Below are 72,089 nucleotides of genomic sequence, written 5' to 3'. Positions count from 1 at the left end.
GCACATCAGAACTAGATTCTTTTGTTTTACTCGTTCTGATGAATGATTAAGGGAATTTGACCTTTGTGTTTCTTCATATTTATACTCCCGTGGAACAGGAAGTCATGACTGGACAAGTTCATGCTCCTAGTCACTCTGGTGTGTTAAAAATATGTAAATATGAATGGAAATAAACTTCAGAGAAATTTCCCTGAAGCAGTTCACCAAATCAGACAGAACTGTCTCAAACTGTTTGTGGCTTGAGTCAGCACAGATCCACAAGTTACTCAATCATCTCTTTCAGATGTGCCGTCAGACTCCGTCCCTAATAATCAGCAACACAGTTGCACAAGCACCACTCATATTTTCATCAGATAAATTTAATTATATGTGCAGATTCATTCATATATATCATATTCATGAAACTGACACCAAGTGGTTGAATGGAAAATTTCATATGCATGTAAATCCTGGAAGTCATTTAATTCCAGTGATGGCATTCCTCCAGGTAATCTAACATCCATTGAAGCTCGCTGCATTTTCCCCATCTAATGCTCTGTTGTCGAGGCTGTTTAAAATGGCTCCTGCTGTTTTTTTCCCCTCTTGCCTTCTTCTCGCTCTCCTGTCCTTTAATGCATTGTTTGAATTTGCTTCACTTAAAGCCTCGCAGGGCTGCCACAATGCACCTGACACCCTCACAATGGTGCTTTTGTTACCTTGTATTAGACAGGGAAGGCAGCTAACCTTTCCCCCTCAATCCTTTCATCTCCCTTCCAGAAGCACCTGAGCTCAGAGCCTGACGAGTCTTTCTTCAGAGAGGGGGAAAGATAACTCAGTCCAGGCAGAACGCAACTGGATTACGGACTGCAACTGTTTAAAATTGGAATGTCTCAGGGAATGACTGCTTGTTAAAATTGTATCACTCTAAAATGTCATGAAGTGAATAATAAAATGTTAACATGCAGCCGTTCTCTTGAACAATGATGTAAGCTCAAATACCTAATGAGCTGACTTGCTGCTCTATGCTAGCCTAGAAATGTAGACGCACCCTAGCGGCAGCAAATCTAATCTGCCCGCGAGTGTCGTCTAGCAACTCTCAATACCCTTCTGAGCTGTATTCCCCTAACTCTTGCCGGGCCAATCACATCGTGTATAGAGTCGGTGGGCAGGGCCATAATGACGACGGCCGAGTTGCGTTTGCGTGCTTCTAGTAAACACAGAAACTGGCGAACGGCGGTCTTTCGAATCAGCTTTGACCGCGATTCTGGAAGACTTGGAGTTAAGCTTTTCTCTGAGAAAAGAACAAAGAACGACACTGAAGTCATTCTTAAAAAGGGAAGATGTGTTCGGAGTTTAGCCGACCGGATACGGTGAATGTTTAATCTATCAACAAGCTCTGTTTCACCTTTGTTGCTCTGGTTGGTTGTAGCTCTATCCTATCGCGTGCAGAGGGAGTTTGAAAGACAACCGTTTATCCCGCCCCTCGGATTGAGCCCTGTCTATGGTGAGTTTCCAGACCAAACATCTTGATGTGGGTCTGGATTGTCAGGCTAGCTCTATGCAGCATCCGAACAGAAATGGAAACTCAAAAGTGATCAATCCAGAATGCCCAATCTGTGTGTCGTTCAGCTCGCATTGTTGCACAGAGAGTGTACTCACAACTGAGTATTATTGCATTTTTGCAAAGTTGGTGATGTGATTTTTGAATAATCTAAAAATCCAGCGCGGTAATGGATCTGAAGAGACGGTTAAGACATTTATAATGTTACAGAAGATTTCTTTTTCAAATAAATGTGGTTCTTTTATATTTTCTGTTTATTAACCAATCCTGGAAGAAAAAAAAAACTAAAAACGTTTCACATCAGCTTCCATAAAAACTTTATAAGCAGCACAGCTGTTAACACTGATAATAAGAAGCATTCTTAAAGCAGCACTAGGTAACTTTTCAGCCTTCATAATATATTTTTTAAGACTCTTGTGATGATAAATCGACTTACAATAGGTTGAATGACACGTCTGCCATAGCCTGATGGGGTCTGTATCGTTTTTAATCGTACTTTTAAACATCGGGATTCGGGTAGTAACCCGAGAACAAAAAGAACTACAAAATTCGACTGCTTTACGGCATATACGTCACTTCCACCAACACCCGCACTTCCTTACATTCGGACGTGCGAGCCCAACTTTGTTCGTCTGATAATATAGTCATGTCCGAAGCAGCAGAGACAAATAAGAAAGAAAAGGTTTTGTTGGAGGAAAGTAATAAGAGGAAACGAAAAAGTGATGGGATTAAAGGCAGGACGAGGATCAACATGTGACCAGCGTTTGCTCGTCGGCGTGAGCTGAAGGAGGCATGCCCGACCGATGCTGTCCTGCTTGTTACGGTGAGCTACCACTCAAACATTGAACTGAAGTATCATATAGATTCTGTAAAACGGTAACCAATTGACTACTATAATGACGCTGGCTTGTAAACGTGAGCATCGTGATTATTTGGTGTTTGAAAAAAATAAAACCCATGAAATTATATTCATATGACATGCTGAAACATGCCACTGACTGTAACGTTACCTGGGATGAAGACATTTCACACGCGACGCCAGAAGAACTCTGAACTCCTCTTGCAGTGTTCAGGGGAACTGTTAGTGCTGCACCGACCCGCGGCGCCACTTTTATGAAGTTATTTGGCCCGCACCGCACCACTGTATATATTTTTACAACCCGCCGCGCACCCGCGACCATTAAATAGACATACGGGGTCCGCGGGTTATGAGACGAGCCACGCATCACTAGTTCAGGGCTATCAGGGTTGTCATGTCAACAAATGCACGCGCGATGGCATCCCCTGTTGTAGGATGACAGATCTTACGACAGTAGTTGAGGACATCATTTTTTCCAAACTGTAGGGGGACCCCGAGAGCAAAAGTAGCCAAGTGCGGCTTTAAAGGGGTACTTCAGCGCTGGGAAGATGAATCTGTATTTAAACTGGGTCATTAATGTAGTAGAAATGTGAAATTATTTTTGAATTTGGTGCTTTCTAGACTGAGAAAAGACAGAAAATGTATTTTTGTCTCATGGGGATGAAAGACTACAATTCCCAGAATGCTTTGCTGCCCTGTGAGGCCATTCCCAAAGCCACGGCTACTGGATTACAGAGACTGAGTTCAGAAAGTACAATTAAATACTGAACGTGTCTGTTCAATATAACGATCGAGTCGCTGCGTGAGTCGCACAGCAGACTCAGATTAGGAGTCAGATTACATTTAACGTCATAAATGAGCTGATGAGCTCTCCTGATGAGAGCTGAGGTAATCACGACCACATTCGCAGCATACATTCACAACGCTTTTTCAGTTCATGCCTTTGGAAACTTAACTTTCAAAGAAATTAATTTGAGAAGTTAAAAAACTTACATTGCTTATCATCCGTTTAAATTAATGCCTGTAGCTGAGCAGTGCTGTAAGTGTGATCTCCATTCCCCATGCAGGAGTTGAAAACATGCGGAAATGGCTCCCTCTGCTGGCTGAAGTCTTTAGCCTCTGGCCAAACATTCCTCTCGTGACGCAAATATCGTCAATTTGTGTCACAAGAGGAAATTTTCCAGAAATAAAATGCATAAATCTCTCATCTCAGGGGGATATAAGAGGGGGGAGCACGATCATTTGAATATACTCCAGGGTTTCTACTGATACAAAGCCATATGCTAATCGCTGAAGTAACCCTTTAAGCATCATAATCATGTTGCCTTTTGGTTTGCCTTCATGCCAGAATCATTTGTGGTTATCATTGTGCTGAAGAGTAGATACATGAAGGTAAACACATTGACTCCATAAGCAGCGACTGTGCTAATGCAGTGACAATAATATCTTACTTGTTCATTAAATATACACGTTAAATGTTGTGATAGCTGTTGATTTGAATTGAAATAGATCAGATTAATTGGTTCCAGGGCTACAACTCATAGTAATCAATTAATAATGTCTGTCTATGCTAGCTTGTTGGTTAAACATGTAACTAAAAAAAAAAAAAAAAAGATTATTGTTTTTAGTTTGTTGAGCCAACACATTATTTTTCCACAGTGTAGGCTCACTAGCCTGGATGCCAGCCGAACTCAGTCCCGCCCACAATTTTTTTAGGTCGGGCAGTTCGGTCTGGCCTCGCTCCATAGAGGAGAAATTATCCCTGAACAGAAACTGTTCTGACCAATGAAATCATCAGGGCGGGCTTTAGACGATGATGGACAGATGATCAACAGTAACGTAATCATGCATTTCATCAAGGGGCTTGGATTATATTTGTTTAAATCCTAAACGGAGAGCTTGTTTGTATCTGCATTCACCTTCACAATTTCTCTCAGAAATGAAGATCATGTTGGGTAAGTACTCTGTGTATCATTAAATTATGTTATTTTTTTGCAACACCGGTAAAGATCGTGTATTCCAGCCTGATTCCAGCGCACGTGCAGACAGGGTTGCCAAATTTTTACAACAAAACCCGCCAACTACTAGCCCTAAACAATAGCTTCTCGGGGGGTTCTCCGAAAAAAACAAAAAAAAGGTGTTTGGGGGGTAAAATGTGTGTTATTTTGGCAAGGTTGCCTGTTAAAATTTGCACTCTAGGTCTATACATCACATAATAGTCGCTTCAACCCGCGGACATAGAAAACAACCCGTGGAAAAAAACTCGGACTTGACAACACAGTGCAGTTGAGCTCTGTTGACATTTGACAATGGGTCCCTTCGTTGCTCTGATTGGTTGTTGGTCTATCCAATTGAGGTCTTTCCTGGTTCGGTTGAAACACACCTCATAATCACAGCCGATGGAGCAGTTTCAGACTCATATTCTGACTAGAATTGAGTATGACCACGTCAGGCTATAGGCTCACTATGTCACCAAAACTATTCACCTTGAATGCAGGAGAAATTTTGACAGCCCCATTTTCATTTGGTCTTCTTGTGTTTTGTGTAAGTGGGTTTCTTTACACTTCCTGGCATGATGCCTTATGGTTTTGTAACAGAGCCATAATGTTTGGAAAGGAAGATCTCCTAACCCTAAACACAACCCTCGAAGAAAACGTTCTGCTTTTTATTTTTTATTTTTTTATAATTTATTATGATGTATAAACATATACTATAAAAAATATGGTCCGTGACATCACCCATAGGATTCCAATAAGTAGGTAACTATAAAGTTTACTTTTATCTTAGGTACAAAGTAAATAGGGCCCCAAAAGTTGTCAAATTTCTTACTTCTGAAGCCATATTTCACTGCTTGGCAGTTGGTGAATCGCGCAGATCCATCAGTTTTTCAGAACCCGTCCAAAATGTTACAAAAAAATACTTTTACTGTGATTCGACCGAATGCAGTGTATGCTAGGCAATAGAGGACTTTAGGTTTGCAGGACTTTATCCTGGTTCACAAAATGCGTTGTACAAGGCAGAGGTTTGCCTTGCTTTGTCAGTGCTTATATGCTTTAGATTGTTTATAAGCTACAAAATACGAGGGAGACTAAATCTATACTTATAGTCCTAATATTCTGAAATAGTGAAAATAGTGAAAATGCATTAATAATGTATGTATAATTAAAAAAGAAAAATCGCTTATGATGACACTGCAGTAAAAAAAAAAAAAAAAACGTTCTGCATTTTTACATTAAAAAATAATAATATTATCAGCTTGTTTACTCATGGGGAACTCAATTAAGGACCCCACAGTGAAACCAGAGTCAGATTTTTTTTTTTTTTTTTACACACGCGCACACACACACACACACACACACACACACACACACACACACACACACACACACACACACACACACACACACACACACACACACACACACACACACACACACACACACACACACACACACACACACACACACACACACACACACACACGTTTGTTTTTGTGACATATGGGGACATTCCATAGGCATAACGGTTTTTATACAGTACAAACCATATTTTCTATACCCTTACACTTCCCCTGCCCCTAAACCTACCCATCACAGGAATCATTCTGCATTTTTACTTTAAAAAAAACTCATCCTGTATGATTTATAAGCATTTTGAAAAGTGGGGACATGGCCGATGTTCCTTATATTTCACCCTCTTCTTGTAATACCTATGGCATACCCATGTCATTATACACAATTGTGACTCATATGTCACAACCCCCCCCCCCCCCCCCCCCACACACACACACACACACTTACGGCTGTTGTTGTTGTGTGTGCCTGAACGTTTTCCTAATGACTTGTTTAATCTAGCGGAGAGAAACCCGACCGCTCACCTTTCACCATCTCACCATCATTAGTGTTCTGACCACCCCATTTCCCCCCCCAGAGGAAATCTATTTATCTGTGTGTGTGTGTGTGTGTGTGTGTGTGTGTGTGTGTGTGTGTTCCAGGAGTGATGAAGTCCTTTATGCCAGTTTCTTTTGGAATCTGCATCTTTTAAAAAGTGTTTTATTGAGTTTGAGTTGGTGTGCAGTAGAGTTGAGTGGAGCTTGTGTGTGTGTGTGTGTGTGTAGGTAGGTAGGTAGGTAGACCACAGCTGCGCTCTCATACTCGTCTCCCTCTCTAATGAGGACCTTTTCCAGATGAAAGCCCTGCTACCGCTGCTGTTCCTGTCATAACCCATTCTACCGCTCTCCTTGCCAATCGAGGCCGACTGAAACCTCTCCAGGGCTCTGCCAGTTTAATCACACAACTGCCCGATTCCTTCAATCTTCCTCTTCAATTCCCTACAGCAAGACCCGCTTCCCAAAACACGACTATATGCACTTGTATGGCCTGTTCTTACAAATATGCACATACTCATACCATTCAGAAGCGGATTGACAATGTCTTAAATTCCAGATCAACTGAGATGGCAAAAAGGATGCAGAATTGCATTTCAAATTTGAATGCGAGGAAGTAGAATCTTTGTAGGAATGGATGGAAAGACTAGTTAGATTTGAGTGTTTTTTATTTCCCAGTCTGTAATGTCATTGATATCTCATTTTTGTACTAAAATTATGGACACCAAGCATGGGACCAATTTTGTCAGCCTCATTGTCTGTGTTTTGTTTTTACCCCGGTGGGCCAGAAAATAAAAGCATTGCTTTGTCACGTGATGAATTCTTACTCTTGGGGTGATGGTTGTCAGTTCTGTCTTAAATATTTACATTTTACAACTTGCATCGCATTCAAGCTATGCATTTTTATTTGACGCATTCCCTAGGAACCAAGCCCATGACCTTGCCGTTGCTAGCGTCATGCTTTACTGTTTTGCAAAATGAATATTTCACAGCAAAATGATTTCATTTCAGTGTGAATCAGCCTTTGCACTCAGTGAGTGTGCCTACTGGAAAAAATCTTCTAATACGTGAAATCTTCTTGGTGAAATGATTTAGTCCAAGACTGTTGTATGGTAATTGATCAGATTCTTATTGGTGAGTGTGGTGGGCATTTTTGCAGGATGTGCCTTTCTGTCTGGTCTCTTTCTCTCTCTCCTCTGTTTTTGTGTCCATCCCCCACCACCTAAATCCCTCTGCTGTCCATCACCTGTTCCGCTCCATTTCAATCGGCTGACGTTTCCATAAACATCCTCCCTTTCTCCTCGCTCCAGCTGGGCTGAATAGCTTTATTTGCTGCTGTTTTTCGCCACAGTTGGCTGACGGCGTAACCACCTAAGTGGCGAGGTAACATTTGACTCCTTGCGCACCTTTGTACAAGTTGTTGTTCCCAGGGAGTGAAAGAAAACTCCCCTCCGTTTAGCATTTGACTAAAGCTAATTTACCCTTCGACCTCGTGCGCTAAAAGCTCGGAACTGCGGCGGACAAAGCACCAGGTATCGGGTTTGGCCGGTTGCTGTTGTGAGGAGAACTCGATCCGTTGGGCCACCGGAGATTGTCAAGGACAGGTTGTTGTTGTCGTGGGAAACAGCAGCTGTTTCCAGATGAAGGTTTTTCAAAGTGCTCTGCTCCTGCTGAGAGGCTGGAGCCACCTGTCCGCCCCGCAACCAAAGCTGTCAACCTGAAAGGCCACCGCAGCGTGCGTGTCACGTCCAATCACCTTAGCAAAAGTCGCATTAAAGCGAGCAGTGTCGACAGACTTGTTAAGAAAATTTCGATCAATGCTGTCGTAATGACACGGTAATAAAGATCCTATTGGTCAAATGTCAAAGGTTAGGGAATCCACATATTTAGCACTTGGTGGCATCACTTCACTAATAGAGCGCTCAAGGTTTTTGAAACCATTTTAACAGCTCTACAGTTCTAAAAATAATGTTCTGGTATCTTTGCCAATTGCAGTGACAGTTACCACAGTTTAATAAGCAAATATAAGTACTGTAGCTGTGGGAAATAAATAACTTTTTGCCACACCTGCAATGGCCTAAAAGGGAAACTTCAATGCCATTTGGTGCATTTTGATTTATTTACACCATTAAACAGTTCTTATGCTAAACTAGTTTCAAAAACTAGTTTTTCGGTGTCAAATACACTCCTTCAGGTTTTGTATAAGTGTCGGAAAGATTTTTTCAAGTATGGCTCTGTATGACGTCATAAAGGGGGCAAGAGCACACCCATCAACAAGCTTCGTTCAGCGCAGGACCTGCACAGGAACGACTCGAGAAAGATTTGTCATTTTGTTCTTAGACCATCAATGTCCCTAAAGAATTGTGTTTTTGGTTGTGCGGGAAAGATAACTTTGTTCAACTTCCCAATAAACCCAGCTTTAAGGGAAACGGATGCAGTTAGTTGTTTTCAGGGGCAGCAACGGATTTGCGCAAGTGTATTTGTTTGTTCCCGGCATTTCGGTGACGAATGTTTTATAAACAACGCCCAGTTTAATGCTTGATTTCCAGATCGTTTGAAACTGAAAGATGCAGGAGCGGCCCCAGTAATAAAAGATCCCGGTCATGAGTTGAAAGCGCAGGCGGTAACTAAAACTGCATCAAATTTCTGTTTTGTTGGCAATCTTATGTAAATGTAAGTGCATATAATGGAAAACAACAAGATGCGCACGCTCATGACCCTTTAGCTCCGCCCACTGTACGTCTCCATGAGTTTGGCTGTTTTCTCAAAGAATCGGTACGGTCTTTTTTATCTGATAAAACTAAAGACTTTTTGGAAATATGAAGGATGTAGTACTACCCCATAGGTACTCTCTGCCAACTGACAGTTTCATATACTTACCATTGATATTGATTTTTATCTGCCTGTAAGCGTTCTTTTTTTAGACTCTCTCAGGTGATGAATGACTATAAATACTTTTTTTTTTTGATGATGATGATGATGATGATGTATACTTTACAACAACAGGATGAATTTAGTTTGTTGCTATAAGTTAATGTATTAGACTTTAAAAATGCTGGTTTGTTGCAACTCAAATATGGGTCTAAAAATGGTAACACTTAATTTTACTGTCATTGTTACATACACCGATCAGGCATAACATTATGACAACTGACAGGTGAAGATCTCTTCAGGCTAAAGGCTGCAACCTCTAGCGTCAGGTTCTACTCGCAACCTCTAGTGAGGTTCTACTCGTACAGCAACTACTAGCTGGGCTCTGTTACACAAGGAACAGAGGTGTAGCCGTGACAAGGCTCATTGATGCACGTGGGGAGCGAATTCTGGCTTGTGTGGTCCGATCAGACAGATGAGCTACTCTTGCTCAAATTGCTCAAGAATTAAATGCTGCTTCTGATAGAAAGGTGTCAGAATACACAGTGCATCACAGTTTGTTGCACATGGGGCTGCATAGATACAGACCAGTCAGGGTGCTCATGCTGGACCCTGTCCACCAAAAGCGCAAACAGTGGGCACGTGAGCATCGGAACTGGACCACGAAGCAATGGAAGAAGGCCTGATCTGATGAATCGCATTTTCTTTTACATCACATGCATGGCCAGGTGTGTGTACGTCGCTTACCTGGGGAACACATGGCACCAGGATGCAGTATAGGAAGAAGGCAAGCTAACAAATGGCTGTATGATGCTTTGGGTAATTTTCTGCGGGGAAAACTTTGTTCTGCAATGTTCTGCAATTTCATGGAAATTGTATTCCCTGGGGGATGTGGCCTGTGGCCTTAAGTCCTATGTACTTACATCAAAAAATAAGTACAATGTACTTACTGTGTTCAAATAGTATTGCAAAACACCTTTGCTGATATTGAGGTGGATACGGGTAGAGTTAGGGACAGGTGCGGTGGGATGGGTTTAAGGGTAGGGTTAGGTGTAAGGGAAGTGATAACTGTGTAATTACAAATGTAACTACCGAAATTAATTACAGACCTAATTACATGCAGGTATTTTTTTTAAATGTAAGTGCAATGTAAAAACATGTATGTACACAATAAGTGTATTGTATCAAATGATTAATTACAATGTTAGTACATAGTGGTTTAAGGCAACCTATTATAAAGTGGGTCCTGGCCTCTTTTAGCAGGATAATAATTTACAATAACAAATTTATTGTTTTCCTCAATATCTTCTTTGCATGCTGCCTTTGCAAAAATACAAGTATACATCATAAGTAGCTTGCTCTTTTCTTTACCATGTTGATATTCACCAGATTAAACCAAATTGATCCTAACTGCTGCTGGTTTAGGCTGGTTTCAATTGTCCTGCTCTGCTTCTGCCTGCAAAAGTATTCATTTAAACCCAGATCCCTCTTCTTATGGCATCGCAGATTAATTCTGAGATGAGTGACTGGCTGGTATTCTGGGCTTTCTCTGTCAGATGCACTACTAGTCTAGATTTATTAATAGTTATTTATATTCCAATGTGCCAGTGTACAAACAAGGCCAACACAAAGAACATTAATAAAGATTTCAAAATAAACACAAGTGTGGCTATTTCACTGCATACAAAGGAAATTACAAGGAAATGAAAGAACAACTCAACCTGGATGCCGACCAAACATCAATTCAATTCAGCAATGCAGATCTTTGTTTTCACACGCAGAATATTATCTAGGCATACAAATAGATCGGTTCCCACCTCACATGAGGCTCTCCCATGTCAACACTGTGCAAAACATAATGAATTCTCCATGTCCATCATCCTAATGGATTATGGGATACTTTATTATCATAGATGGTGATAAGCATGGCTTTGGGCAGGATAAACCTCGTAATGAGCTTTAAGCTTCATGCAATTAATTTTCTTTTCACGAGGGGAAGAAAATTCCATGCATTGGGAACCGCGGCCTGTAATTAAATGTAACCTCAGTGTTAACCCTGGGAAATCGTGGGTAATGCTGAATATGTTCGAAGGAACGACAGAAACTAATGTAAAGCCCTGTTTCCACCAAAATTACCCGTAACAATTTCTACCAGGACATTTTTTTGCAGGAACTTTTCTCCCCCCAGACCTGCAGCTGTCTGTGTTTCCACCGCGATCTAAAGTTCAGTGAAGATTAGGCAAATTAGTCCGGTGATGTAGGACTTTGCGCGACTGCTCCTCCAAGTCAGTGACAGACAGTAGGCTAATCATTTTTGACCGATACTATATTCACGTTTACAAGCACACTTTTTTTCCATTCCGATTGAAAGATTTAGTGGACTGTTTACATGAGACGTTATCTAAACCAAATCTGGTGTTTACATGTGATGCCTTTCAATCGCAATCATTTTGTGACATTTAGTTTGTCTGCCGCATCAAAAATGTCAACGCTGTTTTTTCCAGCAGCTGGAATGTGTTAACTGTAGCCATAGCAACTCTTAATGGCCACCAGGACTAATACAGTATTATATAAGCTATTTTTTTGTTGTAAAGTGTAATAATCATCTCAGAAAAAAAAAAAAAATCTTCTGTCAGGCGCAGTTAAAGTAAAAACTGCCAGGGGCAATATACACTGTGTCATTATTCCAACATTATCTTCATAACTTACGAAATAAAAATTTACTCCTCAGAAAAAGGAACTTTACTCTCTTGTCAACATGAGCGCGGCGCGCGCTGTCACGTCATGTAAGGACGCACACTTAAAAGTAATTGGTCAGGTCGTTTACATGGTGAAAAATAGACTGTAAAAAAATGAATAACGAGTATGGAAGAGATTCAAGCTGTGCTGCTTTTGCTAGTTTACTAAAGAGGTAATTAACAACGACAGAAAAGAGCACTAGCATATTCAGAAAGCTTGTAAAGCTAAATTTAAAAAGAAAATGAATATTATGATCAGCTATTACGGACATTGAACGTGAGATGGCTGAGACGAACGCGCGCCATCAGACAGAGAGCAAGACTGATATTTACTGAACGAAGAACGCAAAAGACTTTTAAAAAATGCCGGTTGAAATAAAATGCTAAACCAATCAGCATGTTAGGCGCCCAAGTCCCGCCCTCCAAAGTTCCTGAACTTTGAATAAGTACTACCTCGTGAGCAGGGCCGTTTGGAGGGGAAATATTTACCTGGAACTACCTTGATCACATGACTCTCAATGGTGCAATGGAGGACGAAGGCTAATCTCAATGTTTTGCTGACCTTTACGGATGGTTTTCACTTCATCTGTATATATGGCAAATCACATCGCTTTAACTGCCATTTTGTTCTAAGCACTTCCAAGTCAGTATGTCTACTTTGGGATGTTTTGACCAGAGTATAGTTTCAATGCAGGTGTCGTATGTGGGTCACTTTTAAAAGAAGATCTGGTCAAAACAATGGAATTGGCAATCAAGACCTGCAGCAATTAGATCTATTCAGTCATGTCATAGATTTTAGCATATACAATGAGATTGTGATCCATGTTTGACTCAAATTTGGGTTAAAATTACCCAGCATTTTTTAGAGTACATTCGTTAGAACTAGACTAGAAAAAAAATATTGCTTAGAAGTCACTTTAAATACACTTTTAGAAAAAAGTAGACTTTTGTTCTTTTTAGGTACTAAGATTTACACTTTACATTAACCTGACAAGCCGGACCCACATCAAGATGTTTGGTCTGGGAACACACCATTGGTAGGTTTCAATCCGAGGGGCGCGATAAACGGATGTCTTTCAGATTCCCTCTGCACTCAATAAGATAGCACTACAACCAAACTGAGCAATGAAGATGGTTAAGCGGAGGTAGTTGATATATTAGACTGCAAAACTCCGGACACATCTTCCTTTTTATGAAGGACTTTAGTGCTCTTATTTGTTCTTTTCTCAAATAAAAGCTTAAGTCCAAGTCATCCAGAGTTGCGGCCAAAGCTGATTTGAAAACACTGTTTGTCAGCTTCTTTGTTTTCAAGTGGAACCGTAGCATCTCTGCCGTCATTATGTTTAGTCCGTCCACCGACATACACAATGGGATTGGCCAGAGATTTGTTTTTCAAGCTTGCAAGCCAACGGAGAGTTGCTAGACAACCCTGGCTGCAAATTACATTTGCTGCTGCCAGGGTGCGTATAGATTTCGAGGCTACTAATATATACTTTTAAGGTACCAATATGCACCCTTAGGTACAAAAGTGTACCTTATAAAAAGGTACTGCAACAAGACAGCGTTTGGACCTTTTTCCTGAGAGTGTAAAGGAGCTTTTTATATAATTCTGTACATTTTATTTAAAAATATTTGTGAAAGTATTATATTATGCTCATTATTATTTGGTGAAAAATACAGTAAAAAAAAAAAAGTAATATTCTGAAATATAATTACTAGGATAGGATTTTCATGGATACGGATTATTACTAGTAATACTATTACCTGAGAAACTTTGCATTCCCTTGCAAAAACTTTTGTGCTCTTTGCAAGTGAACGCAAAGTTTCTCGGGGAATGCAAAACATTTGCTAGAAAACATTTTTCCTCCCATCTCAATTTTTTTTCTTCTTCACCATGTCCCTTTAGAGGCTCCATATATTACAGTTTAAAATAGTTATTTTCTATTTAAATATGTTTTAAAATGTAGTGTATTCTCGTGATACAAAATTTTCAGCAGCCATTACTGCTCAAGAAACATTATTATTATCAGTGTTAAAAACAGTTGTGCTGTGCATCGTTTTTTAAAATTTATTATTAAACATTTTTAATGTTTTTAATGCCCTTTTTTGATTAATATTGTGTGTGTGTGTGTGTGTGTGTGTGTGTGTGTGTGTGTGTGTGTGTGTGTGTGTGTGTGTGTGTGTGTGTGTGTGTGTGTGTGTGTGTGTGTGTGTTCATTCATGTTTTTCTATCGCGCTGGGTACTTCAACCTGAATGCACACTGACTTGTGTCACGGTGGGAATCTAAATTGAGGTCCCCATGAGGAAACAAGCTTCTAAATCATACAGCATGTGAAAATGTAAAAGTGCAGAAAGTTTTGTGTGATGGTTTAGTGTAAGGGGGATAGAATATACAGTTTGTACAGTCTAAAAACCATTAAGTCCATGGAGAGTCCCCACAAAGATAGCAAGCCAGACGTGTGTGTGTGTGTGAGAGATCTTCGAATTGAGAATTTTCTTTCTGCTGGGTGTCTGTGATGCTGCAATATGCTTGCAATCATCTGTTTTAATGCAATTCCTGCAGACCTGTCCTTGTCATTGACAAACCACCTGCCTGGCCTTGATCCCCCACCTCCATGAAGCATGTGCTCGTTAATGCTGCTTTAATTTCCTGAAGGTATACCAGATTCCAGAACATGCATTAGTTCCACCAAATCTGCGAATGAGCTCTTTAGATTCTGCTAGATAAGTTTACTATGTTGGATAACCACAATGCATCAGTCAGGTGCTCTAAAAAATGACATGAAAGCTGCAAAGTACGACAGGTGTGATCCATCATTGGTAGTTCAGCGTGCACTGCACTGGCTCTCATATTAGACCTTCATTGCTGTGACTTGGATCTGATTTGCACAGATATTCTTTCCCGCTGTCCTTGATTCAGTTCTGTTCTTTCCCCTCAGGGTCTTTTTTTTCTCCCTCCCTACATCTCTTTCTCTCTCACACACACAAACCTAGTGAGCTTCCTCGCTGCCTTTAAAGCTTTATGGAACATTCTGCAGCACCACATAATATTTCAATGTTTTTATCAGATTTAAGTTATCCAAAAACTTTCAGCACTGAATTAAATATATAATTGTCAGTACAATGCAGTAATTCCCTAAAACAAGGCATCTATGTCTAAGATATTATGCTATTTTTTCTCTAATTTCTATATATATAAAAAGAAAAGAAACAAAGCTTATGATGCCTGAAAATTGCCACATCCTTTCGCAGTTCGCTGCTGTTTTGAAACAGAGAGATACTGTCTCTTTTAATTTGCTCGGGCTTTATCCGATGAGCTCTTCCTGATTAGAGACAGGTGGTCGATTCATATCGACCCGTATGGCCAGGGTCTGCTGTTTCTTTATTTTTAGTGAAAATTAAAAACCCTTGCATATTTATATTCGAAGATTAACTGCAGCCGAGCTGATAAATGAATTAGCTCATGCATATGCATGATCTCACTAAATGGTCTCCTCTGACACCGGTTACCACAGTTGCACCAATCACACCAACCCTATTTGGGTAAATTTGCATGAGGACATTGGAATATTAATCACTCTTGACAGCGATTGGCAGCAGTAAGGTGAAAGACTGAATGAGGCAAAGTGGTCTCTGACCTATATAGTTCTCGAGATTAAAATATCTAGCCTCCTTTAAAAACATAGCCTGTATAGCATATCTGTTATTTACCAAACCTCTCTGTATTTATAGTCTTTACAGAAAGAGGGGGCAAAATTAGCATCGTACAAGGAAAGCGCAACGATGTCACTTGTCTTTTCCTCTCTATCTGTTCCCGTGTTTACTGATGTCGACGCTCTATTTTTATCGACAGCCCCCTGGAATACAACACACTACATCACTCACTGAGCGTACGCATGTCTGACAGATGACCAAGTTTACTGAGTGCCGTTAAGAGATGGATTCTGGGGCAGGAACCCAATTTATCTGCTGCTACCACTCTTCTCCTCAGGTGACAAAGAGATAGAGGATGAGAGAGAGAGAGAGAGAGAGAGAGAGAGAGAGAGAGAGAGAGAGAGAGAGAGAGAGAGAGAGAGAGAGAGAGAGAGAGAGAGAGAGAGAGAGAGAGAGAGAGAGAGGGAAAGAGAGAATCAGAGTGAGGGAGAAAGGGAGGGCTGGCTGTGCTAAAATTAGCAACATGCTACTGTCTGGCAGGCTTGTATCAATCACACATGTCTATTTGACAGGAAGAAAACAAGGAAAAAGAAGATACCAGTTGCACTACTTTTGGCGCAAAACCTGACTTTATTTACGAAACACAATAATCTAGTTTAACCATTAACTAAATACACTGAAATAGCACTGTGAATATTTAAATGAAGTCAGTTTTTTTCAGCATAATTGCCCCTCCTTTGTATGTAAATAAGGCTCATTATAGATTTTGCCTTATTCACGAAACTCAACGCTCTTTGACTATTGCAATTAACATTTTGATATTACAGTGAAAATCAGACTAAACTAAACTGAATTTCATTTAAAAGTGATGTGATCATGGCAGTTTTAAAGGGGTCATATACTGCATTGTTTTATTATGTTTCCTGTGGTGAACTTATGATGTTAGTTTGATTTTTACATCAAAAATTGTCATAATTTAGAAGTAGAAAGCATTTTCCAACCCGATCACACATGAATGCGTATAAATAGTACGAGTGTGCAATGTCGTAGAATGTATACGCCAAAACGCATTTTGGCGTGCATATGATACGCTGTTTTTCGCGTGCATATGATACGCATTTTATGGCGTATATATGACACGCTTTCTTTGGTAGGTTTAGGGTGGTGGGGTGGGGGGTTCGTGTGTATAATACGCCATAAAATGCGTATCATATGCACGCAAAAAACAGCGTATCGTATGCACGGCAAAATGAGTTTTGGCGTATACATTCCACGACATTGCACAATTGTAATATTTATACGCATTTTTCGTGAGATCCGGCTGTATTTTCTTACACCTAGTTTGATATGCAAAGATATTAGCCAGGGTATTAAATGTGTAATTCTCTCGAAAACTATATAGCTCTCAAGGTAAACTAATCGTGAAAAGTGTTGATTATAGCATTATGTTTAGATATATGGCATTATAATAAGATTGTGGCATGCAGTGATGAGCATTGTAGCCGATCACAGACACGTTGAGCGCATGTACGCAGCAATCTTTTTACTGCAACTCAATTTTTCTATCAATACCAATAGTGCAAACACAATGTAAATAAGAGATTCATTGATTATTGTGGGAGTGGTGAATGTCCAGAACTCCGTCACTGATAAACTCACAATGTTTGATTGACAGCTCCAGCGATTGCAAAGGGAGCATTCTTTGATTAAAGCAGTTTAATTTTTTAATCACTGGTTTGATTTACTGATACAAAGACAAAGAACATCTGACTGTACATGAATCATTACATATCAGAAATCACTGGTCACAGATCAGGCATTAGAATTAACACTGTTACTTACATGTTGTCGGATTACACATATAAACGCGAATGATTTACTAAAGAATCCATAGTGACGTAACGCATATAAATAAGTAATGTTCAACTGTGACATTTACGTAGTTGAAAATGAATAACCACATGCATAGCATTAGGATCCTTTGGGATCCTTGTCATCTCACTAACACACCAGAGTGGGCGGGGCTAAAGTCGCAATGAGGAAGTAGGCTTTGGTTTTCTTCTTTCTGCAGAGACCTATAGACCTATATCTTTCACTTATAGGCACATTCTACCATGAGCCATTAATGACTTATCCATGCACATATATATTTTTAAAATGCACATGCCCTCATAATCTTTAATCAAAATAACTTGCAGCAACATCTCTTCTCTTCCCTGATGATGAGTTTACTGGTGTGGTAGCAGGGGGACCTGTCATTCACATGAGATCAACCAATAGCAAACCTCAACCATCCAATCAATTCTTCATGGGCAAAATCCTCACTGTAAAAAAATAAGTTACTTGGTTGCCTTACAATTTTTAGTTCATTGAATTAAAAACTTCAGTTAATACAATGAACATTTTTGAGAATCGACAACCTTTATTCAAATATTATTAAAAGATTTTGTAAGCATATTGGGTAACTGTATGTTTTATTTGTGATGACGCAGTGAAACATGCCAAATTGTGCTATTTTCATGATTTATCAAATTGTTTATTAGATACAACAATATTTTGAGTTTCTATTTATTAAACCAATTTCCTTCATTGTATCAACTAAATTTTTTAATTTCAATGAACTCAAATTTTTATAGCAACCAGGTTACTTACTTTTTTAAGTTACTTACACATTTTTTTTACAGTGCATGCATTTCTTGTTCAAGAAGCCATTTTACTCCAATATATGTCACAATAGGGAAAAATACTATTGCAATTTCTGTTTCATGCCGACCTCAGGTTCCAAAATGACAATATTGATGCAATAATGTACAGTCACTGCGTTTACATGGACTCTAATAATCTGATCTTAGTCGCACAGTCAAAATAAAAATAAAAAGTCACATGTAACCACTTCAAGAACTGGCCAAATTAAAATTTCATTTGGATTGTATAAGGGGTGTTTTAAATCTGTTCTAATCCGATCGAGAGGACACTTGTTCAGATTGAAAACCGAATCTGGAAATTGTGCATGTGCAGTGACATGTAATAACGTATGACGTGTGAAATAAGCTGTTGTGGAATGAAGTGACATGTAAATGTGCTCATATACACCCAATCACTTTCAGCGTTCATGTAAACACTACGTTCGGCTTCATCAGTCGGAATGAATTCAAAAGGTTTCCATACAGTGAACTATAGTCTACTGCATCCACCACAACTTATTGCTTAGAACTGCCTTGTGAGATAAGAGATTTTGTAAGCAAATTGCATTCAGCTCAGATTTTTGAATGTGTTTGCCCTGATTTGCATAATTCCTGAATAAGGTGGTAAAATAATGCAGATAGAACAAATAAATGCTGATACAAGCAGGTGCAATTCATTCTTGTGAAATACATTTTTATTTAGTTATTTAGCAGATTATTTTTTTCTTTTCTTTTTTCTTTTTGCAGAACTACTTACAACTGAGGGACATTGCAAGCAATTTGTCATAAGACGCAACACTATTTGCAGTTCACAATGCCAAGTTACAAGTATAGACTAGAGCAGTGCACAAGCTGTGACAAGTAAAGAAAGAGAAAACAAGAGAACTGCCCCCAAAGACATATGCAACACTCTAACAATCTAGCAGTCTCTTTCCTGAATGTTTTGTCTGTTTTAAACAGGGTGACCAGACATCCTGATAAAATCGGGAGAGTCCTGATTTAATAAGCCATGTTCTGAATAGAGCTGAAGCACAGTTTGTCCCAGTAATTTAGTCTCTTTGTTTGATTGCTTTGATGCAGCTGGTTTAAACTGATACAGCCATGATTAAAGGTTTGAAGATGTATAGAAAGGTAAGTGCTTTATTGAGCCCTGTGGGGAATTTGTTTTGCCATAGCAGCCATACATATTTACAGGACAGTCTTCAGACAAACACATTTAGTATTAAAAGGCATAACTTATAGATACACATATATTACACATAATACAATACAGGACATTACAAAAAATGTCCACAATAACGGTGTGCAAAATATTGAGATTGTATCTTCTGTGAAACAAAACCAATCACTTAAAATCACACCTGGATTCAAACTTGTATCACACACCAAGTTGAAGCATGTAAAACACCAATGATCATCTGGTTATTAAGTTTTAAATGGCCCAGTCTGTGGCAATTCCTCTTCATTTTCACAAGGTGAAACGGGTCGAACTGGTTATTTGGACCTCTGCATAAAGGTCAGGGAACAAGAGACCTCATTGTGTGCTCACATTGATTTCACTGATACTGACTTCTACTCTCATTGCAGTCACTGTTTGATTTAATTTACTGGTGAAGAAAGAAGCGGGATACAGTAATGTACGATTGAGCGACACGATAACGGGCTAAATGATCAATCTGCAAATGTTTTGAAGATAATGATCCAGCTTGGCCTAATTCAGACAGATTACTTGTTTGATGTGTTTTATGTGATTTTATTTTATTTTTGTGTTTAATTGATCACTATGAGGATGGATGGATGGATGGATGGATGGATGGATGGATGGATGGATGGATGGATGGATGGACGGCAGCTTGATTTTTTTTTTCATTGATTGATAGGACAATGATGGATGATGGAGGGATGGATGGATGGACAGAATAACAGATAGATAGATAGATAGATAGATAGATAGATAGATAGATAGATAGATAGATAGATAGATAGATAGATAGATAGATAGATAGATAGATAGATAGATAGATAGATAGATAGATAGATAGATAGATAGATAGATAGATAGATAGATAGATAGATAGATAGATAGATAGATCTGCAATGCCAGTTTTAAAGATAATGATCCAGCTTGGCATAATTCAGACAGATTACTTGTTTGATGTGTTTTATGTGATTTTATTTTATTTTTGTGTTTAATTGATCACTATGAGGATGGATGGATGGATGGATCCATGGACGGATGGATCCATGGACGGATGACGGATGATGGATGGATGGATGGGACGGCAGCTTGATTTTTTTTTTCATTGATTGATAGGACAATGATGGATGATGGAGGGATGGATGGATGGATGGATGGATGGATGGACAGAATGCCAGATAGATAGATAGATAGATAGATAGATAGATAGATAGATAGATAGATAGATAGATAGATAGATAGATAGATAGATAGATAGATAGATAGATAGATAGATAGATAGATAGATAGATAGATAGATAGATAGATAGATAGATAGATAGATAGATAGATAGATAGATAGATCTGCAATGCCAGTTTTGAAGATAATGATCCAGCTTGGCATAATTCAGACAGATATGTAGATGGATTACTTGTTTGATGTGTTTTATGTGATTTTATTTTTGTGTTTAATTGATCACTATGAGGATGGATGGATGGATGGTTGGATTTTCAATGATTGATAGGATGATGATAGATGATGGATGGATGGACAGAATGCCAGATAAATAAATAGATAGATAGATAGATAGATAGATAGATAGATAGATAGATAGATAGATAGATAGATAGATAGATAGATAGATAGATAGATAGATAGATAGATAGATAGATAGATAGATAGATAGATAGATAGATAGATAGATAGATAGATAGATAGATAGAGTGTATTTAAATTCATCACTTTCTCCTGCAGCAGTGAACAGTTTGTCCACAGAAGATGGACGTGCTCTGCAGGTGTGTGGCCTCATCTTGAGTCCATTAACTGAGGATTAGGGCACTTTATTCCATTTCAGCCCCATAATCATTCCAACGTCACTCTGTCGCTTCCTGCACGTAAAGCTTTCAAGCGTTCGCCTCTCCTGACAGGAAAGAGAGGAGGTACGTCGACCTCTTTAGTCTGATTTCGTCTGTCTGTTGTGGAGCGTGATGAATGAACAGACCTAAGCCAGCCGGCCCTCTTCACCCCGGGGGTCGGTGTTTGATCTCTGACCAGGAGGGCTGGCGAGGGACCTGGGGCATGTCAGGACCGCTGGGCCGAACTGACAGCAGAGCATCCTGAGACCCCTAAGCCCGATTTATCCCCCAGGTCTGAGGCGGGATTGAGCCTCTTAAAGTCAGTTTAAGTTGTTTTATTCTTTGTTTGAAGGAGGAAATGGAACTGATTTGGGGTGGTTGAGCACACCGTTTCAAAGGCTGTCAGGGACTCCCGGCGCCCTCATTGGAAGGTAATTAGAATTAGAAACAAATTAGACAGCAATCTGAAATCCTCCGTGTTAAAACAGAACGTAAAATCTGTTTATTCCCTGGATGTCTGAAAGTATATTCAGGCTTGCCCTGAGATATAAACCTCCACTCGTCTCCAGTGAGAGCCTGTCTTTGCACAAACCTGCACATGTTTATAATGAATTCAGGCAGGGCTTATGGAATATTATTTTAGGCATGTGCAGCGATCCATAACAATTTGGCTGGTTGCCATGGTTACCAAGGGGTCTTTGTCCAAAACAGACACCCATGTGAGAAACAGACCAGGGTACAATAATCAGAAAGAGAATCGATTCCAGTTATTTACTAATCAGCTCAAACGTACAAAATTGCTGTTTTTAAATATGAATTCAAGCTGCTGATTTTCAGTCAGACCACTTGTGAAATTAAAACCCCTGTTCATTTGTATCCTTGCTGGCATTAATGAAAGTGTGTAGTGTTTATTAATATAAATTGCCCATGCTTCCTTGATTGACATGTATGTAGAGTAACGGAGAGAGAGAGTGAATTTGTTTATTAATATGATCGGCTTGCTCATGCAGTGCACATTCAATGTCACATCTGCACACATTTACCTAATCATGTCTCCAAGGTGACTATTTGCATATGTTAATTACAGAATATAAAGTAGGAGGGTAGGCCAATTCAGCGTCAAACAAAGCCTAATCTGAATAACGCGAACACACGAGATGGGAAATTATTATAATTTAGAGGCCTGTGTAGATGAAATGATGCATTTGTTAACTGCTGTGAGATTCTGTCTCATTTAAATCATGTGTATTTGAATATTTGTTACTAAATGGTTGAAATGAGTGCTACAAATGTAAAAAGGATGTGCTACACACATCTAAAAACAAAAACAATGAGTGTGACTGTGTGGAAAAATACACATCTGGGAAAAAAAAAATGGCCAAACACTAAGCTTTTAATTGTTTTAACCACAAATTATTGGTCAGGAAGTCAGCTAAATGTAAGCAAATGCACCATTTAAAAGGCCGTTGCTGTCTCAGAAAATCCTTTTTGGGAGTCTATGCCCAGAGAGCAAGATAGTGTCGGCCCAGATCCAGCTCACATCTGGTATGCACATGTACCAGATGTGGGCCGGATCTGGGCCGACTGTATGATTCTGTCTGGATGGGAAGTTGTGTGTGGAGTAATGTTGCAACGCAGGCTCATTGGAAATACGTGACTCTGCCTACATTTTTGCAACACCCGAAATATGTACCTCCAGGTACGTTTACCTGCACTTTTTGGGTGAAACGTCCACTTGAGGCACTAAGTGGTAATATTTTTTCTCCATTCCAGATGCGCAACATGACATAATGACTTCGCGTTTTTTGAGCTATCTGTGTGAATGCGTACGCCATATGATTCCGCGTGTATGTGTACGCCCAAACAAACCATCATCTCCGCGTGTATGTCTACGCCATGTGATTCCGCCAAAGTGATCTCACAGAATAAATATTTATAGCCTAATTTTATATTTTGGAGTAACTAACTCCACTCCTACCCTAAACCTACCCACTCACAACAATATAAAACACGTAATAGGCAAATAAATGTACAGTCACGTGTTTTTATTGCAAAAACTGACCAAAAAAAAAATGTATAAAAGTATTAACTCGTGTTGCATTCCAAGTCTTCTGAAGTCATACGATATCTTCATGTGAAGAACAGAGTTGATCTTAATGTTTTAGTCGTTGAAATGATGATCTGGGACCTGTTTTAACGATCCAAGCACATGGTCTAAAGCACACGGTGGAAGATCACTTAGGGGGTGTACGAATCCACTTTTTCTTGTTTAATGACATGAAGAATTGTCAGCGTACATAACACATGGTCTAAAAGGGTTGTCCCTTTGTCCATTTGTCTTTAAAAGCCAGTTGCGCTCACACCATGGCGGATTCACTATTTATATGGTGGAATTTGCAATCGTAAAAAACGAAATGCTTCTCTAGCGAAAAAAAAAATGGATCTGCTCGTCCAATGATGCCTGCTTGCTCATCATTACTGCTAAGAGGTAGGCTAATTCTGATACATGTAATGACCATATCCATAATGACATGTAGGCAGTGTGTAGAGGTTAAACATGTTAAGACACACGCAAACACTATACGAATGTTATAATGTAGCTTGAGCAGGAATAAATGCTTCATCAGGACAGTGTTCTTGCATGGAGATTCACAATTAGGCCTACGCATTTTAAGAGGCTTTTTTTTTTTTTTTTTTTTTTTTTAAATGTGATAACTAATGTGATCAGCATTGATTGTAAAATGTAATTGGCTCTCATGTGTCTTGTGAACGATCTCGTCATGCGAAAGAGTCGTGTATCCTTTGAATGGTGTGTATTCACAGAGCGGCAGGATCATCATTTCTGCGATTAAAACATTAAGATCAACTCTTGTATGACTTCAGAAGACTTGGAATGCAACACAAATTAATAGGTTTATACTGTTTTGGTCAGTTTTTGCAATAAATACCAGTGACCTCTACCTGTTATGTGTTTTATATGGTTGAGATGTGGGTAGGTTTAGGGTAAGAGTTGCTTGAGTAAGGTAAGAGTAAGGGTTAGCTTCTCCAAAATATAAAAGTAGCCTAGAAATATTCATAATATCATGTCTACAAATGCAAAGAAATAAATGCGTCTTGATCTGACGCATTAAGCAAACACTTAAAAATGAATGGAACACTCTGCTCGCTAAAAAAATGACGCAGAGGGGTCCTCACCAAGCGTCAATATTGACAAGTTGGGAGTGAGACTGTGTTAAAAATATACTTCCATTTTAAAAGTTTGGGGAAATATTATATATATATATATATATATATATATATATATATATATATATATATATATATATATATATATATATATACAGTCTTGTTCAAAATAATAGCAGTACAATGTGACTAACCAGAATAATCAAGGTTTTTAGTATATTTTTTATTGCTACGTGGCAAACAAGTTACCAGTAGGTTCAGTAGATTGTCAGAAAACAAATGAGACCCAGCATTCATGATATGCACGCTCTTAAGGCTGTGCAATTGGGCAATTAGTTGAAAGGGGTGTGTTCAAAAAAATAGCAGTGTCTACCTTTGACTGTACAAACTCAAAACTATTTTGTACAAACATTTTTTTTCTTCTTCTGGGATTTAGCAATCCTGTGAATCACTAAACTAATATTTAGTTGTATGACCACAGTTTTTTAAAACTGCTTGACATCTGTGTGGCATGGAGTCAACCAACTTGTGGCACAACCGTTTCAAGGGCATGTCCTCTTCAGCATAGGGCAACATGACCTCTTCAAGTATTTTAACATAATGCAAACTGATCCATGATCCCTGGTATGCGATAAATAGGCCCAACACCATAGTAGGAGAAACATGCCCATATCATGATGCTTGCACCTCCATGCTTCACTGTCTTCACTGTGTACTGTGGCTTGAATTCAGAGTTTGGGGGTCGTCTCACAAACTGCCTGTGGCCCTTGGACCCAAAAAGAACAATTTTACTCTCATCAGTCCACAAAATGTTCCTCCATTTCTCTTTAGGCCAGTTGATGTGTTCTTTGGCAAATTGTAACCTCTTCTGCACGTGCCTTTTTTTAACAGAGGGACTTTGTGGGGGATTCTTGAAAATAGATTAGCTTAACACAGACGTCTTCTAACTGTCACAGTACTTACAGGTAACTCCAGACTGTCTTTGATCATCCTGGAGGTGGTCATTGGCTGAGCCTTTGCCATTCTGGTTATTCTTCCATCCATTTTGATGGTTGTCTTCCGTTTTCTTCCACGTCTCTCTCTGGTTTTGCTCTCCATTTTAAGGCATTGGAGATCATTTTAGCTGAACAGCCTATCATTTTTTGCACCTCTTTATAGGTTTCCCCCTCTCTAATCAACTTTTTAATCAAAGTACGCTGTTCTTCTGAACAATGTCTTGAACGACCCATTTTCCTCAGCTTTCAAATGCATGTTCAACAAGTGTTGGCTTCATCCTTAAATAGGGGCCACCTGATTCACACCTGTTTCTTCACAAAATTGATGACCTCAGTGATTGAATGCCACACTGCTATTTTTTTGAACACACCCCTTTCAACTAATTCAACTAATTGCCCAGTTGCACAGCCTTAAGATCGTGCATATCATGAATGCTGGGTCTCATTTGTTTTCTGAGAATCTACTGAACCTACTGGTAACTTGTTTGCCACGTAGCAATAAAAAATATACTAAAAACCTTGATTATTCTGGTTAGTCACATTGTACTGCTATTATTTTGAACAAGACTGTATATATATATATATATATATATATATATATATATATATATATATATATATATATATATATATATATATATATATATATATAATGCAATTATATTTGCAATTAAGGCCAATAAGCATTTTGGGTGGTAGTGATTTTTGTAAAGTTGCAGATTATTTTGTTTATTTTAACATATTGTACATCATTTGGTGAGATACTTTATATTACTGACCATCTAAAAAATAAAATACACTCTTAATTTACTGCTAATTAATAGTTAGTAAGGTAGTTTTTGTAGTATTTAAGTTTAGGTATTGGGTAGGAATAAGGTCATGCAGAATAAGGCATTAATATGTGCTTTATAAGTACAAATAAACAGCCAATATCCTAGTAATGTGCATGATAATAAGCAACTAGTTAATAACTGAACCTTAAAGTGTTCCCATCTTTACTATATTTTACTATTTTTGTCATGTGACTAATTCCTTGTTGTTTAAGAGGACTCTGGGTGTGATTGTTGTCCACACCGTGATGAAGGCTCATTAGCCGCAGCGCATCAGTATGCGATTATTATTTTTAATTGCCTTATCCATGATCGAATAAAAGCACCTATTTACTTAAATCCCAGAGTCCCTTGGCTCCATATATTTTTATGAGATATTTAATATCTTAAATATAGATATATCTACTGAGAGAAATCTTAAACATATCTCAAACTGCGCTTATAGTCTGCCCAAATACCTTACAGTCAGCTCAGAGGTGTTGATTTGAACTCATTCATTTCTCATCAAGTTTTTCCAGAACTTAAATATCTGAGCTCCTTTAATATGTAAAGAATTGCATGTCAGCAATTTATATTTATTTTTATTTCTCTTAACAAATATTAGGAGACACATTTGAGAACTCTATCACGTTTCCTCTGGGTATTCTTCTCCATATTTTCATCTGTTAAACGTTGGTAATCACTTTAGTGTTCAACTACATGCACAGCATTATATATTTCCTTGGAGATGTTCTTTATTGTTCATATTCTTTGTTCATTCTGTTAACGCTCTCCTTTTCTCTGTAAGCGAGATCGAAGGACCACAGTACGCCCTCATTCTGTGTGTTTACTGAGGTGTGCTGGAACAGTTTTAACTCGAGGTCTCATCCAATCAGCTCTCTCGGTTAGGTAAGCACCTTTCATCTTATCACGCTCCTTTCATTCAACCTCATTGTTTGCTTTGGCGCTGTTGCCATGGCTACCTGGCTGAGGGCCCCTGTTGATGGGACATACCATTATAGTTGGGGGTGGGGGTGGAGGAGAGGTCTGCATACAGTCTGGGCCAATAATGGGCCTGTGTGTCCAGGGCTATAAATCTATGTGCAGGGAAATGTGTCAAACACAAAATGCCTTTCTGCTGACAGCGAGGTTGTCATGGTACAATAGAGTGCGGGATCTACACGCCATCGCCTGTGATGCTGTAGGTCTGTGCACAGGTGTGAGCCATGCAGGTGTGAGCCCGATTCGCTCTCTCGCTCTTTACCTGCCACTCTGCCTCTTTGTTTTCATATGTTCTCATCGCTCATCGCTGTTGTTTTTTTTTTGCTTTTTTTGCTCCTGAAAAAAGTAGTTATATTTTTTGTAACAACAAAATAAAAAAATAAAATAAAAAAGGTTTTTTCAAGCAATGTGGTTGCTAACATGTTGCAAATTATATATATATATATATATATATATATATATATATATATATATATATATTTTTATAACTTTCTATTTTGTTTCCTAATGAGTTTCTAGGATGTACTGGGTGGTTTCTATTTTGTTTCTAAGTAATTTTTCTATTTTGATGTTGTTTACTATGCAGTAGCTAGGGTGTTTCCATTGTGTTGCTATGCAGTTTCTAAGGTGTTTTCAGGGGATTGCTATACAGTTTCTAGGATGTTACCAGGGTGTTGCTATTCAATTTCTACGGCATTTACAGGGTGTTGCTATGTAGTTTCAAGGATGTCCCTATGTTCTGGGTAATTCTAGGTTGTTGCTATACAGTAGCTAGGGTGTTTCCAGTGTGTTGCTATGCAGTTTCTAGGATGTTCCTATGTTCTGAGTGGCTTCCAGTGTGTTGCTATGCAGTTGTTATGGTTCAAGATTAGTTGAAAGGTATGGATTGTTTGCTAAGATGATCTCTTTACTCGTATTTTTTTACTTATAAAGAATTGTCATATTTGGTTTCCAGTGTGTTGCTATGTCGTTGCTAGGATGTTCTCCTGTTCTGTGCATTTTCTATTAAAAAAAAATTTAAACCTAAAAAAACTTTTTTTTTTTTAAAACACACCAAACAATGCAGCTGCTATAGGGTGTTCCGGGAGGTGGTTGCTATGTGGTTGCTAGGGTGTTGAGATGTTCTAGGTGGTATCCATTGTGCTGCTCACCTTGCAAGGCATTTTGTCTGGTCAGATTATCTCTTCATTTTGTTTGTCTTCTCGAATATTGGTTGCCATATTTTCCCATGTACCATTAATTTCAAATGTTTTTTTTCTTTCTTCCTTTTTTTTTCTTTATCATGGTTTCTAGAATCTACTTGGTGGTTTCCCGGTCGTTTCTGTATAATTTTGCTAGGGTGTTTCAGGTGTGCTGTTATGCGGTTGCTAGGATGTTCTCATGCTCTAGGCATTTTCAATAATATTGCTATGCAGTTGCTAGAGTCTTTCCAGGGTGTTGTTATGCAGTTGCTGGGATGTTCTGGTGGTTTCCAGGGTGTTTTATATGCAATTGGACCCTCCTTTTCCATCATGTTTCTACACAGTCCCTAGAGTCTTTCCAGGGTGTAGCTATTAAGCTAGGGTGTTCTGAATGGTTTTTGGTTCTAGTCATAAAGATTGTGGAAGAGAATTCCAGAGATGAGGAGCAGCACAGCTGAATGCCCTGGGCCCCATAGTGACTAAATGAACAGTGGGTACAACAAGACAGACAGATGAAGAAGATTGAAGGGTATGCTTTGGGGTGTAGATATGAAGCAATTCAGAGATGAAGGTGCAAGATTGAGAAGAGCTTTAAATGTGAGAAGAAGAATCTTGTACTCTATCCGATGTTTAACAGGAAGCCAATGTAGAGGATAGAGGACAGAAAATATATTTTAAATTATAGATAATCTAGTAATAATAATTAGATAATCTAGTTTGTAGAGGCGATTGGGTGGTAACCCAAATAGAAGAGAGTTACAATAATCAATGTGTACAATGACCAGCATGACAAAAAATAGATGTAGAATTTGATGTGAGAAATAATGGACGAAGACGGCTGATTTTCCGTAGGTAGAAATATGCAGACCGCGTATTATTGTTCACGTGAGGTTCAAAGGGCAAAGTAAAACTGAGCATGACACCAGGACTCTTAACCTGAGAGGATGGAGAGATTATAGAAATATCAATGGAAAGTGAAAAACTATAGTATTTTAACAAACTGGATTTAGTGCCAACAAGAACCTATCAGTATTCAACTTGAGAAAATTGTGCGCAAACCAGGATTTAATCTTTTCAAGACAATCCAAGAGAGAGGAAGAATTTTGCTTGGATGACAAATAGAGCATGGTGTCTTCTGTGTGGCAATGAGAGCTAATGCCATAATTCCTGAAGATATGGCCAAGAGGTATAAGTAAGTGATATATAAAAGAGGGCCCAGGGTAGAGCCTTGAGGAACACCAGTGGTAACAGATGAAGAGTATGATCTCACATTTTTGAGCTGGACAAACTGAGTGTGCCCAAAGGATAAGATCGAAACCAGGTGAGAGGAACATCAATGATACCTAGAGAGAAAAATCTATCTAAAAGAACTTGATGGGAAATAGTATCAAAAAGCCACACATGTGGCTCAGAATCAGCTGCTATTAGTAGATGATTGACAACGTTTACCATGGCAGTCTCTGTATGCAATGGGTGAAAACCGGACTGGAATTTCTCAAATAGGTTTAAAAAAAAAAAGGTGAACATGAAACTGAGATGCAACAACCTTTTCTATGATTTTTGAAAGAAAAGGTAGATTGGAAATTGGCTGCTAGTTGGAAAAAAAAAATATTAGGGTCGGCACCCAGTTTCTCTAATCTTGGAGTTATAATAGCAAACTTAAAAGAGGAAGGAACCAGAAGTTAGAGAAGAATGTATAATATTGATAACTATACCAGATAAAAAAGATAAGCAGGCTTTGACCAAGTGAGTAGGAATAGGTGTCCTTCATAAAAAAAATAAAATAAAAAAAAAATGTGAATGAATGTACTCATATTGGCCCTCATTTATCAATCTTGCGTAGAAACGGGCGTATATGTTGGCGTAAGATTATGCTTACACTCCTCTCACCGCCTGATTTATGAAGCTGTGCGCACCTCTGCAATCCAGGTGTACGCAGTACCTGCTCTTGATAAATGCCGCGGCTGAAAACGATCGTCATTAGAATAACACGCCCCTATATATTCAAGTCTCCGCCTCCCCCACGCCCTCATTTTACGCCACGGACACACGGAAGATGGCAAAGAAGCGAAACTTCTCCGACGTGGAGACCGGGTCACGTCTCAATCATCTCACTAGTCCACTAGTCAGGGCACTGATTAGGACATAAGTCAATGGGCTGACTCCCTGATCAGTGCCCTGACTACTGAACTAGTGAGATGATTGAGACGTGACCATCGAAACCATCACCAGGGAAGTGGAAAAACACGAAATTGTTTTATTTGGGAGTTTAAAGAGTGGGATTAAAGGCACCCACAAAAACAAATATGGACTCAAATTACGAGTACTGTTAATAGTGTGGGGGTTGAGAACGGCACTCCAGCAGTTTAAATAGCGGTTTGGATGAGAAATTATCACAATAATGCATTATTACAGAACATGTTTTGCAACAATTAGCATTTAATTTCGTATCACGGCACATGTAGGCTATTGGGGTGTACGATGATGATGTGATGTGGAGTACCATTCATTCACATTAATAACTACATGACAATTTGTACGATTCTTCTTATGATGATGATTTTTATTATTAATGACACTTATTGTTATTTAGATTTGTCGTTATTATTTATTTTATTATTAGTATTATTTTAAAAAAGAAGAATGTGATTATTATTATTTTGTCAGTCTGAATTATTTTCAGTCCCAGTCCGTGCGCAGCTGCCGGGCCTAACTCTGAACCGTCAGGTAAAGCGCGCATACTCGCAACTGGAGGAATAATTTAGGGGTCAAAATGGATTCTCACCTCACCTTTGACACCCACATCAAACACCTCAGCAAGACTTCCATCTTCCACCTCAAGAACATCGCCAAACTCCGTCCAACTCTCAGCCTGGCTGATGCAGAGAGGCTCGTCCATGCCTTTGTCTCTTCCAGGCTGGACTACTGTAATGCACTCCTCATCGGGATCTCTGGCAAAAGCATCCAGACATTACAATACATCCAAAACAGCGCTGCCAGAATCCTGATGAGGGTGCGCAATCTCTTCACTGGCTACCTGTCCGGTTGAGAATGGAATACAAAGTTTCACTCCTCACCCATCAGTGTATTCACGGACATGCCCCCCTTTACCTACAGGAACTTCTCACCTATCCGACTTCTTCACGCACCCTTCGTTCGGCAAACACAAACACCCTCCAAGTTCCGAGAACAAAACTTTGCAGCTTTGGGTGGTAGGGCCTTTTCATCGGCTGCTCCGAGGCTGTGGAATAACCTGCCGGACTACCTGAGGGCCCCACAGACTATTGATGTTTTTAAACGAAACCTTAAAACATATCTTTTTACACAAGCTTTCGAATAAATGTGTTTTATAGGTTTTATTGTTTTATGTGTGTATGTATATATGTGTATATGTATATGTGTGTATATGTATATATATATATATATATATATATATATATATATATATATATATATATATATATATATATATATATATATATATATATATTTATATATAATCATTTTTATTTTTATTTTTTAAAAGTGGCTTTTTACTACCACTTGGTGTTTTGTAGCACTTTGAGATTGTAAAAATGTAGTGCTTTACAAATAAAATTCATTATTATTATTATTATTATTATTATTATTATTATTATTATTATTATTATTATTATTATTATTATTATTATTACATGCCTACAAATCAAATGCTTTGGTAAAGTCACACAAATTAAACATTGAAGTCCATGTTGCAAAAAAATAAACACTGAAGTTTATCATTACTATGCTGCTGTTGTTGTTGTTTTTTACAGTGGGTCATAATATAGCATATCTTGTCAGTGCGTTTTTGGTGTTAGGAATTGTTTTTCTGTGCATGTTCGCACTAACTCAAACGTGCGTTCACCACCTCCTGAGCTGGCGTAGGATTTGAGCGTGCCGTACGCCAACGTCCATATTGATAAATCTCAAAGTCACCGTGGGTTTGGGTGTACGCAAGGTGTACGCTGGAAATGTGGTGTACGCACTTTTGGTAAATGAGGGCCATTGTGCACATTTTGCATTGCAAAACACTTGAAGTTGGATTTAGGTATGATTAGGGACAGGTTTGGTGGTGGGTATAGGTTTAACAGTGGGTCATGGTATAAGAGAAGGTTCAACAGAGCTGTAATTAAAGAAATTACATAAAAACATATGTACACTAAAAGTGCATTGCATCCAATGATTTATTTAAATGTTAATACACAGTATAGACACTTAATATAAAGTGGGACCAAATGTTCTGTAAACCTTTAAATAATTTGTGCACTAATAACATTCTTACAACCCAAACTGAACATTTAGAGAACATTTCTACATCTTATACGTTGTTAGATAGGATTTTGGACATTTCAGTATTTGTACTTTTAAGTGTTATTCTCTGCCCTTTCCACCACTTGACTTCAAAGGTCTCATGAAAGCGATCGTGTTGTTAGACCCCCGGTGACACCTCTCTCCCTCTTCTCAACGTCTCAAAATCACTCTGTGTTGATTGACCTGGGACTCGGGACACACCTCCACCCTTTCTCCCGCGTTTTAATCATGCGCTCTCCTCTTCCTCCACCCCAGGCGCACACACACAGACACTGCTTAAAGTGCAGCTGGTAAAGGGACCTGCAATTTGTTTCCAAAAAGCCTGTTGAGGAGGGGGTGGTTGGGCGATATTTCGCTTCTGGTTCCACATGTGGGGATGCTGACAAGAATACTGATGGGTCCGGAGTTGTCTCTGCGGGACCCTCCCTCGCTCTCTTTTTCTCTCTGTGTCTCTCTTTTTCTCTTCAGCCCAGATGGTTAAATGGCCATTAGATTTGCAGAGTAGCCTCTTAACACACACTGATCTGCATAGACGGGCTCTCAGCTCATTCCCAGCGTGATGACTATGTGATTGGGCCCTGCGGGACCTCAGTCATTTCCATCTAGTCAGAACCTCGGCTTAATAAACCACAAGGCCAACGGAGCTCCAACAAAAGACAGCAGGCTACTGCACTGACAGGCATATAATCATTAATTAGGCTGGTGAGTGTTTGGTTGGACGTCTTTGATTTTAGGTTTCAATTTCTGAGAGTAAAATACATATTTTGAGGCTTTCAAAGTGTTCAAGTGTCAACACACTAAACAATACAGGGTTGATGACCAGGATATTACTCTAGAAGGATATTGAACTGAAATCAATCCGGCGAAATCAATGAGCATAATAACAGGCACATCTAGTTTGCATGATCCTGAGAGCTATTTTTTACCAAAACCAAAATAATATAGACAATATATATTGAATCGTGTTGGTCAATTCCCACTTTGGTACTGCAAATGTGAGGCATCTGTTCGTTTACGACTCTGTCTTGCATGCCAAATTCCACGCTGGAAAAACCTCCAGTGCCATTCATTTTAAATGTATGATGTATTATTCACTGTATTTATTCTGTTCCTGCCTTCAATTCCCTGTCCTCCCATATTCAGAGGGGTTATCTAAATGCTAATATGGCAAAGCATTAAACCGGAGAAGAATCGCGGGTACACGAGCGAAGCGCTGACCCTTTTGACAGAGGAGAAAGACGAATAAAAATAACCCCAGGATTTTTATAAGGAAGTGTGGGGGCAGGAAGGTTTCATTTCGCTCTCTCATTTCGTAAGTGTTATCCTGATAGAAAATGCATGGAGGTTTACCAGAGACATAAGATCTCTCAGTTGAGAGTGAAAAGGGACCGAAAAAGACGTTCCAATCTGCTTCTCTGATTTCTCAATGAAGTCAAAATGACAAACGTTTACTTTATTGGGGCTTTTGAATGGCACTGCAGATCCCCCTCCATTAAAGGTGGACGAATGCATCCCTCCACAGACAGCGCGCAGGAAACACACACAGCTGCTAGAGATTTCAAGGAAGGAAGGATATGTAAACACTTGTTAAACTCGGCCCCACTGTCTCCAACAATAAAATATTAAGGTATGTAGATCATTAAAGGAACAATAGCTGGAAACCATGTCAAATGAAACGAGTAGGCATATACAGTATAAATCTTGTCAGGAGTAGTAAATCATGCCTGTTTCAAAACCGTGTGAGCCGCTTCATCCTGAATAATTTCGACCCTTGTAAGTGATTGACTTGGAAAGCATTTATTGGTTATTTCTGACTTGATTTCCAGTCTAAACATACCCATAAATACCTTAACTTTACACTGTATCAGAAACTTTGATAGAAGTGTATTTTTTTTTACTGCATTTTTTTTTTTTTTTACTTATACTTTAAAAGAATTGGAAAAAATCTGCAAACATTTTAACAAGAAAGCACAGGAAGACTTACAATTTTGTCAACAAAACCTGCCGTTGAAAAGTTTTTGGATGGAATTAGTAAGGTTTTTGATATAAAAAATAGAGTAAAAACTATTTAAAATAACGAGTTTGTATTGTAATATACTTTAAACATCCTGGTCTCACAGAATTCCATGAAATGAACACGGACCCTTAACTCAAAATCCGTGGTAGTTTCACGGAATCGCTGATAATTCCGTAATGGGTCCACGGAAGTGATGCCTATGTAAGTCAATGACGAGCAGCATCCGTGGTCCACACACGGATCCCCTGTTCTAACACCTTATTCGTCAGTTTGATTCAGTCAGCATCATTATATTTACATTTATTTTCTTTTATTCAGACATATTTTGAACGCGTAACTCAAACCCTCCCCTAAACCTACCCATTTGTGTATTATAAAATATATAACAGGCAGATATGACTGCAGGCAAAATGTATTCAGAAAGTACAAATGTTCCAAGTATTCCGAGGCCAAACGATTGATTTTTGTGAAGAAAATCCCCAGAGGTGATTAGTAACGTCGAGTCTAGATTAATAAATTAATATTAAGATCAATACATTTCACATCAATCACATGAAGATGTCGTATGACTTCAGAAGACTTGAGTTAATGGAACCTGAGTTAATACTTTCACACTGTTTTTGGTCAGTTTTTTTGGTCAGTTTTTGCGATAGATACCTGTGACTGTACATTTATTTGCCTGTTACGTGTTTTATATTGTTTAGAGTGGGTTGGTTTAGGGTTGGATTGAAGTTAGTTGCTCCAAAATATCAAATTAGGCTATAAATATTCATAAAAGTCTCCTTTAACAAATGAAAAGAATTAAATGTGTGTTGGGAATCCGTGTGTGGACCACAGATGCTGCCTGTCATTGACTTACATAGGCATCACTTCTGTGGACCCATCACAGAATTTTTGGCGATTCCGTAAAACTGCCACAGATTTTGAGTTAAGGGTCCGTGTTCATTTCACGGAATTCTGTGAGATCAGTTTGACTTTAAAATGTAATTTATTCCTGTGATGCAAAGCTGAATTTTTAGTATCATTACTCCAGTCTTCAGTCACATGATCCTTCAAAAATCATTCTAATATGATGATTTGCTGCTCAAGAAACATTTCTGATCATCAATGTTGAAAACAGTTGTGCAGTATTTGTCGAAACGGTGACAGAAAGTTCAAAAGAACATAATTTATCTTTTGTAACACTATAAATATAATTTCTGTCGCTTTTGATTTATTTTATGCATCTTTGCTGATAAAAACCCCAAACACTTATTGACCCCAAACGTTTAAAGGTGAACGATGCAACTTTCTGTCCACTGGAGGGCGCTTATTCAAAACAAAGGGATAGTTTGATGACGCCAAGTTTGAGCGCAGCATCTTGGGACATGTGGTCTTCACATCACAGCCGGTGGAAAATAGGACTCGGGCAGAAATCATGTTCATGGATGAGGTTATTAACGTTACTGTAGTGTGAAGCAGAGCTGGACCGAGTGTTGTGGAGCTGAGCGCGGCCGCTGGAGCGATTGTTACACAAACACACGGCTCGCGAGCACCGAGACTTTTATTATGACGGGACAGGACACAGTCACCGGGTGCCCGCACTTCTGGTTTTCCGGCCATGATTATGAGGTAACGCAGCTCTGTTTATCATATTAGATACTGCTAAGTGTGTTTAAAAGGATGTAATGACGTTACTCTGTGTGCAATTGACGGAATTGACAGGCGACTCCCTCAGACGCTGTGCTGAAACGTCCCGGTTCTTAGTTAAAATAGCAATTTTCTCACAATTTACAAATAGTTGGAAACATTTGGGATATTGTAGGTACTCAACTGAACAAAATATATAACACTGGCCTAGTGGTTTTTGGATATTTTACTTCAAAAATACTACATAGTGCACTTTTAATGTACAATGTATGTTGCTCACAAATTTTGGAAAAGAATGAAGCACAGTAAGCTGTTTTAGCCATGCAGGGAAGATGCATTCCTTTGCGTGGGCACGTCTTCATACTCTGATTAGCTTTGATGTTTTGTTCTCGGTGATTCTTGTTACTTTGCATTCCAGAAAAGAAGGGCAAGATTATGTTTCTTTCCTGACAGGGAGCTGCATATTGCAGTATAATACCTTAACGTGCGCTGTCAGGTTTACAATGGCCAGAACGTAGTTTGGGGGCCAGTAGCTAAAATTAAAAGGCATCAGGTTCCCGTCATCGTCAGAGCAAGGCTCATTGGTCTCAAACAACCTGAAACAAACATCTGAGGAATCTGATAAGAACTCCAGCAAATGTCTCTCACGAAAAAAGGGAACAAAGAGGGACCTCTCTCTCGTTGTGGAGTTTAAGGATAGTTTAATGTGTTATCCTTAGGTTTTGACCTTCAAAATCCTCCCAATCTTGCCCCGCAGCTGTTCCAACAGAGTGTTTTTTTTTTTTCTTTTTTCAATGCGGTCTGGGAGCTTGGAGTGTAAGATCTTTTTCCTCCCATAGAGAGGACGGATAATGTGATGATTCATGGCCTACCCAACTGCAGGCTCAGTGCAGGGCAGAGCTGTATTATATTTTATTATATTATCAAACGTGGCCTGGAGGCTGCGGCCTTCTCTCAGATCATGTCACACAGTATGAGCCCGGCATTTCTAATATGCACCCTCACTGTACATGGACCAAATGAGTTTATGCTCACACAGCCATTTCTGGTGCAAACACTCGCTCTTTGTCATTGGGTAAGTCTGGGTGTGTTTGGAATGGAATACTGCATACTGTACATGTAGGGTTCAGAAGTTTACTATTTGAAATGCATGCTATATAGCACTTGATCTCATTTGAAGACCATAAGTTTGATCCATGTTATGTGGCATGGTTTGAGAATACTCCATTAGAAACATCCAAATATGTAAATGCATGTGAGAAAAAGGTGTATCAAATATGATCCACTGTTGTCATATGATATTACTATGTTCTATGGATATTCCAGTAAATGTTGTCAAATCAAATAATGTGTCGAGATGCCCAGATTCATTTGTCACACTAGAAATGACAAGTCAAATCAAGCAATTGCATTGTGGGATTTGCAGTGATCAGGGATAACATTATGACCACCTTGCGAGGTGGGGCCTCCATGGATCGGACTTGTTTCTTCATCACATCCCACAGATGCTCGACTGGATTGAGATCTGAGGAAATTGGAGGCCAAGTCAACACTTCAAACTCGTTGTTGTGCTCCTCAAACCATTCCTGAAGCATTTTTTTTTGCTTTGTGGCAGGGCGCATTATCCTGCTGAAAGAGGCCACAGCCACAAGGGAATACCGTTTCCATGAAAAGGTGGACATGGTCTGCAACAATGCTGAGGTAGGAGATACATCTCAAAGTAACATCCACATGGATGGCAGGACCTGAGGTTTCCCAGCAGAACATTGCCCAAAGCATCAAACCGCCTCCACCGGCTTGACTTCTTCTCATGAATGACTCTTCGCATCAATGAGCCTTGGCCGCCCATGACCCTGTTGCCGGTTCATCACTGTTCCTTTCTTGGACAACTTTTGATAGGAACACTCCAAAAGAGCTGCAGTTTTGGAGATGCTCTGACGCAGTGGCTTAAATCCTCACGCTTGCCCATTTTTCCCGTTTCTAACACATTAACTTTGATGACAAAATGTTCACTTGGTGCCTAATGTATCCCACCCACTAACATGGATCGTGATAAAGAGATAATCAGTGTTATTCACTTAATTTTACACATAATTTTATGGCTGATTTGTGTATTATTATAGCCTGACGTGGTCATACTCAATTCAAGTCAGAATATGAGTCTCCATTGGGCTGTGATTATGGGGCGTGTTTCAACTGAACCAAGAAAGACAATTGGATAGACCAACAACCAATCAGAGCAACGAAGGGACGCATTGTCAAATGTCAACAGACAGAGTTTAACTGCACTGTGTTGCCAAGTCCGCGGTTTTTTTTCCGTGGTTGTTTTCTATGTCCGCAGGTTGAAGCGACTATTATGTGATATATAGACACATGAGTGTGAATTTTAGCAGGCAACCTTGCCAAAATAACACATTTTACCCCCCAAACACCATTTTTTTCCAGAGAACCCCCCGAGAAGCTATTGTTTAGGGCTAGTACACTATAAAAAATTATTTAGAAAAAAAGTTACCTGGTTGCCTTAAAATTTTGAGTTCATTGAAATTAAAATTTTGAGTTAATACAATGAATTTTTTTTGAGATTCGACAACCCTTATTAAAATATTATTAAAAGATTTTGTAAGCATATTGGGTAATTGTGTGTGTTTTATTTGTGATGACGCGATTTATCACATTTTTTATGTGGTTCAGATACAATAATATTTGAGTTTCTATTTATTAAACAAATTTCCTTCATTGTATCAACTCACATTTTTAATTTCAATAAACTCAAAATTTTAAGGCAACCAGGTTACTTACTTTTTTAAGTTAAACCAACAAAAATCAACCAAAATTTTTTACAGTGTAGTTGGCGGATTTTGTTGTAAAATCTTGGCAACCCTGTCTGCACGCGCTAGAATAAACTATCTTTGCCGGTGTTGTAAAAAAATAAAATAATTTATTGATACACAGAGTTACCCAACATGATCATCATTTCTGAGAGAAATTGTGAAGGGGAATGCATATACAAACAAGCTCTCCGTTTAGGATTCGAGTAAATATAATCCAAGCCCCTTTGATGACGTGCATGATTACTTTACTGTTGATCATCTGTCCATCATCATCTAAAGCCCGCCCTGATGATTTCATTGGTCCGAACAGTTTCTGTTCGAGGAGAATTACTCCTCTATGGAGCGAGGCCAGACTGAACTGCCCGACCTAAAAATTTTGTGGGCGGGGCTGAGTTCAGCTGGCATCCAGGTTAGTATTATTAGCTATACAGCGAGTCTTCTGCAAATGTAGTTTACCATCTAGTTATTCCATGCGTACAGAAAACAGCGCACGGCACACATATTTCATATTGTCTTTCGAAAAATTGTATTATTGCATTGTGTTGTTGTATTAAACCCCCTCTTGTTTTGTGTTTTCTCTTGCTCTGCCACTCCTGAGAAACATAAACATGTGCATTGGAAATGAACTCTTCATTATATGCCACACGTCATCTTCATAATTCCATCTACTGTCATATTTGTAATGCTGTGCATGTGTCAACAGTATATCTCGACTCTATTCAGAAGCGCAAGCACCGGAGGGAAATTTCTGCACATTTTGGGAGGCAAGAAATTACATGATCGAATGTCAGTAATGCCACTTACGTGCTTACATATTTGGTAGCGCCTGGGGAGTTTTTGGGATGGGATCAACTTTGGTATACCCGTCGGGGGAGGTTAATGCTTCACACACAGACAGCTCAGAAACATTTCTCACCGAACAGAGGACTCTGATTGGCCAGGACACTTTGAGAGAATAATCACCTGTGACTGTACACATCCTCAGACTTACAGAACGTGATGCAGCTGATTCCTTTGTTCATATAGCAGCCACACAAAAAGCCATTGAAGTGTTCCAGGGAAACAGATGGAGCTGAATCGGCGACTCCACTTTCTTCCCACTTTCATTCGCCCACACTGGCCTAAAAACCCCTTTCAAACCTATTTGTGTCTATTAGAAGAATTATCAGTGACAGTCTATCGCTGCTTTAGACTGTTTAAATGGTTTCATTATGAAAAACACAATTTATAATTTTTTAAAAATATTTTGTGTGAAAATAAATAAATAAATAAAAATCAGTGCAAAAAACATCTACAAATTACTTTTACATATTAGTTTTTATTTGGTATACATCTCAGTGCTATCGACTGTTAAAAGGATAACATCATGAAACACAGTATTTAATGTTGTTTTTTACTTCATTTATATATATATATATATATATATATATATATATATATATATATATATATATATATATATATATATATATATATATATTTATACACATACATCACTTTATGATATAAAACATATTTTGCTTGAATTATTTTTTAGTACATTTAGATAATTCATATTATTTTATGTTTTGTTATCTTAAATCCCCAAAATGTCAGGTGGTGCAACCTTCCGACCAAATGAGCAGACAGAATATAAAAGGATTTCTGAAAAGTATTATTTTTAATGTAATACTATGAAATCATTTAAGGTTTGAAACCTTTCATAGAAACACATTTTATAAATATCAGCAGTTTTTAAGCTGTCGAGATACTTGAAAAACTTTTGTCCAGAAATGTGTGCAGTATATTTTCAAATGTCAAGATGGCACAAAAGCAAACATGGCTCTTTTATTATAAACTCACAACGTAATAACAGTACATAATTCATCCTCCAGAGGAGCTCAACTGAACCCTGTGGCAGAGTGAAAAGGTTTGTAGATCTCTTTAACATATTCATAACCATTTTAAATATGGGTAGATTGGTGCAGTATATGCAATACATACAACTATTTGATTGTACCACCTGACATAAATATTATAATTTGTAAATAAATACTAAAATACAAGAAGAATTTAAACCCTTATAAATGTTATTTAACAACTGAAACTTGTTTAAACACATTGTTCGTGACTCAAAAATATCAGTTTCCTTTAGAAGTTTTGGAGTACAGTGATATGAGGGTGAGTAAACAATGACAACATCATTATTGACTGAACTATCGCTTTAATGGTGCACTGTGTACATTTTAGTGCCATCTAGTGGTGAGGTTGTGAATTGCACACCACTCAACCCTCCCTTTCAAAGCACATAGTGGAGCTACGGGGGGCAACACAGGACAAAGATGTTGTCGTCTGAGACACCAAAGAGTGATTAGCACTGTAGAGCAGTTTGTCCGTTTAGGGCTACTGTAGAAATGGCGACTATGCTGTAAGGGGACCCGCGGTGTATGAAGATAGAAAGGGCCCATTCTAATGTAATAAAAAAGGGGATTATGTAAGGTCTTTATACACCACTACACTCTAAAAATGGCTGGGTTAAAAACAACCCATTTGGCAACTCAGCGCTGGGTAAATATTGGACAGAACACATGCTGGGTTAAATTAACCTAGTGGCATTTTAACCCAGCACACTACTGGGCTATTGAGACAACCAAAAATGTAGTAAATTTTACCATTAATGGATTTGCTATTCTGGGTTATTCTTGCTGGGTTGTTCTTATCTTAAATTTATCCTGTGCATTAGCCTACTGTAAAACTAGACAATCATGAAAGAACAAATGAATAATGCATGTTTAGACTGTTTAAACAATCATTTTTATTGCTTGACAAATGGTACAACACACAAATGTGTTCAAATTGGCCACAATGACAACTACAAACCTAATATATTCTGTCAATTTATTCACGTTTAAATCTAACTTTTATTTTGACGGGTTGCCGTGACTTTGGATTGTCTGTGTTCATGATATGACAGTTTTCTCAAATGAAATGGTAAATTCTCATGTCCTCAGTGACAGTGACACGACAGAGTCTAAAAAGACAGCGAGCATGTGTGGCACCCCCGTCATTCACACAGAAACGCAAAACATGGAAGACTAATATTATTTAAATAGTACATACACAGACACTGGTGTATATTCGGCTACAGTCTGGAGCCCTGCGTGACGCGACTGAACGCAGCTGCGGGACCGAATATAGTCTACTTGTGAGTCGACGCTATACAGATACTATAGTCACATTTTTAACATTTCAGTATACTTGGTACCGAAGTACCGGAACTTGTGACATCTCTACATAAAACCATGTTTAATTTTCGTAAGGGGATCATGGTTCTGTGTAATCACAAACTGTATTAATCTATCGTCTCACATGCCTACCTGAACTAACACGAGTCAGTAGGCCTAACGTACAGTGCATCGGATTCTGAGGTAAAACTTTTGTCGTCTTAACGTCATGTAATATGAATTGTTGCCGCGAAGAAGAAAAAAAACTATAAGTATGCCAATTAAAATGATTATTAATAAAAACATGAATTTATCTTAAAACATCTGCAACCGGTGGCTTTGCCTTTTGCATTGTCCTTTCAAAATGACAGTTTGGGAGCGAATTTAAACGAATCAAGGCGGGAAGCACGTGAAACAACCAAGAGCTGGGTAGAATCAACCAAGCATTGCGACCCAGCAGGATTAACCCAACGACTGGAAATTTGAAACTACCCAATGGTGTTTAAAATGTGATCAAATAAACCAACAAAAATTACCCAACAGTCTTAACCCAGCATTTTGGGTTAAAAAAACAGCCTAGCATTATTTAGATTGTAAATGCATTTCTGTCAATAGATCCTCATAAATATTACACACCGCACCTTTAATATTTTAATATTCCTTCAGCACTATAGATTCTGTCTTTCATTGCCGTAGACACTAAATGCCCTAGTTAAATCATAAATGTTTTATCTGTGCTGTACTAGTGCTAAAGGAATATTGATTATTCATAAAGGTAAAAATAAAAATAAATAAAAAATAGAAATAAACGATTTTCTGTGGGAATCTTTAAATTTTCATTCACTAGCACTTCTCAAGGCTCCTCGGTTCCAATCTTTAAGCCTTATCACAGAGATACATGAACGCTTGAGGGGGAATAGAGTGAGCAAAACTTCCCAGAGAAAAGTAAAACATCAGCGCTGGCCTTGGAAAGGGAACTGCAGCGATTTGCATGTATTGTGTATGACACTGCGCTAAATTGCTGTGCTATGCTAAGCAGAAATCTGTGCTAAATCATTCTAGCTTCATTACCAGTAAATGCTCTCAATCCACTCAACATTAGGCAGGTGAGCCATAAAATTAGGTTTGGACCCTGCCCATTGGCTATTTAGCCTGATGTCAAAATATGAATAGGTAGTATAATATAATTGCTAAACAATATCTGACTTCCCAGCTTTGTGAAAATCCATAATTTCAATTACGATACAATAGATCAGTGTATCTCTTCCCAGAGCTTTTTCAGACTTGCGTGCGTTTGGCATTGGTGCCGAGCTGGAAATATACACAGAAGCATCCAACACATCGACGTCTCCTGAGGATTCGAATAAGATCTGTCGCACTTCCCCCTCAAAGAACCTGAAGACGGGATCGCTCTCCATGACACACAGTTGGTGTGAAACTCAACAGATTGCATGCATTACAAACAACTTTGGTATAACTAGTGAACGTGACTAAACTCGGTCAGTTGCAGGAATAGTTCACCCCTAAATGAACATTTTGTCATATGTAACTCCAAAACCATATGTTGTTATTTTTCCTGTGGAGTCACACAAACCTTTTTAATGATATTTTTTTTTTTTTTATCATTTGGAGCTTTACATAGAAAAGTCCAGCCAAGATAAATGTGTTCCATGTTAGAAAGAAAGTCAAATCATGACCAATAACAATTGCAGTTAAACAAACAAGCTGCTATAGCCCGTCTATGACTTCAGGTTTCAAAACTTCAGATATCCATGTACATATAGAGCTCAGCACAGTATGTGATTGTTCAAACTTTATGTAATTTTGTTAGTGAGAGAGAAGCATTTTTTTCCCCTCTCACAGGGCTCAACATTCCTGTGGGTTCAGTCTCGCCTCCAGATTCCTGGAGAAACTCGTTGCCTTCCTCTTTCCGGACACACATCATCGCTGTTCAGGTTATTAAATTCCATCACACTCTGTCTAGGTGAATCAAATTACCGTGGCGAGCGGCTCCAGGCAGAGCCGGGGTTTGCTCAATGGGGCAAAGGCTTTTTGTGAGCTTTTCAATGCTGTCCCTAATTTAGCATGCAGCTAATGCACGAATCATATTTTATGAAACTGTAAGTGTTAAATGAACCTGTAATGCAACATTTAAAAACATTAGCAGGTGGGATGATGGGAAGACCTTTGTAAAATATGTCTTGAAGTGATAGTTCACCTGAAAATGGAAATTTTGTAATTTACGCTTCTTTCAATGGAATACAAAAGATTTTGTGCAACTCTTTTCTAAGTAACATAATCAGGCATAACATGCAGATAAGCCTGCAAAAACTATTTCCAGGTAACATTAGCATGCAATTGATCACAGACTGATCCAATCCCCATTTGCCCATTGTTCACCCCAGTCCCTCATTCCTGAGACTAAGGTGTGAATGACCACTGAGTCAGACTTAACAAACAGATTTTGCCATGTGGCTTAAAGGTACAAAGCACGGATTTCCTCCACAAAAATGGAGAAATTCTTTTAATGTTTGAATTTTGAACAGGATGACAGAAATATCTTTAGAATCTAAAGTCAGGGCAAATCTGGGCAGTCTGGAACACACAGATCTGGAGGATCTCTGATGAAAAGATTCTGAAGTCCAAAGAGAAGGTCTTGCCAATCTGGAGCACGCAGATCTGAATGAACTCTGAATAGATTCTTTAGTTAGCGCAGAAGATCTGCTTTGCCAACGATTTGCTTTGTTTACATCATTACTTTATGATGCCCGCAGGTTTTGAGCTCACGTATGATTCGTTGACATGAGGTTCATTTGCATAGCAAGTTCACGCTGATGTCTCTATGGTCATTTCTATGCATAATTCACTTTCCTAACCACTTTCAGATGAACCTATAGGCATTGTGCCTAAACCATAAAGTCCAAACATTATTGGGTTATGTTGAACTTTTCCTTATGCATTTATGTAAACCTTAGTTCACAACGGTATCAACGACCATGAGCTCATCGCCCGCCATTTTCAAGATCTTCTGCCGTAACTTCACAATCTATTCAGAGATTATCCAGATCTGCGTGTTCCAGATTTCCAGGATCTTCTCTTTGGACTTCAGAATCTTAACTAATCTCTCGATTTATTTGTTGAATAAGGTTTACCTCATTACGGTTTATCTTTTCATAAGATAACTTAGTCATCTGCAAGAAAAAAAAATTACTAACTTTTTCCCTTTGTTATGAAAACTTTATATCTGAATGTTCTCCTAAACTTCAAAATGTCCATTTTTGTAACATTATTTTCAAATAGCCCCCCCCCCCCCCCCCCTCAGTTAATGTTTCCTTGGTACAAATATTATAAATAATATTTTTGTGCTAAAGTCTTGAGAACATTAAAAACAGCCAGATTCTGAACAAACATTCTACTAATGTTTGTACATAACTTTAAGAGAACCTTGCCAGACCGTTCTAAGGACATTCCCTGTTGACTTGGATTGACAATAAAAATGGTATTCTGAAATATAGCACACAATTTATAAGGATTATTTTTAGAAGGCTTTTTTTTTGTGTGCCCTTTTTGACAGTGTAGTCACTGAACTGCTGTTACGGAAAATAGCTAGTTTTTGTGTTCAGAAGTGAAATCACATGAATTTTTATGAAATTGGTGAAATATTACTTTAATAAATCAGTTTGTCCCATGTAAATCTGGGTACACTAACATAATACCGCAGACACTAAAATGTCTTCACCTTTTAGCATTACAGAAAGCTAATATAATAACTGCGTCCAGACGGTGGGTGACCGCAGTCTGTCACCTTTTATACAGCCAATTCTCTGTCTTCCATCTTCCATGGTATCATCACATTACAATCGCCGGAGCCCAGGGGCTGTTCATTATGTCTATGATTAAAGGGCAGAGTGAAAGGAAAATGGCACTTGGCCAGCATAAATGCGATATGACAGAAAACTCGGCTATACACCTCCCCATCCGTTCTCACCGCTCGTATTCAATATTATAGACCCGTCGTAGCCAGGCGTTTATTTTTATTCTTCCACACAGATCTTGAGTCACTCTATTTAGCTTGGGCTCTGTGCTCTGGGTTATTTATTGTGGGCGACGGCAGGCGTTCTGTCAAAAGGGTCGCCATCCAGCAGGGTTTGTTGAAGCCCAAAGCACAAACACCTGATGCTAAATGAATAAATGCTTCTGCGGGGTGGGAATAACTGACTGTGTCCATGTGCTTGCTGTGGTTGAGAGGATCAGGTTACACATCTGAGAGGCTGAATACAGGGAAAGCTAATGTAATTTGGTCGGTCTAACTTAATTTGACTAACTGAATGCTAATGCTATTATAGCTAGCGAGATTCAGAATGAGAAATTCCTAGGGTGTGTCATGTCACGTTTTCCACTAGGAAAATGGTTTTACTTCTTTGCCGATCATATCACATCCTATATAGTAAGGAAATGAGTTTTTTCACAATCATAATATTTTGAAAATAGTATGCCAAATGTGCAACCCAGGCTCATTGGAAATACGTGACTCTGCCTACATTTTTGCAACACCCGAATTATGTACCTCCAGGTACGTTTACCTGCACTTTTGGGGTAAACAGTCCACCGGAGGCGCTAAGCTTTTTCAAATTTTAGAAAGATATTAATTGTATTTATTTAGTACTTCTTATTTTGTGTAAATATAAATTGTATTCATGTAGTACTGCCCTTCAAAGGCAACTGAAGATACTCACATGTTTCCTGGAAGACAAATTAAGAACAATTTACCTTGATCTTTAGATTCAATATGTTTGCACCCCCTAGCTCTCAGTGCATCATGTTTCAATCTGAAGCATCAGTTCATGTTTGAACTTTTTTTAATAGTTGTGTCCCTGAGTCATCCTAAGAGTGAAAATATGTATCTCAAAATCATGCACTACTGGAAAGGGTTAAAATATGCAAGATATGCTGGAAAACTGAAGACTTTGCAGGACCTGGAGGATTTTTGAAGAACGTTGGACAGTTTAACTGCTCAGGACAAACAAGGGATCATCCAGGAAATGACACAGTATTTAGAATGAAGAGTTCAAAAACTTTTCATTTGAATAAAATCAGTTTTTTTTTTTTTTTTTTTTTTTTTGTCTTGTGGACTATATGTAACGTTTTATGTAAAATATCTTATTCAGGACAGTACTAACATGTATTTTGTATGATCTCTCTTATTTAGTATTCTTGGTATGATTCTGCAAGCGGTTTTCTCTCATCTCTCAACTGTATATAATATATACACATTTGCATATACACAAAACACACACACACACACACACACACACACACACACACACACACACACACACACACACACACACACACACACACACACACACACACACACACACACACACACACACACACACACACACAAATAATTATTAGGAACACCATACTGATACTGTGTTTGACCCCCTATCACCTTCAAAACTGCCTCAATTCTACGTGGCATTGATTCAGCAAGGTGCTGAAAGCTTTCTTTAGAAATGTTGGCCCATATTGATAGGATAGCATCTTGCAGTTGACGGAGATTTGTGGGATGCAAATCCAGGGCACGAAGCTCCCGTTCCACCACATCCCAAATTTGCTCTGTTGGGTTGAGATCTGGTGACTGTGGGAGCCATTTTAGTACAGTGAACTCATTGTCATGGTCAAGAAACCAATTTGAAATGATTCTTGCTTTGTGACATGGTGCATTATCCTGCTGTAAGTAGCCATCAGAGGATGGGTACATGGTGGTCATAAAGGGATGGATATGGTCAGAAACAATGCTCAGGTAGGCCGTGGCATTTAAACGATGCCCAATTGGCACTAAGGGGCCTAAAGTGTGCCAAGAAAACATCCCCCACACCATTACACCACCACCACCAGGCTGCACAGTGGTCACAAGGAATGATGGATCCATGTTCTCATTCTGTTTACGCCAAATTCTGACTCTACCAACCTGAATGTCTCAACAGATATCGAGACTCATCCAGACCAGGCAACATTTTTCCAGGCTTCAGCTGTCCAATTTTGATGAGCTGGTGCAAATTGTTGCCTCTTTTTCCTATTTGTAGAGGAGATGAGTGGTACCCGGTGGGGTCTTCTGCTGTTGTAGCCCATCCACCTTAATGTTGTGCGTGTTGTGGCTTCCCAAATGCTTTGCTGCATACCTCAGTTGCAACGAGTGGTCATTTCAGTCAAAGTTGCTCTTCTATCAGATTGAATCAGTCGGCCCATTCTCCTCTGACCTCTAGCATCAACAAGGTATTTTCGCCCACAGGACTGCCACATACTGGATGTTTTTTTCCTTTTCACACCATTCTTTGTAAGCCCTAGACATCGTTGTGCGTGAAAATCCCAGTAACTGAGCAGATTGTGAAATACTCAGACCGGCATGCCTGGCACCAACAACCATGCCATGCTCAAAATTGCTTAAATCACCTTTCTTTCCCATTCTGACATTCAGTGGAGTTCAGGAGATTGTCTTGACCAAGACAACACCCCTAAATGCAAAATAAATATATAAATAATTCAAATTATTTGTCACAAGTTCATCTAATACATCTAATGTACATCTATTATGTATATAATGTGACCAAAGATGTCTGCAGCATCATGCCAAATGTAATCAGACACAAGTTCTTCAACTAATAATGAAGAGAAAAAAAAAAACATTGTTTTAAGCACCAGCTCTCCATTCTCTTGGCTCGAGAACCAATATAGCAGGTGTTACTTTCTGGTCACTGATGCGTGAGAATTGATAGCAGCTCGCAAAGTATCCACTAGAGCAGCTTGGTCATAATTAGCACGGTCATTAGTTCGATTATTAGAGCAGTGGACAGTGTGACTGTCTGTGGAGGACTCAGAATCCTTGCCATTATTTTCTAGTCACTGCTTTCCCAAAGCACTCTGTGTTCAACAGTCTCGACAAAAGAGAGATAATCAGAGCATGACGAGAGAGAGAGAGAGAGAGAGAGAGAGAGAGAGAGAGAGAGAGAGAGAGAGAGAGAGAGAGAGAGAGAGAGAGAGAGAGAGAGAGAGAGAGAGAGAGAACATTTTCTATAATTTTTTCCAGCTTTTATATCCCCCGAAACATTTCCTTCCTGTAAGTGGATCAGCCCTTATTGAAGACAGATAAGATTATGAATAAATGCACCATTTGAAAGGATTAAAGGAAAAATAAAATGTTTTTATAGAAAATTTACTTATTTTAAAAAGTCCCATTATGTTGACTGAACAAGTACTGGATAACATATAATTCAAATGAATCGATTATCATTTTATATTGAAATATTCTAGTTATTAACTAGAATTATATAAAGAATTGTGCTGCCTTCATGTGCTATCGAGTTGTATTTACCAATGGGAAGCTTGAGGATCATTTTGACACCCAAGTTCCCGAGATGGGAAGGCCATAAACTTTAAACACGATTACTGCTGTGACTGGTATTCTTTATTTTATTTATCCCCACAACAGCTGCATTGCCTTGTCTTGTCCTTTGTTGAGCAAAGTAGAGCTAAGTAGAGCAAATTTACATATATGAATAATCTTTTGAAGCGTATTGTATGTTTTATACACAGCGAAAATAGCCTGTATTTCACCGAAATGCCAAAATTGTCGTCAAGCTGACTATAGATAGTGTGGTGAAGGTTTATATGGTTGCGAATGAATGAGATGCTAAATATAATTTTGTTTTTGCTTTAATAAGATTTTACCAATACATTGACAATGGGGCCCACTCTGAGTCAAAGATTTAAAGCCCGCTCTGAGCCTGAGATGGGTTTTTTCCTGAGTTTTCGGTTTTAGAACATCTTAATTGAGTTAGTTCAGTTAACTCTGAGTGGGGCTGACTGTGAGTTAAAGGCATAGTTCACCCAAAATTGAAAATTAGCTTATGATTTACTCGCCCTCAAGTCATCCTAGGTGAATATGACATTCTTCTTTCAGACCAATGCAACTGGAGTTATATCAAAAATATATATCCTGAAATCATAAATCACCATGGCAACAGCACGCGACAAGACATCCGCATACTTCCGGGGTCAAATGTAAGTTTAATTCTTAAAAACTTTATAATATCAGAGGTGAAAACTTGGAGAACAGTAAGTTATTGATCCATTTTCATGGATACCGGCAAAAAACAAAGTACATGACTTTATAAATATTTGATATATTAGATAAATATTATTCAGTGTCTATTTAAATGTGCAGCAGGTTTTACCACAGTCTAATGCTCTGTTCACATAATTAAATGTTCTCTAACCTAACCGTTAAATTAGGGTAATGAAATTACCAATCTCTGAAGTCGTAGAAAGCTACCATTTAAAAATGGTATCTCTTAAATAAATAATAATCCTCTCCTGACATGTATCTCCCTATACTGTACCTATATAACACATTTTGTTACATTAATATAGCTGTATTAATTATATAACACGCATCTGAATGCCTCTCAAACTAACCCTGGAACACGAGCTGCTCTGGAATAGATAATGTGAATTAGTTGATATGGCTCCTTACATACCCTCAAAGTTACCTCCGTTTTTGAAACCAAAAGTTGAGGTTATCGGCTTGCTTATTAATCATACCCAGGTATGTCACATAACCTGATTTTTTGAACACCCCCGGTGTCCTCTGTGATTCCTGTTTTTTTCCGACAACAAAGCACTTGAATGCAATAAGCTTGAAATCACAAGAAGTAGGACATTTCCAGTATTATTCTGCAGAAGTCCTGGAAGGTTTCTACTTATGAGTTCAGAAGTTGTATTTATAACTTGACGTGTGTTCAAGTGATTTTGATCAGAATAAACTTGACTCTTTTGGCAATGCCATATTTCTTTCTTTACTATATGATTCCCAAGAAAGGTAGAAAGTGTTATTTTTTGCTACACATGGTCCCATAATGAATGATCGAAAATGTAGTCTGTCACATCATACTATAAAATGGCTAAGTGAGCAGTGCTTTCTGGAAGCGTTATAGCTATTCTTCATTATAAAATTCAAAAGGGACATTTCTGACATCATTTAACTTCTTCCAAAGTCATATGAATTTTTTCTTAATAACATCCACTCTTGTCAATATTCACTCATTTTACATATGTTTCAATCCATACTGGTTTAAATAGATTTATTAACAGGATTCCGTTAATACATAATGGAAATGAATTAGGATTGGTGCTGTCCATCTTTAAAATAAAGAAGCATGATATCATAAAAGTGGTCCATTCAACATTCAGCTTTCCACAAGGTTTAGGAGTGTGTTTATGAGAATTGTTGACCATTCTTCTAGAAGTGCATTTGTGAGGTCAGGCACTGATGTTGAACGAGAAGGCCTGGCTCACAGTTTCCACTCTAATCCATCCCAAAGGTGATCTATCAGATTGAGGTCAGGACTCTGTGCAGGCCAGTCAAGTTCCTCCACTCATTTATCAAACTCATTTATCCATGTCTTTATGGACCTTGCTTCGGGCACTTGTGTGCAGTCATTTTGGAACAGTAAGGGACCATCCCCAAACTGTTCCCACAAAGTTGGGAGCACAAAATTGTCCAAAATGTAATAGCAAGCTGAAGCATTAAGAGTTCTTTTCACTGGAACTAAGGGGCCAAGCATAATCCATGAAAAGCAACCCTACACCATAATCCCCCCTCCACCAAATATTACACTTGGCACAATGCAGTCAAGCAAGTACTGATCTCCTGGCAACCGCCAAACCCAGACTGTCAGAGAACCCAGACTGTCTGGCAAACCTAGATTGCCAGACAGAGAAGCGTAATTTGTCAATCCAGTAAACACATCTCCACTGCTCTAGAATTCAGTGGCAGTGTGCTTTACACCACTGCATCCAGTGCTTTGCATTGCACTTGGTGATGTAAGGCTTGGAAGCCGCTGCTCGAGCTAATCTGAGCTAATCTGAAGGTGACACAGCATTTGGAGGGCTGTAGCTATTGACTCTGTCAATAACACGTTGTGGCTGAGTTGCTGTGCTTCCACTTTATTATAATACCGCTAACATTTGACTGTAGAATATTTAGTAGTGAGGAAATTTCCCAAATTGCACAGGTGACAACCTATCACAGTACCTGGTACCGGATATGAACTGTTCCTTTAAGTTTTTCTCTGCTCATATCTTGAATAACAGGATTTTATTTATAATCAGCTTATTTTTGTGATGTGTTGACAGTTCTTAACCACTGTCAGTCATAACAATTTATTAGGTTTTAATTAAATCAGCTGCCTCACACAAACTCTTCTATTGTGTCTCAGGGCAACATTGCAGGTCCAGATTCCCACTTTATTTTGAAACATTTTGTCAGGGTTTTGAAATCTGGAGCATTCCGATTTTGAAGGTCAAGTCTTGCGTTTTGCATTTTTCTATTCATTAGCGTTTCACAGTTAATTGGATTTTTAATTAAGCTGCCACTTTAATTAAAGATGTCAATTTGATGACGCCTTAATACTCCCATGCCGCACGTTTCATTAACAGCAATAAAACTGTCAAACATGGAGTTCCACAGGACATGTACCTCATATCTCTCTCTGTGCACATTAAAAAATCGGTTATTATTACCCACAAGCCTTTCATTATAGTGCAACTGAATGTGCGTGGGTGTGTTTATCAACATAATCTCTCCTCAACCTCCATTTCTGAATAGAAATGAACTCTTAGGAGGTTTCTCCAAACTAATTTATTCAAAGGAAGTGCTCGTGCACCTTCACGGCTGTTTAAGGCATATTAAAAAGACAACTGCAGGTCAGACAGCAGCGAGTTTGCTCTTTTCCAGTGTTGCAGATATTATTCGGAGCTTTAGCTTTCGCCACAGAGTTAAGAGAAAGAGCTGAAAATGTGTTTCCTTATTTGTTTATTCATTTATTTTTATTGCACAACTAAAGATGTCAGGCACTGCAGGAAACGCAAGGCATGAGCAAATAAAACAAAGTCAGAGCAATAATATCAAGTCATTTCTAACAGCCATCTACTAATATAATGAGAGTTAACCAATGAAATGTAACAAAAATATGTAGTGGTGTCCATTCCAAGAGTTGTTCGGTGGTTATCAGGGCATTGCTTTATGGTTGCTAAAGTTTATTATGGTTTTAAGTATGTTGCTATGTGGTTGCTAGGAGGTTTTGGGTAGATGCTAGGTGATTATTCATTTTATTCAGAGGTCATAGGTCGCATGGAGACCTCCAAAACAAAATTAGGAGCCTTTAAAATGGCACTTTAAAACACACCTATTATAAAATTTACTTTTGGACTTCCATAATACATTTTTCTTCCTCTTTTGCTATATGAAACATAATGCTAAATAAATAGCAGGGTAAAAAGTGTAACTACATATTTTCAAATTGCTTTGTATGTTACAATGTCAGTAGTATGTAAATGAACAATGTTTACCTGTTCTAGCGTTACCTGGACCAAAAAAAATCCCATTTATCTGTCAGCAGAAGACTGACAGCTCCAGGGCTTTTGTGAAAACTACACACTTCCACATTTTTCTATCCCTGCCTATATGGAGAGTGGGAACGATGGAGGATTTTTAAAGGGTTACTTCTGCGATTAGCATATGGCTTTGTATCAGTAGAAACCCTGGAGTATATTCGAATGATCGCATTATGGGAATTGTTGTCTTTCATCCCCGTTAAACATCCCCATGTCTTATCTCAGTCTAGAAAGATTTCTACTACATTCAGTTTAAATACAGATTCATCTTCCCAGTGCTGAAGTACCCATTTCAGAGAACCGGTAATGTAAGGGTAGGTTTATCTTTGAAAATTGTATCTCACTGTTTCTACTCTTTAAACAGCTTTGTGGTAAAAATAGAACACAATGGCAACACCTTTCTTACCTGTGTGCAACGGCGTTTTGCTGACAGAGTAGCAGAATATAACCCAAAAATAACAAAATAAAAATATTGTGTTCAGAGTCATTTCAGTTTTTCAGATTTTCCATGATGGCGTTTTTGCCGTATTTTCAGTTCTTTGCAGCGTTTAGCCACTGCCAGCAACCCGCTTGATCCTTCACTGGCAACTGAAAGTAACTCACTCCCACTAAACATTTACTCTTTCAGTTCTTTACCCCTGAACGAAACAAGTCGACATCATTATAATTAAAAGTTTGCTACAAAGTATTTCCAACTAAAACAAAGCAGTAATTGAATCTGGTTAGCATATCCATAGCATACTGGTGGGAGTGGCCTTGTACAGCAACATGCCCAATGCATTATGGGTATTGAAGTTTTCCTACACTGCAAAAAAGTCAAATAGTCTGTCAAAATAGGGCACAAGGTACTGTATAAATATGATTTTTTTGTCTTTTTTTTTCTTTTTCTTTTTTTTACAGGTATTTTACCTGTATTTTGATTTACACATTGCATTAGTTTGTGCTTTAAGGAAAAATAAATTAACAGAAATTAACAGAACAAAAAATAATAATACAAATTCTACTGCATAGGCAGCCAAGTTTAATAAAAAAGTTTAATAAAGCCCATTTAAGTCCATTTAATTCAAATCAAAAAAATATTATTTAGCATTACTGAATTAACTTAAATACCTACATTTATTCTAATAAAACAAATGTTTATGGTTAAAATCAGGTAAAATTAGCTTTTCAAGGTCACAATAGCAGATTAAAACTACAGGTAGTGTATGAAGATGATAATCATTCACTACAAGGGTACCATATCAAAATAACATGGTTTTACCGTCAGATACTATCACTGTGACATAATACCAGCACAGTGCTTTTGTACTGCATAAGCAAGCGTAACTTTCTGTTTCACAGCAGTTGTGTTATTTGTCTGAGGGTGTTTCTCCTTTGCTTTTGATGTATTATACAATCACACCCGTACAATATGGCTCTGTTGTTGAGGTGGGATGTTTGCCATATTCTTGCATGGCAAATGAATCACACATGTGAGCGGCAAACACAGACTCTCATTCCCTCCCAGCACAGCAGACAATAATATGTCTGTTTGAAGAGACATTACATTCGTAACCCTCAAAGTTCAGGATAATATTCAACCTATATAATAAAGACAAATTGGAACAGGAAGGTATTCGAAAATTCCAGAGAGCTGGATCTCAAAACGCTGTCAGTTAGAATCTCGTGTGTAACTTCATCTGTATCCTGTGGGTAAACATGACTTCCGATCTCACAGAAGTCTCAAGGCCTCTCCATTCATAAAAAAAACGACTTTCTTTGGTCTTAAATGCAGGACATTTTTTTTCCCTTTACTATTTTTCTAAGAGGTCCTCTGTCTGCAGCTGGCAAACAGGCAACCGAATGCGGATGGTTGTTTGCACTTCAGTACTGACGCTCTTAAGCTTGTGCCAAAGTGTGGCCATTTGGCTTCTACCACTGACTAGTAAATTCCACACAGATGTTCACTTATAAACCCTGCTACTCTATAAAACATGAGAAATACTGAGTTTGAACTGTAAGTGAAGGTTACTTTTGTAGAAGATGCAGTGTTGTGGAGGTACTTAAATTGGTGATATCATTATATCTCATTAGCTATCGCGGGTATCGCATCAGAGGCAGCCTTAAATATTGTAAATATAATAGTCGTACATAACAGACATGTTTGATATATATGATTAGGGATCGTGCGAATTCCGCCGCAATCGGGAGCGGTAAAATAATCGTAAAGACAACACACAATTGAGAATTTTTTGGACGAAAAGTCACTTGCGACAAGCATCGAATCAGGCCATGCAAACGGGGGGTCCGCTTGGGCTGAAGATTAGGCTCAAAATCAGGCTTAAAAATGTATGGCCAGCCTTAAAAGACTGAATACTGGAAAAAAAAGTGTGGACTTACATGATTTAATTGTGTACATTGTTGCCACATGAATCCATTAAGTTAAACACATAATTTGTTCATTGTTCATCGACATCATGGAATGAATACAATTGAAGTGACCCAATTGAGTAGCCTCAAAGTGAATTTCATATGGCTCCCTGACATAATGATCCGATATTCAAAGCTAGTTGTTTTAGTCCACAGCTAAAGCAAATGCCACACTCTTCTACACAATGGTAACCCAATGCAATTTTAATTATTCGAATAATTCCAACCTAATTGAATATTAAACACTATAAAACACAATCAAGTCTCCCCCTCTCATCTTGCTAAAAAATACATAAAATAACACTTTTACATATAAAATAACAAAACATTTACTCTCTCTTGATTTAGCCATATGCTAAATTCATGTTGGAATTAACAAGCCCCGCCGAGTATTAATTGATGCAACACAAATTATGTATGTAACACAACACAAATGGATTAAGTTTGACTTTAATTGGACTTATATTTAAGTGGATTTACACAATCAAATTAAGTTAGGACAAATTGTGTTCTTTAAGATCATTTGAATTAAGTCTTAAAGGTGCACTATGTAGTATTTTTGCAGTAAAATATCCAAAAAACACTAGGCCAGTGTTATATATTTTGTTCAGTTGAGTACCTACAATATCCCAAATGTTTCCAACTATTTGTAAATTGTGAGAAAATTGCTATTTTAACTAAGAACCGGGACGTTTCAGCATAGTGTTTGAGGGAGTCGCCTGTCAATCGCGTCATATCTGCGTTACTCTCGGTTTTATTTGGCAGGAGCGCTTTACTCTTAGCAGTGTGAACATGTGAACGCACTGAGTAACGTCATAACATCATTTTAAACACACTTAAATGTATCTAATATGATAAACAGAGCTGCGTTACCTTATAACCATAATTGGAAGAGTGGATCAGTGCGGGTGCCCTGTGACTGTGTCCCGTCCCGTCATAATAAAACTCCCAGTGCTCGTGAGGCGGGTGTTTGTGTAACAATCGCTCCGCTCCATCGGCTGTGCTCCGCTCCACAACACTCTGTCCTGCTCTGCTACACACTACAGTAACGTTAATAACCGCATGCATTAACGTGATTTCTGCCCGAGTCCTATTTTCCACCGGCTGTGAAGTGAAGACCACATGTCCCAAGATACTGCGCTCAAACTTGGCGTCATCAAACTACGCCTTTGTTTTGAATTGGCAACCTCTAGGGGATGGAAAGTTGCATAGTGCACCTTTAAAAAATCTTTAAAAAAAACACGTAATATGCATGCACATGACGTCACGGTTCTCACATATTCACACTGTTGTTATACGGAAACAGTAATGGTACACTCTAAAAAATGCTGGGTTAAAAACAACCCAAGTTGGGTTGAAAATGGACAAACCCGGGTTGTTTGAACCCAGTGAATGGATCCATTCAAATTAACCCAATTTATGGGTTTGTCCGTTTTTAACCCAACTTGTGTTGTTTTTAACCCAGCATTTTTTGGAATGTAGCATTTTCAAAAGTTTGCATTTTCAGGCCCCCAAAACGCAATGAAAGGCTAAAATTCATTTACAGTTTCGTTCAAAACGGTGTCGTCTAAACTTACACAGAGAAACATTAGTCCAAATCGTGCACTGTAAAAAAAAAAAATCTGGTCTGCAACTTAAAATGTTCTAGCGACTGATCACATCTACATTTTTCAGTTGGCCAAATTGAATTTCTTTGAATTAAATTGCATCAATTCACAGAAATTCTATTTGGCCAACTGAAAAATGTAGATGTGATCAGTCGCTAGAACATTTTCAGTTGGAAACCTGACATTTTCAATGTTTCAATTCAATTCAATTCATTTTTGTTTTTTTGTTTTTTACAGTGTGACAGTGACATTTAAAAAGAACAAAAAAGCAGACAAAAACTGCAATATCAAGTTGGGTTGAAAATGGACAAACCCAGAAATTGGGTTGTTTGAATGGGTCCATTCACTGGGTTCAAACAACACAATTTCTGGGTTTGTCCATTTTCAACCCAACTTTCAACAAGCATTTTTAGAGTGTATGAGAAGTTATATAAATATTTTTATGCAATTTAATTGAATTTATATATTTTCTAAATTGTATTTATTTCAGTGTTCTTTTAGTATATTCGAGATATAGACCTAGTTCTTATTTAAATTTTAAAATGAATTGGAAATGCCTTGGCAACTAAAAAAAAAAAAAAAAAAACACCTGTAAAATTTTAGGTTTTCTTTTTTTATGGTTAATATTAAGTGAAATGCTGTTCATCACATTTCAAATCTTAGAGTGTATTATTTGTATCTCTTTATTTTATTTGCATTTTGTGTGAAATGATGTGTTCAAGTTCTGCTAAATGTTAATTCAAAGGGGTTTTGTTGTCATATGCCACATATTTTGAAAGGATTGCTCTTTTTGTTAGTGACTAACTATTTAGCTAATTCTGTTATTGTACGAGTAGTCAGACAGTAGTTTACTTTAAATGATGAGTAGATTTTAGCTTGGCAAGCTACAGTTTCAAATGAGCTTGTCCAACACTGTGGAAAAGTATCTGCCAAATGGATAAACAGTAATGTGTTAGCGTCAGCTAGCATCTGCGTTGGTCTCCGGTTCCCCATCTGTTCGGTAAACTAACTGGTACCATTTTGGACCTTGATCAGAAGACTCAAAATAAAATATGACGTACTGATACCAGAACCATGATCCTAATTAGCTCAGTTGAGTGTTTAGAGTCTGAAACCGGCCGCACAGTATCAAGACGCTCTGAAAGAAGCTACATTAAAGTGCAGATTGTAACGCTAAACCTGGGAAAGTCTTTCTATTGTCAGATCTGTGCAGAATACGATAGGTGTACAGATGGTGCCGAGCTGCGGTAGTTGGTGGTCGGTGAGCTGTTGCCGTACAGTGGGATTGAGAAAAAAAGTGCTGGAACCAGCTGTCAGCCGCCTGCATCTCCTGGACCGAATTCCTGAGATTCCCCCGCACCGGGCCGCCTGTGTTGTGTGGCATGAACGCAGGCCGGACGCAGGCTGAGCTGGCAGACCATGAATAGGGTTAGTTAGATTTCAAATATCTGCTGATGAAAAGGGCGAGAGCTGAACCCAAAGACACAACCACAAAGACATGCTTTCATAAAGAGAGAGAAGGAAAAAGAAAGAAAGACCACAGACTGAGAGAATGTAAAATGATTCTTAGATCAATAATGCTAAGCAAAATTATGCATTTTTTTATACTTATAACTTTCGACGACAAGTTTCTTGATTCAGTTTTTCCTTTGGTAACACTTTACAATAATGTTCCATTAGTGCATTAATTATCAAAGTCTCTAAATTAATTTTCTAGTGACTGATCACATTTAAATGTTTCAGTTGGCCAAATTGACTTTCTGTGAATTTATACAATTTAATTCACAGAAATTCAATTTGGCCAACTGAAAAATTTAGATGTGATCAGTCACTAGAAGATGGTCAATTGGAGACCAGATTTTTTTTTTTTTTTTTTTTTTTTAACAGTGCATGAACTAACTAGCCTGACAAGCCAGACCCACATCAAGATGTTTGGTCTGGAAACTCACCATAGACAGGGCTCAATCCGAGGGGCGGGATAAACGGTTGTCTTTCAAACTCCCTCTGCATGCGATAGGATAGCGCTACAACCAACCAGAGCAACGAAGGTGAAACAGAGCTTGTTGATAGATTAAACATTCGCTGTATCCGGTCGGCTAAACTCCGAACACATCTTCCCTTTTTTAGAAATACTTCAGTGCGGTTCTTTGTTCTTTTCTCAGAGGAACGCTTAACTCCAAGTCTTCCAGAGTCACGGTCAAAGCTGATTCGAAAGACCGCCGTTCACCAGTTTCTGTGTTTACTAGAAGCACGCAAACGCAACTCGGCCGTCGTCATTATGGCCCTGCCCACCGACTCTATACACGATGTGATTGGCCCGGCAAGAGTTTGGCTTTTACAGCTCAGAAGGGTATTGAGAGTTGCTAGACAACACTCGCGGGCAGATTAAATTTGCTGCCGCTAGGGTGCGTCTAGATTTCTAGGTTATGAACTAACAATATAGTCATCAAATAGTCCTAAAGCAATTCTTAAACTCAACATTTTCTTCATTATTAAAATCAGAAGTTGTATTTGTATATACTATTAATTAATGGACTATAGTGATGAAAGATATACAAATAACCTTATTGCAAAAGGTTGCCATAACAAGTGTGTTGCATAAACACATATCTTTTGTTGTTTAAATATGCAAACAATGGAAAATATTTTTGTGGTTTAAAAAAATCTTCTGCGCGCTCGCCGCATGGTCCAAAAGGGTTGTACCTACTCTCTTAATGAGTCATGGGTGTGTTTTTGGCATAAAATACAATAAACCAATCAGAGTCTAAACTCTCATTCCCTTTAAAAGCCAGTTGCGATCGCACAAATCAAGGATTCGTTATTTACATGGCTAAATTGCAAGCGGAAAAACTGAACGCTTCTCCAGAGAGGAATCCTTTTATTTTTAATATTTAAAAAAATGTCTGTGTGCTGCTGCGCGTCCCTGTGTATGTAATAAGCAGAGTGTAGCAATGTGTGCCTGCACGTGGCCAATTTAGGCACATATGCTAACAAGCCCTTTAAATAACACAACAAATACTGCAATATTGACTTTAGACCAGGTTTTTGTTGGTCGATGGTGCAGCCTTTTTTCAGTTTCCTCAAAATAGCAACTTGCCAATAATGCACCTGAACACACTTTGTTTTCAGACCAGCACGCCCATGGGTGAACAGATGGGCGCAAATGCTTTTGCTGTTTAAAAAAATGTGGTGCTGTACGTGAAAATGATTACTGTGTCGGGCGTCGCATTGTGCCTGGCGTATGATAGGGCCCGAATAGTAACAATGGCATTGGTTTTACTGTATTAATTCCAGCCTTAGTCCTCCCGACATGTCGACAACAAAACTCTTCCAGGCCTCAGTGGGTCAAAGTAAACGTTCACGGCCAGCCAGCGAAGATCATAGTTTGGCATTATGGAAATCTGTCACACACTTACATAGATTTGTGCAGGATGTAATGCTGGAATTACCCTTTCAGAATTGGTTCTTTATTTTGGGAAACAGTAACAAAGCACTTTGATATTTGATCTTATTTTGAAGTGCTATGGATACCAAACATACTCTCATGGCAATTCAAAACTTTTCACATGTTGTCAAATTGGTTGCTAATTATAATACATTTGCATAAACCTCATTTGTTCAGGTATAGAGATAGACCTTTATGCCTACTTCTTAAAAAAAAAAAACGGACTACATCTAAATTGCAACCTAAAATAGTTGTTTTCTCATGAGACCAGGTTGGAGCATCTCATTTTTTACATCGTGATTTCAGGGAAAGAGTGCAATATGTGAGAAAGGATGAAGACAGAGGGAGAGAGATGGTAAAAGAAGAAAGACTGTGACATGGAGACGGCAGTGAAACGCTTGTAAGAATAACTGAACAGGTGTTGGCTGGTGTATGATTTCAGCTACAGAGAAAGAGATGGAGAAAGAGTAAAGATATGTTGATCTTCACAGTTGACAGAATCCAACAGGTCAAAGAGCAATCTGCTTTTCTGGAGGGAAATATGTTGGCAGTAGTACTCATCTTTACAAAACAAAAGAATGAAAATAACTCATCGCTTTAGCATGACATGGATTACTTTTTCTCATTCTGCCTTTATTTTTATATTCACCACAAAACAGTGGAAACGGAAATTTCTGGTTTGTGATCACAGACTTTATGTTGTCAGATCCTGAGATATTCGAGACATCTTCTGAAACTCACATGTGGTATTACTTTTCTCTTTGCTGAAACTAAGGATTCCAGAGTTTTTTTAACAGTTCTTCTTTAAGCCTTAATAATCATATTTTATGTTATAACATTCTTGAGTTGTAATATGGATATGTGGAGATCGCTCTTCAGATGGAGTTCTTTAAAGCACCAGATATGCTTTTCTTCAGAATTAATGGGTTCTCCTCTGATGTCAGGCTGGAAAAGCCCTTTTTGTTTCTAATTGGAGTCTTTATTTTGAACCGTGATTAATTATTTTATGCTTAAAATTACTTTCTCCGGAGCCATTGGCTTTCTTTTATAAACAGTCATTTGTAAGATAACAGAAAGCAGCTGCAGGAGTGGACTATGAGAACCAGTGTATGTATTAATGTTGCTCATATTAGAGAATAAAGAGATTTACTAGCTGTTGGTAACATGAGCACAGGAATTCATGCCTAGAACTCAAGACGCTAAAGACACAATAAACCCAGGAAACACTTGACAGACTGTGTTTGTTATACGGTGCTATATTTTTTTCCATTATGGTGGATGGATACAAAGACTGTGAAAGATTTTGAAGTTGACCTATCTGGTTCAAAAAGATAACAGGAGGAAAAAGAAGAAAAGCACTCTCAAGTGGAGCTCTATAAACACTAGCACTACAAAGACACACACACAGACACACACACACACACACACACACACACACACACACACACACACACACACACACACACACACACACACACACACACACACACACACACACACACACACACACACACACACACACACACTTTGTGACAGAATCTTAGAGGAAAGTTTATAGACTGACACGTGTTTCCTTTCACATTTTACGTTATAGAAGTGATGTTCTGGTTTCCTTATCTATAAAAGCCTGATGTGATAAGAGAACCTTGTTAAGCTAAGTGGTTCTTGAAAAACATCCATGACTTGTGCTGCAAAGAATCCAGGAGGGCTTCTCTCTGTTAATGTATGAAATCTTCAACCAGTTCACTGATCTAATCTCAAGAACATGCAATGCAACATAAAGGACATTTTTAATCTTCAAAGAACTATAGTAACTTCATAAGACATGATTCTTTGCTGAACTCAATCTGCACAGAATTTGTTTCCAGTGTTAAATACTTTCTCCTATCTCAGATTAATATACAGATTAATATACAGGAATATAGGTTAATTTCTCGGTTGTGGTATCAGAACACTGACCTGTTTTTGAGTATCTGACTATCCCGAACACAGCAACATTAGCTCAAGACCTGCTTGTCTGGCCAATATAGCCCTGCAGTGATGATGTATTTTTGTAGGCCAACCCAAAAGTTTGCATCCTTTTGGTTCCCTCGACTAAAAACCCGATAGGATTTTTCGAGCCTGATCAGACGAAAATGCGCATCAATAATATGAGTGTGCAATGTTGTGGAATGTATACGACAAAATCAGTTTTGGTGTGCATATGATACACACTTTATGGCGCATAATACGCACAAACCATATAATAATATTGTAATATAATGTTACACCTACATTTCTTATAACTCTCATTAGAATATTAGTACATTGTCTGGTTAATAGGCATGGGCCAGTATCACATTTTCATGTTGCAATGAATTGCTTTTATCACGGTATGCGGTATTATTGGATATTTTTCAGTCTGGATTCAGAACGAAACATTGTACAGAATCAGCATTACTAAAGGTGACGAATGATATTTTGTGAAGTATTGATTCAGGAAAAAAAGTTGCCTTAATAATGTTAGATTTAAGTGCAGCTTTCGATACTCTAGATCACACGATTTATATAGAACGCCTCAGAGATTATGTTGGGCTCAATGGCGTGGCTCTTAAGTGGTTTTCATCGTACTTGCACGACAGGACATGTTCTGTGAGAATTGGAAATCATGTCTCTGCATCCGCAACTATCTCTTGGGGGGTTCCTCAAGGATCAATTCTTGGTCCGACTCTGTTTTCACTACATGCTACCGCTTGGTTCAATCTTTAAGCAGCACAATATTAATTATCATTTGTATGCGGATGATTTGCAATTATATCTTCCTTTGGAGTGCGATGGCTGTATATCCTTTACTAATTTCAATATGTGTTTAACTGAGGTGAAGGGATGGCTAGCAGATAATTTTTTACAATTAAATGAAGATAAGACTGAGTTTATTTTGTTTGGGAACAAACAGCCTGGAAATAGCTTGGCAGGAAATTGTGGACCATTGACCAATAATATGAGTAGCTATGTGAGGAACCTTAGCGTATTTTTTGATTCTGAAATGTGTTTTGATCGTCAAGTTAACAGCGTTGTGAAATCATCTTTTTTTCACTTGAGAAGATTAACCTAATCTTATCATACAAGGACTTGGAGATTGTTCTGCATGCCTTTCTTTCAACCCGCTTAGATTATTGTAATGCTCTTTACCTGGGCATAAGTGAATCACTTGTTATGCGTCTTCAGTACGTGCAAAATGCTGCAGCGAGATTTTTAACAAATAATAGAAAACGAGATCACATAACACCTGTATTGATAACCCTTCATTGGCTACCTGTTAAATTTAGAATACAATACAAGGTGTTAATGTTTGTTTTTAAAGCACTACATGATAGAGCCCCAGCGTACATAAAGGACATGTTAAGCCCAAACCAGCCTCAACGTCCGTTACGTTCTTCCCAGAACATGCTCTTAACCGTCCCTCGATCTCGTCTGAGGCGTAGTGGAGATCGCGCCTTCTCGGTTGCGGCCCCAGCACTTTGGAATGAGTTGCCACTATCTCTGAAATCCTTGCCAAATTTGGACACTTTTAAAAAGGACTTGAAGACTTATTTATTTCATCAAGCTTTTGGTGTCTGATTGGGTTTGGAAACTGTGAGTGATTATGTGATTATGATTATGTGTTTGATTTTTGGTGTCATGTGTGATACCTTGGTTTTGTATTTTTTTTTTTGTGAGTGTGTTATTGTAACATTTTCTTATCTTTTGATGTTGTTTGATACTCATGGACAGCACTTTGGTCCATTCTAATGGTTTTGAAAGTGCTTTAGAAATAAGAGTTGAGTTGAGTTGAGTTGAGTTGAGTTGAGTTGAGTTGAGTTGAGTTGAGTTGAGTTGAGTTGAGTTGAGTTGAGTTGAGTTGAGTTGAGTTGAGTTGAGTTGAGTTGAGTTGAGTTGAGGATCATGATATTGAAATATGTTGCAAAAAAGGTCTTGTCATAGGCCTATATAACATGCAGTGTAGCATTGATGAGAGCAGCAATAACCCCCTTATAATAATAAACCCCTTAGGGCATACAAAACCAACATAATTTATTGCTTGCAGATATCAATGTTTTAAATAGATATTAAATTTACAACATCATTTGGGAATTTAGTCTGATTCAAGGAGAATCCGAATACTAAATCCTGACTGGACAAGATGAGGAGCTGGGGATGGAGGAGGGTAAATGAGCTCTGGAGTGTGTGTTAGCTGATTTATGCTGTTATAGACGTCATATTCCTATAGGTAGACGTGATCTGCCGACAGTCTGCCGATGCGATCTTAGCTATAACGTGACCTGCCAGAACTGACGCTATAGGGATGCTCATTTCGATACATTTTTCAGACCGGCAACCGCCATTCATTATCCAGATATTTACTGTTAACTGATAAGATTATGATATTGAATTGGCATTGAATGAAAATACAACTGACAAGTCACTGTAAAAAAAAATATTTAAAAAATAAATTACCTGGTTGCCTTAAAATTTTGAGTTTATTGAAATTAAAAATGTGAGTTGATACAATGAAGGAAATTGGTTTAATAAATAGAAACTCAAAATATTATTGTATCTGAAACATAAAAAATTTGAGAAATGATGAAAATAGCACAGTTTGTCATTTTTCACTGCGTCATCACAAATAAAACACACAATATGCTTACACAATCGTTTAATAAGATTTCAATAAAGGTTGCCGATTCTCAAAAATGTTCATTGTATTAACTCAAATTTTTAATTTCACTGAACTCAAGCCTTTTGTATACTTTCGTCTGGCTCCGCAGCGCGAGCGCCTTGTTCGTTTGTGGACGTGTATCACTACGCGTTCGCCGTTGTGCTATTCTCTGAAACGACAGTGGGCGATTGACATTTGACCAAAAAAAAAAAAAAACTACTGACTTCAGGACAATGGAATGAGTAGTGCTATAGTTTCTGGGTTTTTGGATGCATTCCTGCAGCTGACAGATGGAACATGTGTTCTGGAAACCTGTTTGAAAACTCTTTTTTCCTCTCCATTTGGTGATGCTAGTGATGCAGTGTTAGATGTTAAATGCTTATTCTACAATCAGAATGAGTTTAGACAGGAGGGTGTGATATGCAGAAGATGGCAGTGTAGTGGTTAGAACTTGTGTCTGTGTGAGCTGTAATTGTGGTGGTGCCTTTGAGGGCAGCAGGTGTTGAGCGAGTTGGCTGAGCTGTACCGTCCATTGAGAACATCAGAGCCAAAAACTCTTAGTCAACAGAGCAGGACTCCTCATTTTTCCTCAGCAGACTAGACAGACAGACAGACAGACAGACAGACAGACAGACAGACACACACACACACACACACACACACACACACACACACACACACACACACACACACACACACACACACACACACACACATCCAGCAGATGGGCTGGTTGTGGGATCAGAGTCCAGCTGCCCATGAAATCAGACTGATGATTCAGCAAACGCAAGGCAACGTTTCTGCTTCTGGGGATAAAAAAAAGCAAAGAGAATCATCTTGCAGGCGCTTTCATCAGCGGGTCATTAGAGAGACGCAGCTCAAGGTGTTTGGCCATTGCACTCTTGATGTATGACGTTACTGTCCCTCCTGGGATGGTCGTGAAATCCGGGATTGTAAATCGTACATGTTCCCATAATGCAATCGTGGTGGCAAAGCTTAATCATGATGAAATAACTGTAATGCACAGCCCTGAGTGATGTACTGCTATAAAACGGCAGGAATGGTGAAATAAAACAGGGCGACTGTGATTTTGGAAGTAAAATGTTCCGGACCGACATTCTCGTCAGTCCCAGTACAATAACATTTTATTTCTAAAGGACGTTTAATTGAAGAGTTTGTCAAAGCGTTTTCCAGTTCAAAAACAGCTTTTCATTTTTTACTAATAGAGGCGAAACAAAGGGAACCTGTAGGGTCAAAAAACATTTATCCATGATTTTAGCAACACATTCTAGGAATAGTGTTATAATTAGTTTCTGTGATGAGATTGTCAAAAAGTTGTTAATCAGGAGCATCATTTGGCTATGAAAACATCAATGTTCCATAAATAATTAATTTTCTTAATAAAAAAATAAATAAATCAACAACAACAATCAACCAGCCAAATGTTTGATTAAATATGTTTCCCTTGATTAAGCAATTTTGAATCAGACATTTGCTTAAATATTTGAAATTATTAGTTTATGAACGGAAGATTAAAGTCTGCTGGCATTATTTCTATAACATTAAATTTGTAACATTTAATTATTTATTTTAAATGAAGCTAAGATGTTTGAATAATGTTACTTTTTTTTCCTCGATTAGCTTTTATTTTCTGTTTTCATTTCAATTTTAATTTGATTTAGTTTTTAATTACTGATAACCCTTTAATAAGGTCTCATTTGTTAACATTATTCATTTATTTACTAACATAAACTAACCATGAGCAGTACATTTGTTACAGTGTTTGTTAATCTTTGTTAAAGGGATAGTTAATCCAAAAATGAAAATTAGCCCATGATTTACTCACCCTAAAGTCATCCTAGGTCTATATGACATTCTTCTTTCAGTCGAATACATTTAGAGTTAAAATGTGCCCTGGCTCTTCTAAGATTTATAATGGCAGTCCAAAATTTGAAGACCAAAAAAGTGCATCCATCCATTATAAACCTACTCCATACGGCTCCGGGCTTCTGACGCGAATCGATGGGCTTTGTAAGAAGAATATCTATATTTATAAAGTTAAATATCTAGCTTCCGGCAGACCTCCTTCTGTATTCAATTTAGGGAAAAAACATAACCGGCGAGACAATGACGTCAGGCTGCATGAGGCGTTACACTGTCTTCGTAAGTTGAATACGGAAGGTGATCCGCTGGAAACGATATATTTTACGTTATAACATGTTTACTTTATAGTTTTCTTACAAAAACCCATCGAATTGCTTCAGAAGGGCTTTTTTGCACTTTTTTGGTCTTCAAAATTTGGGCAGCCATTCGCTAAATATAACTCTGATTGCATTCATCTGAAAGAAGAAAGTCTTATGAGGTCGAGTAGTTTAGTATTAACTATCCCTTTAAGTTAATAAAGATGTTCCTGTAAGTTCACAGTGCAAATACAACTTTTTATTTAAATGTTGATATTAACATTAACTAAGATGAATAAATTTACATTTACATTTATGCATTTAGAAGACGCTTTTATCCAAAGCGATTTACAACTCAGGAGTACAGGAAGCGATCCGTCAAGAAGAGGCAAAGAAACACAAAAAGTTCCCCAAATACCAAGATTTGTACACCGCTCAGAGTAGCAAAAACCAGAAAAGGGAAGAAAAAAGGAGAAATAGAGGAGGAAAGAAGTTATTATTTTATTTTATTTTTTTATGTAAGAGATGAGCTTATCCCTGTCTTTTGAATGAAGCGAGTGATTCTGTCGTGCGTATGGAGGACGGAAGATCGTTCCACCAACCAGGAACAATGAAAGAAAAAGTTCTGGAGAGGGATTTCATGCCTCTCTATGATGGTACCACATCCCTTCGCTAATTAGCAGAAATGCAGAAGTATTGTTCATTCTTAGTTCGAGTTAACTAAAGGATAACTATTGTTAACCCTGGAGCCCGTAGTTTTTCCTCTTTGCCGCCATCTCTGTTCGGAAACTGTAATTATTAACTTTACGTGAGTGTTGTCTCGGCACGGCACAGCGTGGAGGAATCCAGTGTTTTGAGGAGAGTGTGCTGCTGTCAGTCACCGCGCCGGTGTGGATACTGTCATTCAGAATCAAAGATTCTGCTGTGTGAAAGAATGACCGACATAAGAATGTCACCTGAAAAAGTAAGTAGCTAAAATACACTTTTGTTCTGATAGGGGAAAAAAGCATTGCAATAAATTGCGAAGATTAATCTAACAATCGTTTATCGTATCAGGTCCGACCTTGCAAATTATACTTTTTCTAATGGTTAACGTTAACATCAGCATTGCGTGGCTACATTTGTGTATAATGGCTCCCTGTAGTTCAGTTTCCATTTCTGTGCAGTCTAATTTCTAATATGAGTGACCCGGAATAGTCGAAGATTCGATGCATCGATACGCGGAGCCGTATTCGCAACCCATTCTCACTCGCAATGCGTCAAAATCCAAAGCATGGTCAAGTGCCTTCTGAGTCACAATGTCGACACGCTGGGTGCTCCATTCATTTCAATAAGAAACCTTTGGCGTCATACACAGATGCACTGGGTATGGGAATATTGTCGTCATGGTGAAATTTATTTTTTGATTTATTTATTGAAATTATTTATTGGTTTATAATTTTGCCATTATGACATGTTGGAGTGTGCTTCTCAATTAAATCAGCAAGCATAATTTAATTTACATTTATTTTATTTACGCTATTTAGACACATTTTAACATGTAACCCAACCCCACCCATCCCTAAACCTACCCATTTGTGTGAACATGATATAAAACACAGGATATAACATACGACTGCATCCATTGAGTTATTCAAAAAAGTTAAATAATCCAAGTTTTCCGAGGCCAAACGATTGATTCGCATGAAGAAAATCCCCAAAAGCGATCAGCATCTCCATCCGCCGAAGATCATGAACAAACACATCAAATTTCAAATATTGACGCCCGTACTTCAGATTTCATAGTGAAATTGCATTGGCTCTCGTATGTCGTCTGACCAATTGCGTCATTACGTCAGCATTGATTGTAAAATGTCATTGGCTCTCGTGTGTCTTGTGACCGATCGCGTCATGCTCAGGAGTCTTTTGAATTATTTGAATGAGATATGAATGAGTTCGTTCACGGGGCAGCGGGATCATCATTTCAGCGATTAAAACCTCAAGATCAACTCTGTTCTTCACATGAAGATATCGTATGACTTCAGAAGACTTGGAATGCAACATGAGTTAATACTTTTATACTGTTTTGGGCAGTTTTTGCAATAAATACGTGTTACTGTACATTTATTTGCCTGTTATGTGTTTTATATTGTTAAGAAGTGGGTAGGTTTAGGGTAGGAGTTGGGTTAGTTGCTCCAAAATATTAAAGTAGCCTTTAAATATTAATAAAATTATGTCTGCTTTAACAAATGCAAAGAATTAAATGCGTCTGTGTATGACGCCAAAGGTTTCTTGTTGAAATGAATGGAGCACCCAGCGCGTCGAAAAATGACGCCAAGGGGCACCTTTAGCGTCTTAATTGTGACGCGGAAGGCACTTGACCATGCTTCGGATTTTGACGCCTTGGGAGTGAGAACGGGAATCGAATCTTCGTGGGTGTTATGAAATGAGGATCATACCATTTTGGCAATATTTTAATATTTCGGCAATGTGCTCAATATTTTAAAGACGTGTCACTACGCTCTGCTGTGCGACCCCTTTAAGGGCGCTGAGCTTCGCACACCTTTAAAAATCGAACACGTTTTCATCGAGTGTACACACACCGGCAGTATTCGGTATTATCCACCACATTACCTTTTATTTAAACCTAAATAAGAAAGCCATTGTCAGTTCGTCTGTCAGTTGGCAGGCAGTTTTGGTCGCTTTATTAAAAGTTGTTGCTGTTTGCATTGTTTAAAGAAAAAAAAAATAGTTTTACCCTCCTGCTGACTAGTGTCGTGCCCCTCCCAACCCATTCACACACACACACACACACACACACACACACACACACACACACACACACACACACACACACACACACACACACACACACACACACACACACACACACACACACACATAGATGATTCGACTATCAGTCGACCATAGAGAGATTCGACAATTCTGATTCAAATGTGTTTCATTAGTTGGGGACACGCCTAATTTCTAATCTTCATATACCAACAAATTAACGTGGAGTAGAGGTAAATTTCTCCCTCTCATAGCAAGCACAAAATAATTGATGTTCACCATAATGCAAATAGCAAAACGAGAAAGGCACAACAAAGAAAACTCTGTAACTGTATGAATTAAGTGAACAAGTGTGCTACTGTTACATAACTTAATTCAAACACTGAAATATCTTACCTGTCCAGCAGAAAAAAAGCTGAAAAAAAACCCTTCAAAACATGGAGGAGTAGCACACCACCTTTAAAACCCTTATTTTTGGGTTTTTAAAATTGTAAAATATTGAGCATTAAGTTACATTTTGAACATTAAATAAGCAGATAGTTTTGAACACTGGCTGGTTATGTACTTGCTCAAATGTAAAGGGGGGTGTTTCGAGTATGGGTCGGCTTGACGTCGATAAAGCGGAAGGTCCTTGTATGGGCCGTACGGGCTCTTCTCCCGGTAGGGCGCGCGCGCGACTAGAGCGAGAGAGGAAATGCACGCCCCATAAACACTCGCTCAGGTGCAGATCCAGTTGTCCGTGAACACTAATGACACGCCGCGCTTCTCTTCATTCCTCCACTTTGACATCAAGCGACTTCAACGCTTCAGCACAGCATTCTGGGAAGGCAGCGCTGCATTTGAACCGATTTGAATGCAGAAATGACGGGAAGCTTCACAACATCGCGGATCTCCACGGTCACTGCTGTCACAGGACTTCACCAAATCTTACCAAAGAGGTGTGTTTTTGACGGAGCGGTCCCAGCGATAAAGGTTCGGTCCTGCTTTGGAAGCAGCCGGTGAGTAAAACTGCTTCAAACGTCTATGCTGTCGGCTATCGTCACGTGAATAAACATCAGTAAACAACACGATCGTGTATAACGTTAG

The sequence above is a fragment of the Pseudorasbora parva genome, chromosome 11 (assembly GCF_024679245.1).
Source record: "Pseudorasbora parva isolate DD20220531a chromosome 11, ASM2467924v1, whole genome shotgun sequence".
In the NCBI taxonomy this organism is placed as follows: Eukaryota; Metazoa; Chordata; class Actinopteri; order Cypriniformes; family Gobionidae; genus Pseudorasbora; species Pseudorasbora parva.
The sequence above is the reverse complement of the archived record's forward strand: the minus strand, read 5'-3'. Positions refer to the sequence as shown.